Source organism: Drosophila biarmipes, unplaced genomic scaffold, assembly GCF_025231255.1.
Source record: "Drosophila biarmipes strain raj3 unplaced genomic scaffold, RU_DBia_V1.1 ptg000019l, whole genome shotgun sequence".
In the NCBI taxonomy this organism is placed as follows: domain Eukaryota; kingdom Metazoa; phylum Arthropoda; class Insecta; order Diptera; family Drosophilidae; genus Drosophila; species Drosophila biarmipes.
Window position 1 is genome coordinate 4,531,407 of NW_026114537.1, and position 72,089 is coordinate 4,603,495.

The 72,089-nt window shown below is 28.2% G+C and overlaps 1 protein-coding gene and 4 pseudogenes across 1 annotated transcript; 1 reads left to right on the forward strand and 4 right to left on the reverse strand.

Moving 5' to 3' along the window:
- Positions 1 to 823: 823 nt before the first annotated feature.
- On the reverse strand, positions 824 to 2,445 carry LOC127012094 (NADH-ubiquinone oxidoreductase chain 5-like; annotated as a pseudogene).
- A 4,019-nt stretch (positions 2,446 to 6,464) lies between these two features.
- On the reverse strand, positions 6,465 to 11,492 carry LOC127012095 (NADH-ubiquinone oxidoreductase chain 1-like). Its single transcript, XM_050890320.1, is given in 3 exon segments — positions 6,465 to 6,855; positions 6,858 to 7,349; positions 11,487 to 11,492. Coding segments are annotated over 3 exon segments (585 nt in total). The 3' UTR covers positions 6,465 to 6,768.
- Positions 11,493 to 11,957: 465 nt separating this feature from the next.
- LOC122818109 (cytochrome c oxidase subunit 1-like) lies at positions 11,958 to 13,291 on the forward strand (annotated as a pseudogene).
- A 2,624-nt stretch (positions 13,292 to 15,915) lies between these two features.
- On the reverse strand, positions 15,916 to 27,959 carry LOC127012096 (NADH-ubiquinone oxidoreductase chain 1-like; annotated as a pseudogene).
- A 560-nt stretch (positions 27,960 to 28,519) lies between these two features.
- On the reverse strand, positions 28,520 to 38,782 carry LOC127012097 (NADH-ubiquinone oxidoreductase chain 1-like; annotated as a pseudogene).
- Positions 38,783 to 72,089: the final 33,307 nt, after the last annotated feature.

Consider the following 72,089-nt stretch of genomic DNA (forward strand, 5'->3'; position numbering starts at 1 on the left):
TATTTTTTACCGTTTTATTGGGAATTTATTTTACAATTTTACAACCTTATGAATATATTGAAGCTCCATTTACTATTGCCGATTCAGTTTATGGATCAACATTTTATATGGCTACTGGATTTCATGGAGTCCATGTTTTAATTGGAACAACTTTTTTATTGGTATGTTTATTACGACATTTAAATAATCATTTTTCAAAAAATCATCATTTTGGATTTGAAGCAGCTGCATGATATTGACATTTTGTAGATGTAGTATGATTATTTTTATATATTACAATTTACTGATGAGGAGGTTAAACTACTATCATTAAAATTATCTATATAGTATAAAAGTATATTTGACTTCCAATCATAAGGTCTATTAATAAATAGTATAGATAATTTTCTCTATTATTATTATTGCTTCTTTAATTTTATTAATTACAACTATTGTTATATTTTTAGCTTCAATATTATCAAAAAAAGCATTTATTGACCGAGAAAAAAGATCTCCATTTGAATGTGGATTTGACCCAAAATCATCTTCTCGACTTCCATTTACACTACGATTTTTTTTAATTACTATTATTTTTTTAATTTTCGATGTGGAAATTGCTTTAATTCTACCAATAATTATTATTTTAAAATATTCAAATATTATAATTTGAACAATTACTTCAATTATTTTTATTTTAATTTTATTAATTGGTCTTTATCATGAATGAAATCAAGGTATATTAAATTGATCTAATTAAAATAGGGTTGTAGTTAATTATAACATTTGATTTGCATTCAAAAAGTAATGAATATTCAATCTACCTTAAATAGAATATGAAGCGATTAATTGCAGTTAGTTTCGACCTAACCTTAGGTAAATTTACCCTTATTCTTTAATTGAAGCCAAAAAGAGGCGTATCACTGTTAATGATATAACTGGGAATTATCTCCAATTAAGGAAGTATGGTGATCAAGTAAAAGCTGCTAACTTTTTTCTTTTAATGGTTAAATTCCATTTATACTTCTACTTATATAGTTTAAATTAAAACTTAACATTTTCATTGTAATAATAAAATACATTATTTTTATAAATTACTAAAATAAATTCACTATATTCAAAGATTAATTAATCTCCATAACATCTTCAGTGTTATACTCTATACATAAGCTATTTGAATATAAAAATACTAAAAAATTAAATAAAATTAAAATTCAAAATACAAATAATATTAAAAAAATTTTTAAACTATTATTATGTATTAAAAATAATGTTTTTGAATAATCAGTTAATTTATGATACAAATGTTGACCTTCAAAATATTCTGATCAACCCTGATCAAAACTTTACCACTAATTGACCATAATTTAATGGATAAGAAATTATTCCATAAGTTCTGATATAAGGTATAAATCATATTGACCCAAGAAAAACAACTAAATTATAATTTAATAAAGACTTATTTAAAGTATATAAATTTCTTATCGAAATTAAATAACCTGATAAACCTCTAAAATACACACAAATAACGTTAATAATTTTAAATAAAAAGGTAAACAAATTATATAAGGGATAGGGAAAATTAACCAATTTCACATTCTCCCTCCAATAATTCTTATACCTAATAAACCTAACATCCTTCAAGGTATAACTCAACTTTCATCATTTAATATATTTAAACTCCCACAATTTAAATCACCAGTTATAGAATAATATACTAATCCAAAAGAATAACTAACAAGTAAACCTGTGGAAAAAAATATAAAAAATGAAAATATATTAATATTTCTAATTCTAACAATTTCTAAATTATATACTTAGAATAAAATCCAGCTAAAAAAGGTATTCCACAAAAAGCTTAGTTAAAGGTATATGAATTCTTAATCCTCCTATTAAATGAATATCTTGAGAATTATTTATATTATGAATAATAGCTCCAGCACATATAAATAATAAAGCCTTAAATAAAGCATGAGTTAATAAATGAAATATAGCTAATTTATAAAACCCTATAGATAAAATTCTTATTATTAAACCTAATTGTCTTAAAGTAGATAAATTTTCTTTAAATCAAAATCAAAATTAGCTCCCAATCCAGCTATAAATATAGTTAAACCTGATAATAAAAGTAACAATTGATCTAACCAAGAAGTTCTTAAAATAATATTAAGCCGAATCCATAAGTAAACCCCAGCTGTGACTAAGTTGATGAATGAACAACCAAAGCAGATACAGGAGTAGGAGCTGCTATAGCAGCTGGTAACCAAGAAGAAAAAGGAATTTGTGCTCTTTTAGTTATAGAAGCTAACATTACTAAACTTCCAATTATCAATATTTCAAATTCATTTTAAATAAAAAATATAATTTCATCTTCCATAATTTAATATTCAAGCAACAGCTAAAAGAAGAGCTACATCCCCAATTCCGATTAGATAAAGCAGTTAATATACCTGCATTATAAGATTTCATATTTTGAAAATAAATAACTAAACAATAAGAAACTAATCCTAAACCATCTCATCCTAATAAAATTCTAATTAAATTAGGACTAATAATTAATAATATTATTGATAAAACAAATATTAATACTAATATAATAAATCGATTAATATTTTCATCTCTTCTTATATATTCCTTTCTATAAAAAATTACTAATGAAGCAATTATTAAAACAAAAGATATAAAAAATAAACTTATTCAATCAAATAAAAAAGTTATTACAATTCTTATGGAATTTAAAGAAACAACTTCTCATTCAATAAAATAAACTATATTATTTAATAAAAAATATAATCTTAATAAAAAACATGATAAACTAATAGAAATTAAATTAACAAATCTAATTCTACAAATTGATAAATATTTCACGATCTAAAATGAATTATTTCATATCACTAACACCACAAATTAGTATTTTTATTAAACTATTTAAATATAATCATAATAAACATGATTCTCTTTTTAAAATTAATAAATTTAAAGGTAGTCAATGTAATAGTATTAACAAATATTCTCGAATTTTACCTCCTCTAAAAGAATAAACTCCAGAAAATAATTTTCCATGTTGACTAAAAGAATATAAATATAAAGTATAAGCAGCTCTAAAAAATGATAAAAATGATAAAATAATTATTGAAATTCATGATCAAGAAACAATTCTATTTAACAAAGAAAATTCTCCTAATAAATTTAATGTAGGCGGAGCAGCTATATTAGCTGATCTTTATAAAAATCATCATAAAGTTATAGCAGGTATAAAATTCAATAAACTCTTATTAATTAATATACTACGACTTCCTAAACGTTCATAAGAAACATTAGCTAAACAAAATAATCCGGAAGAACATAGACCATGAGCAATTATTAAAGTGTATGAACCACATAACCCTCATTAAGTTATTGTAATAAACCTGCTAAAACAATTCCTATATGAGCAACAGAAGAATAAGCAATTAATGGCTTTAAATCTGTTTGACGCAAACATACTAATCTCACTATTACTCCTCCTACTAATCTAATTCTAATTCAAATAAAACTGTACTTTAAATTTATTAATTGTAAAAAAGAAATAGCTCGTAATAAACCATAACCTCCTAATTTTAATATAATCCCAGCTAAAATTATAGAACCAGAAACTGGTGCTTCAACATGAGCTTTTGGCAATCATATTTGAACTAAAAACATTGGTATTTTCACTAAAAATGCACATAATAAACAAAAATATAATAAATCATAATTAAATATTAAATTATTTATTAAATAAAAATTCATTGAACCTGTTTTATTTATCACATAAAAAATACCAATTAATATAGGTAATGAAACTAATAATGTATAAAACAATAAGTAAACACCCGCTTGTAAACGCTCAGGTTGATATCCTCATCCTAAAATTAAAAATAATGTAGGAATTTATCTTCTTTCAAAAACTAAATAAAATATAAATAAACTTATTCTTCTAAATGTTAAAATTAATAACAACAATAAAATTACAATATTTAATAAAAATAAACTTTTATAATTATTATATTTATTAACTCTTTCTCTAGCTAATAATATTAAAGAACAAATTCATAATCTTAATATACTAATCCATAAGAAAGCATATCACAACCTAAAAAATAAGAAATTTCTGATCAATAATTTATAAAATTATTTATTAATAAAAAAATAAATCCAATAAAAAATAATATAATTTGAACCATTCAATACATATTATTAATAAAACAAACAGGAGTTAAAAATAATAAAAAATAATAATTTTTAACATTATATAACTCTAAACGATTGAAAATAATCATTACCATGTGTACGAATTATAGAAACTAAAATAGATAAACCTAAAGCTCCTTCACATACTCTAAAAGTTAAAAACATTATTCTAAAATAATTTTTATAATTTAACATATTTAAATAAATAAATAATATAAAAAATAATATTAAAACAATAAATTCTAAACTTAAAAGTATAGAAAGTAAATGTTTTCGATTAGAAACAAAATAAACCTAAAATAAATAAAATTATAGGTAAACTTCAATATAAAATTATAATCATTAGTTTTAATAGTTTAACAAAAACATTGGTCTTGTAAATCAAAAAAAAGATTATTTCTTTTAAAACTTCAAGAAAAAAGAAATTTCTTATTCATTAATCCCCAAAACTAATATTTTAAATAAACTACCTCTTGAAATTATTCAATTAATTTTATACTCTTTAATTATTACTACTTCTATTATTTTTTTAAATATAATCCATCCATTAGCTTTAGGATTAACTTTATTAATTCAAACAATTTTTGTTTGTTTAATTTCTGGTTTAATAACTTAAAGTTTTTGATATTCATATATTTTATTTTTAATTTTTTTAGGGGGAATACTTGTTTTATTTATTTATGTTACTTCATTAGCTTCAAATGAAATATTTAATTTATCAATTAAACTTACTTTATTTTCTGCTTTTATTTTATTTATTATACTAATTTTATCTTTTATTGTTGATAAAACTTCTATCTCATTATTTTTAATAAATAACGAAATAGAATCAATTATAAATATAAATTTATATTTAACAGAAAATTCTTTATCTTTAAATAAATTATATAATTTTCCTACTAATTTCATCACCATTTTATTAATAAATTATTTTTTAATTACTTTAATTGTAGTAGTAAAAATTACTAAATTATTTAAGGGACCTATTCGAATAATATCTTAATTAATGAATAAACCTTTACGAACTTCCCACCCTTTATTTAAAATTGCTAATAATGCATTAGTAGATTTACCAGCTCCAATTAATATTTCAAGTTGATGAAATTTTTGATCTTTACTTGGTTTATGTTTAACTATTCAAATTTTAACAGGATTGTTTTTAGCAATACATTATACTTCAGATGTTAATTTAGCATTTTACAGAGTTAATCATATTTGTCGAGATGTTAATTATGGTTGATTATTACGAACTTTACACGATAACGGTGCATCATTTTTTTTATTTGTATTTATTTACATGTAGGTCGAGGAATTTATTACGGATCATATTTATTTACCCCAACTTGATTAGTAGGAGTGATTATTTTATTTTTAATTATAGGAACAGCCTTTACAGGATATGTTTTACCTTGAGGACAAATATCATTTTGAGGAGCTACTGTAATTACAAATCTTTTATCCGCAATTCCTTATTTAGGAATAGATTTAGTTCAATGATTATGAGGAGGATTCGCTGTTGATGACGCTACTTTAACTCGATTTTTTACATTTCATTTTATTTTACCATTTATTGTTACCATTTATTATTTTTACACCAAACAGGATCTAATAATCCTATTGGATTAAATTCTAATATTGATAAAATTCCTTTCCATCCTTATTTTACATTTAAGGATATTGTAGGTTTTATTATAATAATTTTTATTTTAATTTCATTAGTATTAATTAGTCCTAATCTATTAGAAGACCGACATAATTTTATCCCAGCTAACCCTTTAGTTACACCTGCTCATATTCAACCAGAATGATATTTTTTATTTGCTTACGCAATTTTACGTTCCATTCCTAATAAATTAGGAGGAGTTATCGCATTAGTTTTATCAATTGCAATTTTAATAATTTTACCTTTTTAAAATTTAAGAAAATTCCGAGGAATCCAATTTATCCAATTAATCAAATTTTATTTTGATCTTAACTAGTTACAGTAATTTTATTAACATGAATTGGAGCACGACCAGTTGAAGAACCTTATGTATTGATTGGACAAGTTTTAACAGTTATTTATTTTTTATATTATTTAATTAATCCATTAGTTACAAAATGATGATACAATTTATTAAACTAATAGTTAATGAGCTTGAACAAGCATATGTTTTGAAAACATAAGATAGAATTTAATTTTCTATTAACTTTACTAAAATAAATTCACTATAATAAGGAAAATAATAAGATTTTAAAACCAATAAAAAATAATAAGTAATTTAAAGAAAATGAAAAAAAACATTTTCATGCTAAATATATTAATTTATCATAACGAAAGCGAGGTACAGTCCCACGAGCTCAAATAAAAACAAAAGAAATAAAAGTTAATTTAACATAAAATAATAAATTAAAAACATCACATCATAAAAAAATTACACAAAACAATATTCTTATAAATAAAATTATTGCATATTCAGCTATAAAAATTAAAGCAAATCCTCCTCTTCTATATTCTACATTAAGCCCAGAAACTAATTCGGATTCTCCTTCAGCAAAATCAAAAGGTGTACGATTAGTTTCAGCTAAAGAAATAGTTAATCAAACTAAAGCTATAGGAAATAAAATAATTAAAAACCATATATAAATTTGATAGTTAAAAAAATAAATTATATTATATCTACCAATTAAAAAAATAAAATTAATAATAAAATTAAAGCTAATCTAACTTCATATGAGATAGTTTGAGCTACAGCTCGTAATCCTCCTAATAAAGCATAATTAGAATTTGAAGATCAACCAGCTACTATAACAGTATATACACCTAATCTTGTACAACATAAAAAAAATAAACCTCCTAAATTAAAAGAATACAATTTAACAAAAAAAGGTATACATATTAAAACAAATAAAGATAAAAATAAAGAAAAAATTGGAGAAATATAATATCTTAAATAATTAGATAATAATGGATAAGTTTGTTCTTTTGTAAATAATTTAATTGCATCACAAAAAGGTTGAGGAATTCCTATTAAACCAACTTTATTAGGACCTTTACGAATTTGAATATAACCTAAAACTTTACGTTCTAATAAAGTTAAAAAAGCTACACTTACTAACACACAAATTACTAATAATAAACTTCCAATTAATGACAAAACAAATTCTATATAAAACAAGTACTATTTGTAAAATAATTTACATAAATAAATTTATTGCACTAATCTGCCAAAATAGTTTTATATTAATAATATTCATATTTAAAAATATAATTATTTTAATATTTGGTCCTTTCCTACTAAAATATTATAATTTTTTAAAGATAGAAACCAACCTGGCTTACACCGGTTTGAACTCAGATCATGTAAGAATTTAAAAGTCGAACAGACTTAAAATTTGAACGGCTACACCCAAAATTATATCTTAATCCAACATCGAGGTCGCAATCTTTTTTATCGATATGAACTCTCCAAAAAAATTACGCTGTTATCCCTAAAGTAACTTAATTTTTTAATCATTATTAATGGATCAATTATTCATAAACTAATGTTTTTAAAAATTAAAAGTTTTTAAAATTTTAATATCACCCCATTAAAATATTTTAATTTATTAAAATTAAATTAATCTTTATAATTAAAATAAATAAAATATAAAGATTTATAGGGTCTTCTCGTCTTTTAAATAAATTTTATCTTTTTGACTAAAAAATAAAATTCTAAAGAAAATTTAAATGAAACAGTTAATATTTCGTCCAACCATTCATTCCAGCCTTCAATTAAAAGACTAATGATTATGCTACCATTGCACAGTCAAAATACTGCGGCCATTTAAAAAATTTCAGTGGGCAGGTTGGACATTATATATAATTCAAAAAGACATGTTTTTGTTTAACAGGCGAACATTATTTTTGCCGAATTCTTTACTTAATTTTAAATATTAAAGTTAATATTTTAATAAATAATTAAAATTTAATAAATAATTTAATTTATAAAATAAATTATAACACACTTTTTAATAATTGCTAATTCTAAGCATATATTTATCAAATTTATTTATTATTTTTAAAAATTTATTTTATAGCTTATCCCATAAAATATTAAAATTATAAATTATTTAATTAATAAAATTAAATAAATAAATTTATAATTCCTAAATTAAATTTATTTCTTAAAAACTAGATACCTATAAAAACGAATAACATTTCATTTCTAATATAATATTTTAAATAATTTTGTCACATTAACTTATATATTATATTAACTCTTTTAAAATCGAGAAAAATAAATATTTATTTTTTATTTAATAAACGCTGATACACAAGGTACAATAAATTAAATTTTCTTTTATAATAAAATTTTTTCAAATTATTTCAATTTTCTTTTACAATTCTAATAAACTATTATTAAAATTATTTTTTCTTTAAACAATACTAAAACTTTTAAATTTATAGTTATTTCTAATATTTTCATTTAAATAATTTAAATTAATAAATAAAATCTAATCAATTTATATTGATTTGCACAAAAATCTTTTCAATGTAAATGAAATGCTTTACTTAATAAGCTTTAAATTGTCATTCTAGATACACTTTCCAGTACATCTACTATGTTACGACTTATCTTACCTTAATAATAAGAGCGACGTGTACATATTTTAGAGCTAACATCAAATTATTAATCTATATAATTTTACTACCAAATCCACTTTCAAAAATTTTTTTATAATTTTATCCATTTAAATAATTTTATTGTAACCCATTATTACTTAAATATAAGCTACACCTTGATCTGATATAATTTTTTATTAAAATTATTGAATATTATAATTCTTATAAAATATTCTGATAACGACGGTATATAAACTGATTACAAACTTAAGTAAGGTCCATCGTGGATTATCGATTACAAAACAGGTTCCTCTGGGTAGACTAAAATACCGCCAAATTGTTTAAGTTCAAGAACATAACTATTACTACTTTAGCAATTAATTTACATTTTAAATAATAGGGTATCTAATCCTAGTTTTTTATTAAAATTGTTTAACTTCAATTATAATTATACAAAATAATTTAAATATAAAATTTCACTTAATATATTTAATTTTATTATTAAAATTCAATTTAATTAATACTAAAAAAATTTATTTGTATTATTAGTATAACCGCGACTGCTGGCACCAATTTGGTCAATACTTTTTAATATTGCTATTTCTAAATTTCTTTAATTAATAATATTAATTACTGCGAATAAAATTTATATATTTATTTTTAAAATAAATATAAATTCACACAAAAATTTACATATAAATCAAATTAATAACAAATTATAAAGCCAAAATAAAACTTTCAAATTATTTTTATAAAATATTTTAAAATTTTATTTTTATTTAATTATTATAATATTAAAAAATAGTAAAATAATAGATAAAAAATTATAAAATCAAATTTTAATTAATTTATAATTTAAATATTTGTAATATATGTATGTAAAAATTTAAAAAAAAAAGATTATCTAAAAAAAACTATTTTAAACTAAATAAAAAAAAAATAAAACTTTTTACATTTTTTAAAAAAAGATTTTTATTATTAAAATAATTAAAATTAGTTTATATTTATAAATAAACATACTTTAAATATAAATATATATATATATATATATATACATTAATTAATTAATAAAATTAAAAATAAATTTATTAATAAAATTTTATGAAACAATTTATTTAAATTTTAAATTTTGAAACTAACAAAATAATTTCTAATTTTATATATAATATTTATATATATATATATGTATATAAATAATTTTTTTTAATCACTAAATCTGAAAAATTAGTCCCCTATAAAATATTTTAAAATTTAAATAAATTTTAATTCAAAAAATTATCATAAAAATATATTTATTTAACATTTTTAATAATTATTTTTTTTTTTAAGATTTAATATTATAATAAATGTAATAAAATAAAATTATTTTTTACTATAATAAAAATAATTTTTTTTTAGTAATAAAAATAATATAAATAAATTATAATTTAATAAAAATTAAAAATATTAATAATTTATTATTCTAATATATATATAAATATATATATATATATTATGTGTGTATATATATAAAATAGGTATTTTAAATATATTAAAAAATTTAATTTTAATAATTAAATAAAATTTAAAATTTATTAAATTAATTCATTAATAATAAAAAATCTTTTTTTTTTTTAATTTTTTGTATACTAAATTCAAGATTAATAGATAATCTGTATGTATATAAATATTTAATATATTATTATATAGTTAACAAGTTAAATAAAAAATTTCAAAATCCAAAAATGGTAATATAAATGGTAAAAAAAATCTATATTCAAATATTTATCTAATGCAGTTTTTCTGCATTCATTGACTGATTTATATGTTGTTAGTTACAAAGATTTTTTATGTTTAACAGAATTAAACTATTTCTAAAAGTATCAAAAACTTTTGTGCGTCATACACCAAAATATATCTATATTTATTATTTATAAAAAGATAAGCTAATTAAGCTACTGGGTTCATACCCCATTTATAAAGGTTATAATCCTTTTCTTTTTAATTTTTAATAACTCCTCAAAAATTTTATTTATTACAATTATAATTATTGGAACATTAATCACAGTTACGTCTAATTCTTGGTTAGGAGCTTGAATAGGTTTAGAAATTAATTTGTTATCTTTTATCCCCCTATTAAGAGATAATAATAATGTAATATCAACAAAAGCCTCTTTAAAATATTTTTTAACTCGAGCTTTAGCATCAACTGTATTGTTATTTTCTTCAATTTTATTAATATTGAAAAATAATATAAATAACGAAATTAATGAATCTTTTACATTATTTATATATCAAATTTACTATTAAAAAGTGGAGCCGCTATTTTTCATTTTTGATTCCCTAATATAATAGAAGGATTAACATGAATAAATGCTTTAATATTAATAACTTGACAAAAAATTGCCCCATTAATACTAATTTCTTATTTAAACATTATTAATTAGAGTAATTTTATCAGTAATTATTGGAGCTCTTGGAGGATTAAATCAAACTTTTTTACGAAAATTAATAGCTTTTTCTTCTATTAATCATTTAGGATGAATATTAATATTATTTAGTGAATCTATTTGATTTATTTATTTTTTATTTTATTCATTTTTATCTTTTATTTTAACATTTATGTTTAATATTTTTAAATTATTTCATTTAAATCAATTATTTTTTTGATTTGTAAATAGAAAAATTTTAAAATTTTCATTATTAATGAATTTTTTATCATTAGGTGGATTACCCCCATTTTTAGGATTTTTACCTAAATGACTTGTAATCCAACAATTAACATTATGTAATCAATATTTTTTATTAACATTAATAATAATATCGACTTTAATTACATTATTTTTTTATCTTCGAATTTGTTACTCAGCTTTTATATTAAATTATTTTGAAAATAATTGAGTCATAGAAATAAATATAAATAGTAGTAATACTAATTTATATTTAATTATAACTTTTTTCAATTTTTGGGTTATTCTTAATTTCTTTATTTCTTTTTATATTTTAAGGTTTTAAGTTAATAAAACTAATAGCCTTCAAAGCTGTAAATAGAGGGCATCCCTTTAAGCCTTAGTAAAATTTTACTCCTTCAAAATTGCAGTTTGATGTCGTTATTGACTATAAGACCAATTTTAATAATTAAGAAGAATAACTCTTATAAATAGATATACAATCGACCGCCTAAACTTCAGCCACTTGATCCAATCGCGACAATGATTATTTTCTACAAATCATAAGGATATTGGAACTTTATATTTTATTTTTGGAGATTGAGCCGGAATAGTAGGAACATCTTTAAGAATTTTAATTCGAGCTGAATTAGGACATCCAGGAGCATTAATTTGGGATCATCAAATTTATAATGTAATTGTTACTGCCCATGCTTTTATTATAATTTTTTTATAGTAATACCTATTATAATTGGAGGGTTTGGAAATTGATTAGTACCATTAATATTAGGAGCTCCTTATATAGCATTTCCACGAATAAATAATATAAGATTTTGATTACTACCTCCTGCTCTTTCTTTATTATTAGTGAGAAGAATGGTAGAAAATGGAGCTGGAACAGGGTGGACGGTTTACCCACCTCTCTCTGCTGGAATTGCTCATGGTGAGGCTTTAGTTGATTTAGAATTTTTTCTCTACATTTAGCCGGAATTTCTTCAATTTTAGGAGCTGTAAATTTTATTATAACTGTAATTAATATACGATCAACAGGAATTACATTAGACCGAATACCTTTATTGGTTTGATCAGTTGTTATTACTGCTTTATTACTTTTGTTATCATTACCAGTATTAGCTGGAGCTATTACTATGTTATTAACAGACCGAAAATTAAATACCTCATTTTTGATCCAGCTGGAGGAGGAGACCCAATTTTATACCAACATTTATTTTGATTTTATGGACACCCTGAAGTATTCGGAATAATTTCTCATATTATTAGCCAAGAATCTGGTAAAAAGGAAACTTTTGGTTCTTTACGAATAATTTAAGCTATACTTGCTATTGGATTATTAGGATTTATTGTATGAGCTCACCACATATTTACAGTAGGAATAGATGTAGATACTCGAGCTAATTTTACTTCTGCAACTATAATTATTGCTGTTCCTACTGGTATTAAAATTTTTAGATGATAAGCAACTTTACATTGAACTCAACTTTCTTACTCTCCAGCTATTTTATGAGCTTTAGGGTTTGTATTTTTATTTACAGTTGGAGGATTAACAGGAGTAGTATTAGCTAATTTATCAGTTGATATTATTCTTCATGACACTTACTATGTTGTAGCTCACTTCCATTATGTATTATCAATAGGAGCTGTATTTGCTATTATAGCAGGATTCATTCACTGATACCCTTTATTTGCAGGATTAACATTAAATGCTAAATGATTAAAAAGTCAATTTATCATTATATTTATTGGAGTAAATTTAACATTTTTCCCTCAACATTTTTTAGGATTAGCTGGTATACCTCGACGTTATTCAGATTGTCCAGATGCTTATACAACTTGAAATGTAGAAATTAATTTCTGATATGGCAGATTAGTGCAATGGATTTAAGCTCCTTATATAAAGTATTTCACTTTTTTTAGAAAATTAATGTCTACATGAGCTAATTTAGGTTTACAAGATAGAGCTTCTCCTTTAATGGAACAATTAATTTTTTTTCACGATCACGCAATTTTAATTTTAGTTATAATTGTAACAACTGTATTAGTTGGATTATTTAAAAATAATATGAATATTAAATTCATATTATTTTTAAATAATTACGTAAATCGATTCCTGTTGCATGGACAACTTATTGAAATAATTTGAACTATTCTACCAGCAATTATTTTATTATTTATTGCTCTTCCTTCTTTACGATTATTATACTTATTAGATGAAATTAATGAACCTTCAGTTACTTTAAAAAGTATTGGTCATCAATGATACTGAAGTTATGAATATTCTGATTTTAATAATATTGAATTTGATTCTTATATAATTCCTACAAATGAATTAGCAACTGATGGATTTCGATTATTAGATGTTGATAATTTATGTTCAGAAATTTGTGGAGCTAATCATAGTTTTATACAAATTGTAATTGAAAGTGTTCCTGTAAATTATTTTATTAAATGAATTTCTAGTAATAATTCTTCATTAGATGACTGAAAGCAAGTACTGGTCTCTTAAACCATTCAATAGTAAATTAGCACTTACTTCTAATGAATAAAAAATTAGTTAAATATATAACATTAGTATGTCAAACTAAAATTATTAAAGTATTAATATTTTTTAATTCCACAAATAGCCCCAATTAGATGATTATTATTATTTATTGTTTTCTCTATTATATTTATTTTATTTTGTTCTATTAACTATTATTCTTATATGCCAACTTCCCCTAAATCTAACGAATTAAAAAATATTAATTTAAATTCAATGAATTGAAAATGATAACAAATTTATTTTCTGTATTTGACCCTTCAGCTATTTTTAATTTATCTTTAAATTGATTAAGAACATTCTTAGGACTTTAATAATTCCTTCAATTTCTTGATACAATATTTTTTGAAATTCTATTTTATTTACACTTCATAAAGAATTTAAAACTTTATTAGGACCTTCAGGAAATAATGGATCAACATTTATTTTTATTTCATTATTTTCATTAATTTTATTTAATTTTTTTATATTATTTTAAAATAATTTATATTTTTACAAGAACAAGTCATTTAACTTTAACTTTATCTTTAGCATTACCTTTATGATTATGTTTTATATTATATGGATGAATTAATCATACTCAACATATATTTGCTCATTTAGTACCTCAAGGAACACCTGCAGTTCTTATACCATTTATAGTATGTATTGAAACTATTAGAATTATAGTCCTTGACCTTTAACAGGAGCAATTGGAGCTATAACAACTATCAGGTATAGTAAAATGATTTCATCAATATGATATCTCATTATTTTTATTAGGTAATATTATTACTATTTTAACAGTTTATCAATGATGACGAGATGTATCTCGAGAAGGAACATACCAAGGATTACATACTTATGCTGTAACTATTGGATTACGATGAGGAATAATTTTATTTATTTTATCAGAAGTTTTATTTTTTGTAAGTTTTTTTTGAGCATTCTTTCAAAGAAGATTATCTCCAGCAATTGAATTAGGAGCTTCATGACCTCCTTTAGGTATTATCTCATTTAATCCTTTTCAAATTCCTCTTTTAAATACAGCTATTTTATTAGCTTCAGGAGTAACTGTAACTTGAGCTCATCATAGTTTAATAGAAAGAAATCATTCACAAACAACTCAAGGTTTATTTTTTACCGTTTTATTGGGAATTTATTTTACAATTTTACAAGCTTATGAATATATTGAAGCTCCATTTACTATTGCCGATTCAGTTTATGGATCAACATTTTATATGGCTACTGGATTTCATGGAGTCCATGTTTTAATTGGAACAACTTTTTTATTGGTATGTTTATTACGACATTTAAATAATCATTTTTCAAAAAATCATCATTTTGGATTTGAAGCAGCTGCATGATATTGACATTTTGTAGATGTAGTATGATTATTTTTATATATTACAATTTACTGATGAGGAGGTTAAACTACTATCATTAAAATTATCTATATAGTATAAAAGTATATTTGACTTCCAATCATAAGGTCTATTAATAAATAGTATAGATAATTTTCTCTATTATTATTATTGCTTCTTTAATTTTATTAATTACAACTATTGTTATATTTTTAGCTTCAATATTATCAAAAAAAGCATTTATTGACCGAGAAAAAAGATCTCCATTTGAATGTGGATTTGACCCAAAATCATCTTCTCGACTTCCATTTACACTACGATTTTTTTTAATTACTATTATTTTTTTAATTTTCGATGTGGAAATTGCTTTAATTCTACCAATAATTATTATTTTAAAATATTCAAATATTATAATTTGAACAATTACTTCAATTATTTTTATTTTAATTTTATTAATTGGTCTTTATCATGAATGAAATCAAGGTATATTAAATTGATCTAATTAAAATAGGGTTGTAGTTAATTATAACATTTGATTTGCATTCAAAAAGTAATGAATATTCAATCTACCTTAAATAGAATATGAAGCGATTAATTGCAGTTAGTTTCGACCTAACCTTAGGTAAATTTACCCTTATTCTTTAATTGAAGCCAAAAAGAGGCGTATCACTGTTAATGATATAACTGGGAATTATCTCCAATTAAGGAAGTATGGTGATCAAGTAAAAGCTGCTAACTTTTTTCTTTTAATGGTTAAATTCCATTTATACTTCTACTTATATAGTTTAAATTAAAACTTAACATTTTCATTGTAATAATAAAATACATTATTTTTATAAATTACTAAAATAAATTCACTATATTCAAAGATTAATTAATCTCCATAACATCTTCAGTGTTATACTCTATACATAAGCTATTTGAATATAAAAATACTAAAAAATTAAATAAAATTAAAATTCAAAATACAAATAATATTAAAAAAATTTTTAAACTATTATTATGTATTAAAAATAATGTTTTTGAATAATCAGTTAATTTATGATACAAATGTTGACCTTCAAAATATTCTGATCAACCCTGATCAAAACTTTACCACTAATTGACCATAATTTAATGGATAAGAAATTATTCCATAAGTTCTGATATAAGGTATAAATCATATTGACCCAAGAAAAACAACTAAATTATAATTTAATAAAGACTTATTTAAAGTATATAAATTTCTTATCGAAATTAAATAACCTGATAAACCTCTAAAATACACACAAATAACGTTAATAATTTTAAATAAAAAGGTAAACAAATTATATAAGGGATAGGGAAAATTAACCAATTTCACATTCTCCCTCCAATAATTCTTATACCTAATAAACCTAACATCCTTCAAGGTATAACTCAACTTTCATCATTTAATATATTTAAACTCCCACAATTTAAATCACCAGTTATAGAATAATATACTAATCCAAAAGAATAACTAACAAGTAAACCTGTGGAAAAAAATATAAAAAATGAAAATATATTAATATTTCTAATTCTAACAATTTCTAAATTATATACTTAGAATAAAATCCAGCTAAAAAAGGTATTCCACAAAAAGCTTAGTTAAAGGTATATGAATTCTTAATCCTCCTATTAAATGAATATCTTGAGAATTATTTATATTATGAATAATAGCTCCAGCACATATAAATAATAAAGCCTTAAATAAAGCATGAGTTAATAAATGAAATATAGCTAATTTATAAAACCCTATAGATAAAATTCTTATTATTAAACCTAATTGTCTTAAAGTAGATAAATTTTCTTTAAATCAAAATCAAAATTAGCTCCCAATCCAGCTATAAATATAGTTAAACCTGATAATAAAAGTAACAATTGATCTAATCAAGAAGTTCTTAAAATAATATTAAGCCGAATCCATAAATAAACCCCAGCTGTGACTAAGTTGATGAATGAACAACCAAAGCAGATACAGGAGTAGGAGCTGCTATAGCAGCTGGTAACCAAGAAGAAAAAGGAATTTGTGCTCTTTTAGTTATAGAAGCTAACATTACTAAACTTCCAATTATCAATATTTCAAATTCATTTTAAATAAAAAATATAATTTCATCTTCCATAATTTAATATTCAAGCAACAGCTAAAAGAAGAGCTACATCCCCAATTCCGATTAGATAAAGCAGTTAATATACCTGCATTATAAGATTTCATATTTTGAAAATAAATAACTAAACAATAAGAAACTAATCCTAAACCATCTCATCCTAATAAAATTCTAATTAAATTAGGACTAATAATTAATAATATTATTGATAAAACAAATATTAATACTAATATAATAAATCGATTAATATTTTCATCTCTTCTTATATATTCCTTTCTATAAAAAATTACTAATGAAGCAATTATTAAAACAAAAGATATAAAAAATAAACTTATTCAATCAAATAAAAAAGTTATTACAATTCTTATGGAATTTAAAGAAACAACTTCTCATTCAATAAAATAAACTATATTATTTAATAAAAAATATAATCTTAATAAAAAACATGATAAACTAATAGAAATTAAATTAACAAATCTAATTCTACAAATTGATAAATATTTCACGATCTAAAATGAATTATTTCATATCACTAACACCACAAATTAGTATTTTTATTAAACTATTTAAATATAATCATAATAAACATGATTCTCTTTTTAAAATTAATAAATTTAAAGGTAGTCAATGTAATAGTATTAACAAATATTCTCGAATTTTACCTCCTCTAAAAGAATAAACTCCAGAAAATAATTTTCCATGTTGACTAAAAGAATATAAATATAAAGTATAAGCAGCTCTAAAAAATGATAAAAATGATAAAATAATTATTGAAATTCATGATCAAGAAACAATTCTATTTAACAAAGAAAATTCTCCTAATAAATTTAATGTAGGCGGAGCAGCTATATTAGCTGATCTTTATAAAAATCATCATAAAGTTATAGCAGGTATAAAATTCAATAAACTCTTATTAATTAATATACTACGACTTCCTAAACGTTCATAAGAAACATTAGCTAAACAAAATAATCCGGAAGAACATAGACCATGAGCAATTATTAAAGTGTATGAACCACATAACCCTCATTAAGTTATTGTAATAAACCTGCTAAAACAATTCCTATATGAGCAACAGAAGAATAAGCAATTAATGGCTTTAAATCTGTTTGACGCAAACATACTAATCTCACTATTACTCCTCCTACTAATCTAATTCTAATTCAAATAAAACTGTACTTTAAATTTATTAATTGTAAAAAAGAAATAGCTCGTAATAAACCATAACCTCCTAATTTTAATATAATCCCAGCTAAAATTATAGAACCAGAAACTGGTGCTTCAACATGAGCTTTTGGCAATCATATTTGAACTAAAAACATTGGTATTTTCACTAAAAATGCACATAATAAACAAAAATATAATAAATCATAATTAAATATTAAATTATTTATTAAATAAAAATTCATTGAACCTGTTTTATTTATCACATAAAAAATACCAATTAATATAGGTAATGAAACTAATAATGTATAAAACAATAAGTAAACACCCGCTTGTAAACGCTCAGGTTGATATCCTCATCCTAAAATTAAAAATAATGTAGGAATTTATCTTCTTTCAAAAACTAAATAAAATATAAATAAACTTATTCTTCTAAATGTTAAAATTAATAACAACAATAAAATTACAATATTTAATAAAAATAAACTTTTATAATTATTATATTTATTAACTCTTTCTCTAGCTAATAATATTAAAGAACAAATTCATAATCTTAATATACTAATCCATAAGAAAGCATATCACAACCTAAAAAATAAGAAATTTCTGATCAATAATTTATAAAATTATTTATTAATAAAAAAATAAATCCAATAAAAAATAATATAATTTGAACCATTCAATACATATTATTAATAAAACAAACAGGAGTTAAAAATAATAAAAAATAATAATTTTTAACATTATATAACTCTAAACGATTGAAAATAATCATTACCATGTGTACGAATTATAGAAACTAAAATAGATAAACCTAAAGCTCCTTCACATACTCTAAAAGTTAAAAACATTATTCTAAAATAATTTTTATAATTTAACATATTTAAATAAATAAATAATATAAAAAATAATATTAAAACAATAAATTCTAAACTTAAAAGTATAGAAAGTAAATGTTTTCGATTAGAAACAAAATAAACCTAAAATAAATAAAATTATAGGTAAACTTCAATATAAAATTATAATCATTAGTTTTAATAGTTTAACAAAAACATTGGTCTTGTAAATCAAAAAAAAGATTATTTCTTTTAAAACTTCAAGAAAAAAGAAATTTCTTATTCATTAATCCCCAAAACTAATATTTTAAATAAACTACCTCTTGAAATTATTCAATTAATTTTATACTCTTTAATTATTACTACTTCTATTATTTTTTTAAATATAATCCATCCATTAGCTTTAGGATTAACTTTATTAATTCAAACAATTTTTGTTTGTTTAATTTCTGGTTTAATAACTTAAAGTTTTTGATATTCATATATTTTATTTTTAATTTTTTTAGGGGGAATACTTGTTTTATTTATTTATGTTACTTCATTAGCTTCAAATGAAATATTTAATTTATCAATTAAACTTACTTTATTTTCTGCTTTTATTTTATTTATTATACTAATTTTATCTTTTATTGTTGATAAAACTTCTATCTCATTATTTTTAATAAATAACGAAATAGAATCAATTATAAATATAAATTTATATTTAACAGAAAATTCTTTATCTTTAAATAAATTATATAATTTTCCTACTAATTTCATCACCATTTTATTAATAAATTATTTTTTAATTACTTTAATTGTAGTAGTAAAAATTACTAAATTATTTAAGGGACCTATTCGAATAATATCTTAATTAATGAATAAACCTTTACGAACTTCCCACCCTTTATTTAAAATTGCTAATAATGCATTAGTAGATTTACCAGCTCCAATTAATATTTCAAGTTGATGAAATTTTTGATCTTTACTTGGTTTATGTTTAACTATTCAAATTTTAACAGGATTGTTTTTAGCAATACATTATACTTCAGATGTTAATTTAGCATTTTACAGAGTTAATCATATTTGTCGAGATGTTAATTATGGTTGATTATTACGAACTTTACACGATAACGGAGTATCATTTTTTTTTATTTGTATTTATTTACATGTAGGTCGAGGAATTTATTACGGATCATATTTATTTACCCCAACTTGATTAGTAGGAGTGATTATTTTATTTTTAATTATAGGAACAGCCTTTACAGGATATGTTTTACCTTGAGGACAAATATCATTTTGAGGAGCTACTGTAATTACAAATCTTTTATCCGCAATTCCTTATTTAGGAATAGATTTAGTTCAATGATTATGAGGAGGATTCGCTGTTGATGACGCTACTTTAACTAGATTTTTTACATTTCATTTTATTTTACCATTTATTGTTACCATTTATTATTTTTACACCAAACAGGATCTAATAATCCTATTGGATTAAATTCTAATATTGATAAAATTCCTTTCCATCCTTATTTTACATTTAAGGATATTGTAGGTTTTATTATAATAATTTTTATTTTAATTTCATTAGTATTAATTAGTCCTAATTTATTAGGAGACCGACATAATTTTATCCCAGCTATCCCTTTAGTTACACCTGCTCATATTCAACCAGAATGATATTTTTTATTTGCTTACGCAATTTTACGTTCCATTCCTAATAAATTAGGAGGAGTTATCGCATTAGTTTTATCAATTGCAATTTTAATTATTTTACCTTTTTAAAATTTAAGAAAATTCTGAGGAATCCAATTTATCCAATTAATCAAATTTTATTTTGATCTACACTAGTTACAGAAATTTTATTAACATGAATTGGAGCACGACCAGTTGAAGAACCTTATGTATTGATTGGACAAGTTTTAACAGTTATTTATTTTTTATATTATTTAATTAATCCATTAGTTACAAAATGATGAGATAATTTATTAAACTAATAGTTAATGAGCTTGAATAAGCATATGATTTGAAAACATAAGATAGAATTAAATTTTCTATTAACTTTACTACAATAAATTCACTATAATAAGGAAAATAATAAGATTTTAAAACCAATAAAAAATAATAAGTAATTTAAAGAAAATGATAAAAAACATTTTCATGCTAAATATATTTATTAATTAATTAATTAATTTATCATAATGAAATCGAGGTAAAGTCCCACGAGCTCAAATAAAAACAAAAGAAATAAAAGTTAATTTAACATAAAATAATAAATTAAAAGCATCACAACCATTAAAACAATTACACAAAATAATATTCTTATAAATAAAATTCTTGCATATTCAGCTATAAAAATTAAAGTAAATCCTCCTCTTCTATATTCTACATTAAACACAGAAACTAATTCGGATTCTCCTTCAGCAAAATCAAAAGATGTACGATTAGTTTCAGCTAAAGAAATAGTTAATCAAACTAAAGCTATAGGAAATAAAATAATTAAAAACCATATATAAATTTGATAATTAAAAAAATAAATTATATTATATCTACCAATTAAAAAAATAAAATTAATAATAAAATTAAAGCTAATCTAACTTCATATGAGATAGTTTGAGCTACAGCTCGTAATCCTCCTAATAAAGCATAATTAGAATTTGAAGATCAACCAGCTACTATAACAGTATATACACCTAATCTTGTACAACATAAAAAAAATAAACCTCCTAAATTAAAAGAATACAATTTAACAAAAAAAGGTATACATATTAAAACAAATAAAGATAAAAATAAAGAAAAAATTGGAGAAATATAATATCTTAAATAATTAGATAATAATAGATAAGTTTGTTCTTTTGTAAATAATTTAATTGCATCACAAAAAGGTTGAGGAATTCCTATTAAACCAACTTTATTAGGACCTTTACGAATTTGAATATAACCTAAAACTTTACGTTCTAATAAAGTTAAAAAAGCTACACTTACTAACACACAAATTACTAATAATGAACTTCCAATTAATGATAAAACAAATTCTATATAAAACAAGTACTATTTGTAAAATAATTTACATAAATAAATTCTAAATTTATTGCACTAATCTGCCAAAATAGTTTTATATTAATAATATTCATATTTAAAAATATAATTATTTTAATATTTGGTCCTTTCCTACTAAAATATTATAATTTTTTAAAGATAGAAACAAACCTGGCTTACACCGGTTTGAACTCAGATCATGTAAGAATTTAAAAGTCGAACAGACTTAAAATTTGAACGGCTACACCCAAAATTATATCTTAATCCAACATCGAGGTCGCAATCTTTTTTATCGATATGAACTCTCCAAAAAAATTACGCTGTTATCCCTAAAGTAACTTAATTTTTTAATCATTATTAATGGATCAATTATTCATAAACTAATGTTTTTAAAAATTAAAAGTTTTTAAAATTTTAATATCACCCCATTAAAATATTTTAATTTATTAAAATTAAATTAATCTTTATAATTAAAATAAATAAAATATAAAGATTTATAGGGTCTTCTCGTCTTTTAAATAAATTTTATCTTTTTGACTAAAAAATAAAATTCTAAAGAAAATTTAAATGAAACAGTTAATATTTCGTCCAACCATTCATTCCAGCCTTCAATTAAAAGACTAATGATTATGCTACCATTGCACAGTCAAAATACTGCGGCCATTTAAAAAATTTCAGTGGGCAGGTTGGACATTATATATAATTCAAAAAGACATGTTTTTGTTTAACAGGCGAACATTATTTTTCCGAATTCTTTACTTAATTTTAAATATTAAAGTTAATATTTTAATAAATAATTAAAATTTAATAAATAATTTAATTTATAAAATAAATTATAACACACTTTTTAATAATTGCTAATTCTAAGCATATATTTATCAAATTTATTTATTATTTTTAAAAATTTATTTTATAGCTTATCCCATAAAATATTAAAATTATAAATTATTTAATTAATAAAATTAAATAAATAAATTTATAATTTCTAAATTAAATTTATTTCTTAAAAACTAGATACCTATAAAAACGAATAACATTTCATTTCTAATATAATATTTTAATTAATTTTGTCACATTAACTTATATATTATATTAACTCTTTTAAAATCGAGAAAAATAAATATTTATTTTTTATTTAATAAACGCTGATACACAAGGTACAATAAATTAAATTTTCTTTTATAATAAAATTTTTTCAAATTATTTCAATTTTCTTTTACAATTCTAATAAACTATTATTAAAATTATTTTTTCTTTAAACAATACTAAAACTTTTAAATTTATAGTTGTTTCTAATATTTTCATTTAAATAATTTAAATTAATAAATAAAATCTAATCAATTTATATTGATTTGCACAAAAATCTTTTCAATGTAAATGAAATGCTTTACTTAATAAGCTTTAAATTGTCATTCTAGATACACTTTCCAGTACATCTACTATGTTACGACTTATCTTACCTTAATAATAAGAGCGACGTGTACATATTTTAGAGCTAAAATCAAATTATTAATCTATATAATTATACTACCAAATCCACTTTCAAAAATTTTTTCATAATTTTATCCATTTAAACAATTTTATTGTAACCCATTATTACTTAAATATAAGCTACACCTTGATCTGATATAATTTTTTATTAAAATTATTGAATATTATAATTCTTATAAAATATTCTGATAACGACGGTATATAAACTGATTACAAACTTAAGTAAGGTCCATCGTGGATTATCGATTACAAAACAGGTTCCTCTGGGTAGACTAAAATACCGCCAAATTGTTTAAGTTCAAGAACATAACTATTACTACTTTAGCAATTAATTTACATTTTAAATAATAGGGTATCTAATCCTAGTTTTTTATTAAAATTGTTTAACTTCAATTATAATTATACAAAATAATTTAAATATAAAATTTCACTTAATATATTTAATTTTATTATTAAAATTCAATTTAATTAATACTAAAAAAATTTATTTGTATTATTAGTATAACCTTGACTGCTGGCACCAATTTGGTCAATACTTTTTAATATTGCTATTTCTAAATTTCTTTAATTAATAATATTAATTACTGCGAATAAAATTTATATATTTATTTTTAAAATAAATATAAATTCACACAAAAATTTACATATAAATCAAATTAATAACAAATTATAAAGCCAAAATAAAACTTTCAAATTATTTTTATAAAATATTTTAAAATTTTATTTTTATTTAATTATTATAAAAATATTAAAAAATAGTAAAATAATAGATAAAAAATTATAAAATCAAATTTTAATTAATTTATAATTTAAATATTTGTAATATATGTATATAATTTCTACACTAAATAATTTTTATTAATTATTTTTTTTTTTGAAAAAAATTAAAATTTAAAATTTTTAAAATTTTAATATAAATTTATTTATTTTTAATATAAAAAAAAAAATTTTGAAAATTTGTATTTTTTTTACACAAAAATTATTTTTTTTTCCTAAAAATTTAAAAAATAAAAAAAAAGATTATCTAAAAAAAAAACTATTTTAAACTGAATAAAAAAAAAAATGAAACTTTTTACATTTTTTAAAAAAAGATTTTTATTATTAAAATAATTAAAATTAGTTTATATTTATAAATAAACATACTTTAAATATATATATATATATATATATATATATATACATTAATTAATTAATAAAATTAAAAATAAATTTATTAATAAAATTTTATAAAACAATTTATTTAAATTTTAAATTTTTAAATATTTATATATATATATGTATATAAATAATTTTTTTTAATCACTAAATCTGAAAAATTAGTCCCCTATAAAATATTTTAAAATTTAAATAAATATAATTATTTAATATGTTTTTTTTATTTAATATAAAATCATAAATATTTTAAAATTGTAATAAATTTAAAATTAATTAATAAAAAAAAAAAAGGGTTACCTTGGTAGGGTAAATTATACAGTTTTTCTGCATTCATTGACTGATCTATATGTTGTTAGTTACAAAAATTTGTTATATTTAATAGAATTAAACTTTTTCTAAAATATGAAAAACTTTTGTCATACACCAAAATATATCTATACTTATTATTTATAAAAAGATAAGCTAATTAAGCTACTGGGTTCATACCCCATTTATAAAGGTTATAATCCTTTTCTTTTTAATTTTTAATAACTCCTCAAAAATTTTATTTATTACAATTTTAATTATTGGAACATTAATCACAGTTACATCTAATTCTTGATTAGAAGCTTGAATAGGCTTAGAAATTAATTTGTTATCTTTTATCCCTCTATTAAGAGATAATAATAATGTAATATCAACAGAAGCCTCTTTAAAATATTTTTTAACTCAAGCTTTAGCATCAACTGTATTGTTATTTTCTTCAATTTTATTAATATTGAAAAACAATATAAATAACAAATTAATGAATCTTTTACATCAATAATTATTATATCTACTTTACTATTAAAAAGTGGAGCCGCTCCTTTTCATTTTTGATTCCCTAATATAATAGAAGGATTAACAGCTTTAATATTAATAAATTGACAAAAAATTTCTCCATTAATACTAATTTCTTATTTAAATATTAAAAATGTATTATTAATTAGAGTAATTTTATCAGTTATTATTGAAGCTCTTGGAGGATTAAATCAAACATCTCTGCGAAAATTAATAGCTTTTTCTTCTATTAATCATTTAGGATGAATATTAAGATCATTAATAATTAGTGAATCTATTTGATTTATCAATTTTTTATTTTATTCATTTTTATCTTTTATTTTAACATTTATGTTTAATATTTTTAAACATTATTGTTATTGTTCATAACAGATGTAATATTTTCCATGAATCCACCCGGTAATAGTACAAGAACTTGATAGCAACAATATGAGGGCCCAATTCGCGAACCATTTTATATCATCACAACGCAAGACTAATGAGTCAAACTTATATGGGCAACAAAACTCAAATAACAATAATAATAATAATCAAAAATATACTAATAACTTAAGGTTTAATCAATCAAATAATCAAAACAGAAATAATTATAACAATTTTAATGAAAATAGAACCAATACCTGGAATCAAGGAAGATTTAATAATGACCAACAAAATCAGTGGAACTCGTTTAGACAACAAAGTAAGCCAGAGCCAATGGATGTTGATAAATCAATTCAGATGCCAAATAGACCCGATAACAGTAATAATCAGGGATATAATAATTATCAAAATAAATGTAATCAAACTAAAAAAAAATCGAACCACACAACACACAACAGGAGCAACCTCAAAATAAAAGAGAACAAACGGGAACTGTTAACCAACCGGCTAACAAGACTATGGGGTTGAACAACATTGAAGAGGATCATTTTTTAGGGCAAATTCAGGAGTAGGCCTACCCTACATAATAAGACAGGATAATAAAATAAATAAAAAATTAAAGATATTAATTGATACAGTAAATCAAAAAAAGATTTTTTCTTTTAAAACTTCAAGAGAAAAGAAATATTATCATTATTCCCCAAAATTAATATTTTAAATAAACTACCTCTTGAAATTATTCAATTAATTTTATACTCTTTAATTATTACTACTTCTATTATTTTTTTAAATATAATCCATCCATTAGCTTTAGGATTAGCTTTATTAATTCAAACAATTTTTGTTTGTTTAATTTCAGGTTTAATAACTAAAAGTTTTTGATATGCATATATTTTATTTTTAATTTTTTTAGGGGGAATACTTGTTTTATTTATTTATGTTACTTCATTAGCTTCAAATGAAATATTTAATTTATCAATTAAACTTACTTAATTTTCTGCTTTTATTTTATTTATTATACTAATTTTATCTTTTATTGTTGATAAAACCTCTATTTCATTATTTCTAATAAATAACGAAATAGAATCAATTATAAATATAAATTCGTACGTAACAGAAAATTCTTTATCTTTAAATAAATTATATAATTTTCCTACTAATTTCATCACTATTTTCTTAATAAATTATTTTTTAATTACTTATATTGTAGTAGTAAAAATTACTAAATTATTTAAGGGACCTATTCGAATAATATCCTAATTAATGAATAAACCTTTACGAACTTCCCACCCTTTATTTAAAATTGCTAGTAATGCATTAGTAGATTTACCAGCTCCAATCAATATTTCAAGTTGATGAAATTTTGGATCCTTACTTGTTTTATGTTTAATTATTCAAATTTTAACAGGATTGTTTTTAGCAATACATTATACTGCAGATGTTAATTTAGCATTTTACAGAGTTAATCATATTTGCCGAGATGTTAATTATGGTTGATTATTACGAACTTTACACGATAACGGTGTATCATTTTTTTTTATTTGTATTTATTTACATGTAGGTCGAGGAATTTATTACGGATCATATTTATTTACCCCAACTTGATTAGTAGGAGTGATTATTTTATTTTTAATTATAGGAACAGCCTTTACAGGATATGTTTTACCTTGAGGACAAATATCATTTTGAGGAGCTACTGTAATTACAAATATTTTATCCGCAATTCCTTATTTAGGAATAGATTTAGTTCAATGATTATGAGGAGGATTCGCTGTTGATAACGCTACTTTAACTCGATTTTTTACATTTCATTTTATTTTACCATTTATTGTTCTTGCTATAACAATAATTCATTTATTATTTTTACACCAAACAGGATCTAATAATTCTATTGGTTTAAATTCTAATATTGATAAAATTCCTTTCCATCCTTATTTTACATTTAAGGATATTGTAGGTTTTATTATAATAATTTTTATTTTAATTTCATTAGTATTAATTAGTCCTAATTTATTAGGAGACCGACATAATTTTATCCCAGCTATCCCTTTAGTTACACCTGCTCATATTCAACCAGAATGATATTTTTTATTTGCTTACGCAATTTTACGTTCCATTCCTAATAATTTAGGAGGAGTTATCGCATTAGTTTTATCAATTGCAATTTTAATTATTTTACCTTTTTAAAATTTAAGAAAATTCTGAGGAATCCAATTTATCCAATTAATCAAATTTTATTTTGATCTACACTAGTTACAGAAATTTTATTAACATGAATTGGAGCACGACCAGTTGAAGAACCTTATGTATTGATTGGACAAGTTTTAACTGTTATTTATTTTTTATATTATTTAATTAATCCATTAGTTACAAAATGATGAGATAATTTATTAAACTAATAGTTAATGAGCTTGAATAAGCATATGATTTGAAAACATAAGATAGAATTAAATTTTCTATTAACTTTTCTACAATAAATTCACTATAATAAGGAAAATAGATTTTAAAACCAATAAAAAATAATAAGTAATTTAAAGAAAATGATAAAAAACATTTTCATGCTAAATATATTAATTAATTAATTAATTTATCATAATGAAATCGAGGTAAAGTCCCACGAGCTCACATAAAAACAAAAGAAATAAAAGTTAATTTAACATAAAATAATAAATTTAAAGCATCACAACCATTAAAACAATTACACAAAATAATATTCTTATAAATAAAATTCTTGCATATTCAGCTATAAAAATATAAGTAAATCCTCCTCTTCTATATTCTACATTAAACACAGAAACTAATTCGGATTCTCCTTCAGCAAAATCAAAAGATGTACGATTAGTTTCAGCTAAAGAAATAGTTAATCAAACTAAAGCTATAGGAAATAAAATAATTAAAAACCATATATAAATTTGATAATTAAAAAAATAAATTATATTATATCTACCAATTAAAAAAATAAAATTAATAATAAAATTAAAGCTAATCTAACTTCATATGAGATAGTTTGAGCTACAGCTCGTAATCCTCCTAATAAAGCATAATTAGAATTTGAAGATCAACCAGCTACTATAACAGTATATACACCTAATCTTGTACAACATAAAAAAAATAAACCTCCTAAATTAAAAGAATACAATTTAACAAAAAAAGGTATACATATTAAAACAAATAAAGATAAAAATAAAGAAAAAATTGGAGAAATATAATATCTTAAATAATTAGATAATAATGGATAAGTTTGTTCTTTTGTAAATAATTTAATTGCATCACAAAAAGGTTGAGGAATTCCTATTAAACCAACTTTATTAGGACCTTTACGAATTTGAATATAACCTAAAACTTTACGTTCTAATAAAGTTAAAAAAGCTACACTTACTAACACACAAATTACTAATAATGAACTTCCAATTAATGATAAAACAAATTCTATATAAAACAAGTACTATTTGTAAAATAATTTACATAAATAAATTCTAAATTTATTGCACTAATCTGCCAAAATAGTTTTATATTAATAATATTCATATTTAAAAATATAATTATTTTAATATTTGGTCCTTTCCTACTAAAATATTATAATTTTTTAAAGATAGAAACAAACCTGGCTTACACCGGTTTAAACTCAGATCATGTAAGAATTTAAAAGTCGAACAGACTTAAAATTTGAACGGCTACACCCAAAATTATATCTTAATCCAACATCGAGGTCGCAATCTTTTTTATCGATATGAACTCTCCAAAAAAATTACGCTGTTATCCCTAAAGTAACTTAATTTTTTAATCATTATTAATGGATCAATTATTCATAAACTAATGTTTTTAAAAATTAAAAGTTTTTAAAATTTTAATATCACCCCATTAAAATATTTTAATTTATTAAAATTAAATTAATCTTTCTAATTAAAATAAATAAAATATAAAGATTTATGGGTCTTCTCGTCTTTTAAATAAATTTTATCTTTTTGACTAAAAAATAAAATTCTAAAGAAAATTTAAATGAAACAGTTAATATTTCGTCCAACCATTCATTCCAGCCTTCAATTAAAAGACTAATGATTATGCTACCATTGCACAGTCAAAATACTGCGGCCATTTAAAAAATTTCAGTGGGCAGGTTAGACTTTATATATAATTCAAAAAGACATGTTTTTGTTTAACAGGCGAACATTATTTTTGCCGAATTCTTTACTTAATTTTAAATATTAAAGTTAATATTTTAATAAATAATTAAAATTTAATAAATAATTTAATTTATAAAATAAATTATAACACACTTTTTAATAATTGCTAATTCTAAGCATATATTTATCAAATTTATTTATTATTTTTAAAAATTTATTTTATAGCTTATCCCATAAAATATTAAAATTATAAATTATTTAATTAATAAAATTAAATAAATAAATTTATAATTTCTAAATTAAATTTATTTCTTAAAAACTAGATACCTATAAAAACGAATAACATTTCATTTCTAATATAATATTTTAATTAATTTTGTCACATTAACTTATATATTATATTAACTCTTTTAAAATCGAGAAAAATAAATATTTATTTTTTATTTAATAAACGCTGATACACAAGGTACAATAAATTAAATTTTCTTTTATAATAAAATTTTTTCAAATTATTTCAATTTTCTTTTACAATTCTAATAAACTATTATTAAAATTATTTTTTCTTTAAACAATACTAAAACTTTTAAATTTATAGTTGTTTCTAATATTTTCATTTAAATAATTTAAATTAATAAATAAAATCTAATCAATTTATATTGATTTGCACAAAAATCTTTTCAATGTAAATGAAATGCTTTACTTAATAAGCTTTAAATTGTCATTCTAGATACACTTTCCAGTACATCTACTATGTTACGACTTATCTTACCTTAATAATAAGAGCGACGTGTACATATTTTAGAGCTAAAATCAAATTATTAATCTATATAATTTTACTACCAAATCCACTTTCAAAAATTTTTTCATAATTTTATCCATTTAAATAATTTTATTGTAACCCATTATTACTTAAATATAAGCTACACCTTGATCTGATATAATTTTTTATTAAAATTATTGAATATTATAATTCTTATAAAATATTCTGATAACGACGGTATATAAACTGATTACAAACTTAAGTAAGGTCCATCGTGGATTATCGATTACAAAACAGGTTCCTCTGGGTAGACTAAAATACCGCCAAATTTTTTAAGTTCAAGAACATAACTATTACTACTTTAGTAATTAATTTACATTTTAAATAATAGGGTATCTAATCCTAGTTTTTTATTAAAATTGTTTAACTTCAATTATAATTATACAAAATAATTTAAATATAAAATTTACTTAATATATTTAATTTTATTATTAAAATTCAATTTAATTAATACTAAAAAAATTTATTTGTATTATTAGTATAACCGCGACTGCTGGCACCAATTTGGTCAATACTTTTTAATATTGCTATTTCTAAATTTCTTTAATTAATAATATTAATTACTGCGAATAAAATTTATATATTTATTTTTAAAATAAATATAAATTCACACAAAAATTTACATATAAATCAAATTAATAACAAATTATAAAGCCAAAATAAAACTTTCAAATTATTTTTATAAAATATTTTAAAATTTTATTTTTATTTAATTATTATAAAACTATTAAAAAATAGTAAAATAATAGATAAAAAATTATAAAATCAAATTTTAATTAATTTATAATTTAAATATTTGTAATATATGTATATATGTATATAATTTCTTCACTAAATAATTTTTATTAATTTTTTTTTTTTTTTGAAAAAAATTAAAATTTAAAATTTTTAAAATTTTAATATAAATTTATTTATTTTTAATATACAAAAAAAATTTTTTGAAAATTTGTATTTTTTTTACACAAAAATTATTATTTTTTCCTAAAAACTTAAAAAATAAAAAAAAAGATTATCTAAAAAAAAAACTATTTTAAACTGAATAAAAAAAAAATAAAACTTTTTACATTTTTAAAAAAAGATTTTTATTATTAAAATAATTAAAATTAGTTTATATTTATAAATAAACATACTTTAAATATATATATATATATATATATATATATATACATTAATTAATTAATAAAATTAAAAATAAATTTATTAATAAAATTTTATAAAACAATTTATTTAAATTTTAAATTTTTAAATTTTTAAATATTTATATATATATATGTATATAAATAATTTTTTTTAATCACTAAATCTGAAAAAAATCCCCTATAAAATATTTTAAAATTTAAATAAATATAATTATTTAATATGTTTTTTTTTATTTAATATAAAATCATAAATATTTTAAAATTGTAATAAATTTAAAATTAATTAATAAAAAAAAGTATTTTTTATTATTAATGAATTGCCTTAAAAAAGGGTTACCTTGGTAGGGTAAATTATACAGTTTTTCTGCATTCATTGACTGATCTATATGTTGTTAGTTACAAAAATTTGTTATATTTAATAGAATTAAACTTTTTCTAAAATATGAAAAACTTTTGTCATACACCAAAATATATCTATACTTATTATTTATAAAAAGATAAGCTAATTAAGCTCCTGGGTTCATACCCCATTTAAAAAGGTTAAATTCCTTTTCTTTTTAATTTTTAATAACTCCTCAAAAATTTTATTTATTACAATTTTAATTATTGTAACATTAATCACAGTTACATCTAATTCTTGATTAGAAGCTTGAATAGGCTTAGAAATTAATTTGTTATCTTTTATCCCTCTATTAAGAGATAATAATAATGTAATATCAACAGAAGCCTCTTTAAAATATTTTTTAACTCAAGCTTTAGCATCAACTGTATTGTTATTTTCTTCAATTTTATTAATATTGAAAAACAATATAAATAACAAATTAATGAATATTTTACATCAATAATTATTATATCTACTTTACTATTAAAAAGTGGAGCCGCTCCTTTTCATTTTTGATTAACTAATATAATAGAAGGATTAACAGCTTTAATATTAATAAATTGACAAAAAATTTCTCCATTAATACTAATTTCTTATTTAAATATTAAAAATGTATTATTAATTAGAGTAATTTTATCAGTTATTATTGAAGCTCTTGGAGGATTAAATCAAACATCTCTGCGAAAATTAATAGCTTTTTCTTCTATTAATCATTTAGGATGAATATTAAGATCATTAATAATTAGTGGATCTATTTGATTTATCAATTTTTTATTTTATTCATTTTTATCTTTTATTTTAACATTTATGTTTAATATTTTTAAACATTATTGTTATTGTTCATAACAAATGTAATATTTTCCATGAATCCACCCGGTAATAGTACAAGAACTTGATAGCAACAATATGAGGGCCCAATTCGCGAACCATTTTATATCATCACAACGCAAGACTAATGAGTCAAACTTATATGGGCAACAAAACTCAAATAACAATAATAATAATAATCAAAAATATACTAATAACTTAAGGTTTAATCAATCAAATAATCAAAACAGAAATAATTATAACAATTTTAATGAAAATAGAACCAATACCTGGAATCAAGGAAGATTTAATAATGACCAACAAAATCAGTGGAACTCGTTTAGACAACAAAGTAAGCCAGAGCCAATGGATGTTGATAAATCAATTCAGATGCCAAATAGACCCGATAACAGTAATAATCAGGGATATAATAATTATCAAAATAAATGTAATCAAACTAAAAAAAATCGAACCACACAACACACAACAGGAGCAACCTCAAAATAAAAGAGAACAAACGGGAACTGTTAACCAACCGGCTAACAAGACTATGGGGTTGAACAACATTGAAGAGGATCATTTTTTAGGGCAAATTCAGGAGTAGGCCTACCCTACATAATAAGACAGGATAATAAAATAAATAAAAAATTAAAGATATTAATTGATACAGGGGCAACTTCTTGTTATATTAAAACAGGAATTTATAAGAACAAAAATGAACTACCAATATATAAAAGAGTATCCACAGTTAATGAATATTGAATAATTAAATTTCATCATATGATAACTATTTTCGATACGCGGTATACTTTTTATGAAATAGATGGGCCAGACTCAGATTTACTTGTTGGCTACAACCTATTGAAAAAAATCGGAGCTGTAATTGATACAGCAAAAGGGGAAATAAGGAATAATGGAAAGGAGGAAAAATTAAATTACGATAACGGTAATATTTTAAACCAACATTCTTTGACAGAAGAAAATACCATTCATCCGTTAAAAGAATTCATAATAAAAAAATACTTTGATCAAAAGCCTCAAATCAGATCCGAATCTGAAGAGGGAAATCAAAGTGAATTTAGTTTGGGAAACATAAATCCTGAACATTCCGTCGTTGAGTTATCCGACAAAAATAAAAGTTTGCAATACTAAAATCATGAACGCGCTGTCGTAGAAGTATCCGACAACCAAAAAATAACAACATACAGAATTCATCCGAATATCAAATAAAAGACTTGGAGGACAAAATATTAAATATTATTAAAAAAGAACATTCCAAAATAAATATGCAGATTCCTTTTAGGACTGACATACGCGGTGAAATAAATACCGAAAATGATAGGGCTATTTATAGTCAGCAATACCCTTATGCTGAAATCGCCAGAATGCTTGAAGAAGAAATTATAAGGCCAAGCAGTAGCCCTTATAATTCCCCAGTATAAGTCGTACCAAAAAAGGGTTTTAACGAAGATGGAACTCCCAAACTTAGACTAGTCATAGATTATAAGAAACTTAACGAAAACACCATACCGGATAGATATCCAATGCAGGACCCTTCTGTAATTTAGTCAAACCTCGGGAAGGATAAATACTTTTCCACAATTGATTTGGAATCAGGATTCCACCAAATTCTCATGAATGAAACAGACATTCAAAAACCTCATTCTCAATAAATAATGGAAAATACGAATTCCTGAGAATGCCATTTGGGTTAACAAACGCCCCTAGAATATTCCAAAGAGCGATGGATGATATTTTGAGAGAACAAGTTGTCTATATGGATGATATTATTATTTTCTCAAAGTTCTTTAAATTGGAAACAAACTTTCTCGGTTACGTTGTTTCTCACAATGTGATCCAAACCGATCACGAAAAATTTCCAAAATCGTAAAATATCCAATCCCTAAAGCTTAAAAGCTTCCTAGGCCTTACTGCATACTACAGAAACTTTGTTCAAAATTACTCCAAAATTGCTAAATCATTTACGAAATATTTAGAAGGCCAAAATGGCAAAGTATCAAAAAAGGCATCCCGCAAAACTTCTATACAGTTGGATGAGCCAGCTGAAAGAGCTTTCAACGAGCTCAAAAATAATTTTATCGTACAAGTAGAGTTAGTTCAACCCGATTATTATAAAAAATTTACTTTAACCACCGATGCGTCAGATTTGGCTATTGGTGCGGTTCTTTCTCAGGAAGGAAAACCAATTACTTTTATATCAAAAACTCTCACAAAAACTGAACAATTATATGCTACTAGTAAGAAGAAACTTTTAGCTATAGTTTGGGCTTTGGAAATAATTTATATGGAGTTAACAACATTGAAATCTACACAGATCATCAACCTCTTCCATTTTCAATTTCTCAAAAGAACCCTAATATCGAAATGAAAAGACGGTATTCTTTCATTGAAAGTTATTCTCCATAAATTATTTATAGGCCAGGAGCAACAAATGTTGTTCCAGATGCATTATCTAGGATACAAATTAATAACTTAACAGATAGTATCGAGTCGGTCTCAGATCAAAACACTCAGCATTCAGCAGAGAGTAGTTTTGAGAATGTTATACGAGTACCAGAAACTCGAAAACCCTTAGACCAGTTTAAGCAACAATTGCTAATAGCAACGGGGAGGTATATAATACATGAGTCGATTAACATGTTCGGAAATACTAGACATATAATAGAGTATGACACTCCGGAAAATTTAATAACTCTCTTAAAGGAATACATTCCACCTAATATAACAATTGGAATTCATTGTAGCTTAGAAGACCTTTATATAATTCAAAAACCACTTAAGGATAATTTTATAAATACATTTTTATTTACTAGAATACTTGTCCAAGACGAAGAAAACGCTGAAGACAGATCGCTTATAAAGAAAAAAGAAATGCCAAAAAAATTAAATAAAGAAAACAAAGTTTCAGAGATTCTGCAACAATTCCCATTAGCCAAAACTCTAACGATAGATAACGAACCAAGTTTTTCTTCATCCTAATTTAAGTCGCTTGCACAAAGAAATGGCATATCCTTATTTTATGCAGATCCTCGACATAGTACTTCCAACGGACAAATTGAAAGGGCACATTCTACTTTAACAGAAATTGCACGCTGCATTAAAGATGAACTCAACTTAGTTGATTATTCAAAAATAGTAATTAGAGCAGCACAGAAATACAACTTATCAATTCACTCTATACCCAATCAACGACAGTATGATATATTATTTGATAAAATCAAACACGATAAAATTCCCCAATTGTTAAAGCAAGCACAGGATAAAATGTTACATTTTCATAATAAAGACAGAAAAGAAAAGGACTATCACGTAGGAGAAGTAATTTACGAAAAGAAACACAGGGATAGAAATAAGCTTAACTCTAGATATAAAAAACCGTACTATTAATAAAGATAATATTAAATTTTAAACAAATTTACTTATCTTAATTTCCAGATAATGAATTCAATAATGTACTTATTATTGCTGGTAGCTTCAACAAAATCCTAAATTATGGATTACACAAACCATGTTTTCTTTCTTTACAAGGATACCAAAGAAGTCCTCATCTATGAAACATACGCGGATTTATTTCATATAACTAATTTAAGTTTTTATAAAGATATTATTACTCTTGAAACATAAGTTTTTAACAGTCATAACGATCAGAATTCACACTGAAAAAAATACCACTATTTAAAATTTATTAAAATACTTATTTCTCAAATAATTACCACTTGGAAATGAATAGCAGGAACACCAGATCATGATGATTTTATAACAGTTAAAAATAAAATTGATGATTTGATAAAAAACAATAACGATCGATTCGTTATTAATTCCAATATACTTAAAGAAATAAAAACTCTATCTGACAACTTTAAAACCGCTTTTAAAGATCAAGAAATTCCACTCAGATAACACCGCCTTCGTTTGCTGACTTACGGTCTTATGAATTTAATGGACACAATTACAATAGCAATAATAGATGTTTTCAACACAATTCTAATTAACCCTAAACAATGATGACATACAGGAAATTTATAAACATGAACAAAAACCTGTTATTATTACTGATCTATTGGATATATCTGAATTTAAAATCGCTTTGCACCAAGATCTTATTTGTATATATATTAAATACCCTATAATTATCGTTGAAATTGGCCCTTGCCCAATTTATAAACAATTTTGAGCCAAGAGCTTTTTTCCATTCTTTAAAAAAAACCCTTCAATCGATTCCCACCCAGATCAGTTTCACACTCTCCGCTTCAAACAGATTCTGTAAACAACCAAGCCGATATTGTAAACACCAGAGCTCCAAGTCCGCTAACGTAAACATCGATTTCCGGCAGAATTTCAATTCTGCAAAATTTCAATTGAATTTTAATTGAAAAATTTCAGCATCCTATTTTTCGACTCTCTTGGATGATTCTCTTAATCAGATTTTTGAGAAAAATCTCTTAAGCCGAGGTTTGATTACGGATTATTGAACCAAAGTCAGGCAGTCCGTTTTTGAATCCGAATTGATCGGTCGACAACTAGAATATCGCGAGCAGTGAACATTAAGTTTGGCACTAAGGAAAATTCTTTAAACTAATGAATAAAAATTATCAATAAAAAAAATTTTTTTTTTAATTTACTAAGCAATAATTTAATTTGCACGAATACATCCGCAAAGGCGCATCTCAGGATCCCAATTCTGTTGATGCAAAAAACTAAATCGCTCAATATCTGTTGCTCATCAGAATGTTCGTGGTCTATTGGGGAAACTAAAAAGAGTTTACTCTAACAGCACCTTGCTGGATTTTGACATTATTGCTTTAACTGAAAGCTGGCTCAAAAAAACTGTTTCTGATCAAGAAATATTCGTAAACAAGTTGCCATTTACAGATTAGGTGGCGGTGGCGTTCTAATTGCGGTACTAAACTATCATTCTTCTGAACTTATTATTATTATTATTATTAGGTGTCACTACAGCCCGATTCGGGTTTTGGCCGACCTCAGCGTCTCCCTCGAATCGGAAATACCCAGTGCAGTCAGGTTCTCCTCCACTTGGTCCTTCCATCGGAGCTTCGGTCGTCCTCTTCCTCGTCGTCCGTAGTCGACCCTCGCTTCAAACACCTTCTGAGCTGGAGATTCTTCATCCATACGCACAGCGTGGCCGACCCAGCGCAGGCGTTGAATCGTGATGCACCGGATCACTTCGTACAACTCGTACAGCTCGTGGTTCATCCGAATACTAAAGTCGTCCCCAATTCAAACCGGACCAAAGATCTTGCGAAGAATTTTTCTCTCGAACACTGCAAGCGCTGCTGCATCCGTCTGTGATATTACCCATGCTTCTGCGCCATATAATAGCACGGGTAGGATGAGTGTCTTGTAGAGTGTTAATTTTGTTCGGCGAGAGAGGTCTCTATTGCACATTTTCTTACTCAGACCAAAGTAGCACCTATTGGCAAGTGTGATTTTTTGCTTGATCTCCAGGATGACGTCATTCACGGTGTTAATGGCAGTGCCAAAGTACTTGAACTCCTTGACCACTTCGAAGGTATAGCTGTCCGCTACCACATGGGAGTCTAGGCACAACGCCTCCCTGCTTATCGGCGGCATATACTTCGTCTTGCCCTTGTCTTGCCAGGAATACCGAACTCAGACATGGTGGCATATAGGCGTTCCCTCGTCGGGCTCTCGAATGCAGCTTTATAATCGACAAAGAGATGGTGTGTGTCAATGTTATTCTCGTGGAATTTTTCCAGGATTTGGCGTAATGTTAAGATCTGGTCTATGGTGGACTTACCAGGTCTGAAGCCGCACTGATAAGGTCCGATCAGTGTGCTGGTATACGGCTGCAGTCGTTCACATATTACGCTCGATAGGACCTTGTATGAGATGGTAATCAGGCTGATTCCCCGGTAGTTGGTGCATATCGTCGGGTCACCTTTCTTCAGAACGGGACAAAGGACGTTGAGATTCCAATCGTTAGGCATGCTTTCTTCTAGCCATTTTGCACAAAAGCTGATGCATGCACCTTATCAGCTCTTCGCCGCCGGCCTTGAACAACTCTGCAGGCAGTCCATCAGCACCGGCTTCTTTGTTGTTTTTGAGCCGCGTTATAGCAACTCGGACCTCGTCATGGTTAGGTAGTGGTATATCCACATTGTCGTCGATTGGTGGTATCGGGCTGCTTCGTCCAATGGCGGGATTGGTGCCGTCATCGCCTGCTAGCAGCTTGGAGAAATGCTCCCTTCATAACCTTAGCGTGCACTGCGTATCCGTAACCAGATTTCCATTTTCATCCCGACAGTTAGATGCTCCGGTCTTGAAACCTTGTGTCAGACGGTTGACTTGTTGGTAGAATTTTCGAACATCATTCCTGTCTTGTAACACCTCAAGTTCCTCGCATTCTCGCTTTTCTTGCTCCCGTTTTTTCCATCAGAAAAGTCGCCTCTCTTCCTTCCTTTTCTCCCTGTAACGTTCCCACGTAACTCGCCTTGCGCCAGACTGCAGCGTTTTTCTGTGGGCGGCGTTTTTTGCTGCAGCTGCGACGCGACACTCCTCGTCATACCATTGGTTCCGTGTGGGTGGGCGCTTGAACCCAATGGTTGTTTCAGCAGCAGCTCGCATGGAGTGGGATATGTGCGCCCAGAGTCCGCCGGCGCCAACAGGGAGAGGGATAGGTTGGTGGAGCAGTTCCGAGAGGTGAGTGGAGTATGCTATTGCTGTCCGTTGTAACTGCAGCCTAGTGACGTCAACCTTTCATTGCGTGATGGGGCGTATGTATTTCGCTCGGCATAGCTGCATGCGTATCTTGGCTGCGACAAGATAGTGGTCCGAGTCTATGTTGACTTAACGAAACGTACGCGCGTCATTCACGCTTGAGGCATGCCTTTCGTCTATCACAACGTGATCAATCTGGTTGCGCGTTTTTTGATCAGGGGACAGCCATGTGGCCTTGTGGATGTCGAGGTGCCGAAATCTGGTGCTACTCACTACCATGTTTCGCGCCGCGGCGAAGTCAATCAGCCTGAGACCGTTGCTCGAGGTGGTCTCATGGAGACTGAATCGACCGACGGTGGGGTCAAAGATGCGTTCGCGACCGACCTTTGCCTTTCATCTCATTTCCTGGATGGCGGTAATTTCAGCCATTAATTTTTCGAGGGCATCCGCCAGTTGGATAGAGGCACCTTCCCAATTAAGGGTTCGGACATTCCAGGTGCATGTCCTTAAATCGTAGACCTTTTTCGTTTTGCGGTGGTCGTCATCATAAGGGGGGATCTTTTCCGAGGCTTTCGCTTTGGTCTTCACTGGGCTTCTTTTTTTACGAGGCGGGTTCCAAACCCTGCGCTCAACCGCTTAACGTCCGGATGACTCGCTGCACACATTAGCTCACTATCTAGCGGATGCTAAGATAGCTACCCAGGAGGTGCCACGAGGAGGCTGTGTGTCGACTTGCAATCCTTCGAAAACAGAGATCGCACTGGTGCCCACCAAGTTGGCCGAGATCAGAAAACTTTACTCTGTACGAATGAAAGCCATCCCATCACATATGCACAGCATTATAGCAGCTAAAGTTACCACCGATAAAAGTAATGTATTTCTTACTTGCTCCTACATACCCCCTGGCTCTGATTATTTCTGCCGTTTCTTTAGCTGTTGGTGACGCCGATCAACTTATTGTCCTGGGTGATTTTAACTTACCTCATCTTTCATGGCTTCCTGACTCAGACTATAATATTTTATTTCCTGAAAATCAACATGAATTTATAGATGGGTTAACTAATTTGTCACTTGGACAAATTAATTCCATAAAAAATTCTAGAGAATGGATCCTTGACCTAATTTTTGCTAGTGATGTGCCTGTGGCAACCCTTTCCAAATGCGATCCTGTGTCCACACCGGAAGATTCGTACCATCTTATGAATTTTGAAACTACGAATCAATCTGCCTCACGAAGCGTAAGGTGTTTTAGGGAAACTGACTATACTGGATTGAATTCCCACTTTAACCGCCTAAACTGGTCGACCTTAAACTCATTCACTGATCTTGATAGTGCACTTCTTTGGTTTAATGAATCGATTTACTCTGCCTTAGGTTCCTTTGTCCCTGAAGTTACCGTTGGAAACTCATTAAAGCCTCCTTGGTTCTCCAGGCATTTGTCCTACATTAAAAACACAAAATCGCGTCTTTTAAAAGATATAAAAAATCCTTGTACGCCACAGATTTTTCCTAATATGTTATTGCTCAATCTAATTTCGTAATATCCAATAATCAATGTTATTTTGAGTATATTGCTGAATGTAGACAAAATATCAGATCTGATCTGTAAATTCTTAAAGAAAATCTAATGTATTTCCGCCATGTCTCCATTTGGGTAATCTTTTAGAATCTTTCGATATTAACATTTCTAAACTCTTTACTACTTTCTTTCAATCAACATACTCATCTTTCACCTATTTCTCATCGACTAGTTATCCATACGCTTTGCCCCACATAAATAATATTCACATCCCATCTTTTAAAATCAGTGACGTTCTAAATGGCATGTTGACTATTGACGAGTCTTTCTCTGCAGGTCCGGATAAAATTCCGAGTTGCATAATCAAACAGTGTGCTGCATCTCTTTACCGCCCAATCACGTTTCTATTTAACCTCTCATTGCAACTGTCATTCTTTCCAAGTGTTTGGAAGACATCTTTTTTAATCCCTCTTCATAAGAAAGGTTCTAAAACTAATGTCGGTAACTACCAAGGTATTGCCAAGCTGTCTGCGATCCTGAAGCTTTTCGAACGTCTAGTAATCTATCAGATTCAGCATATGTGTAGTTCAATTATTTCAACCTCGCAACACGGATTTGTTAAAAAACGTTCTACTTCTACGAATCTTCTTGAATTTTCGCGTCTAATTCATTGTAATTTTCTCCAGAAGAAACAAACAGATGTCATATTCACCGATTTCAGCAAGGCCTTCGATTCGGTTAACCACTCTTTACTTATGTATAAACTATCTCTCATTGGACTTCCTCCCTACTTACTTGATTGGATTTCGTCATACTTGTCAACGTGTATTGTTCAAAAACGAAGTATCTTCTCTGGTAAATGTTACTTCAGGCGTACCACAAGGTCGTCACCTGGGACCATTTCTATTCATTTTGTTTGTCGCCCAATTATGGAGTACTGTTCTGAGGTATGGAATCCACAATATGTATACCAACAGAACTTAATAAAATCGGTTCTTATTATTTGCTTTACGCAACCTTAATTGGGATCCTGATTGGCATTTGCCACCTTATTTGTCCAGGCTAAAAGTGATTGACATAAACACCTTAAAACACCGCAGATTTTGTAACGGCGTAAGATTTATACACAAACTGCTGACCGGTGCGGTAGTTTCTCCTACTCTGTTGAGAAACATTAATATTGCAGTCCCGTCAAGATACACTCGTGCCTTCCGTCCTATCCGTCTACCAATTGTGAGATCTTATTTTTACCTTCATGAACCATTCCGTGATTTATGTACTAATTATAATTTAGCCTATCAATGTATATCTTTTGAGTCTTCCATTGATTTTATATCTTCTCAAATTTACTGTTACCTTGATTCCCTAAATGTATAAATGTATTAATTGTTAAGTTGTTAAGTTAGCTGTCCATAGTTAACTATAAGCCAAAGAAATAAAAATATCAGCGTCTTTTTAGTAAATTTATTGGCAACTATATGATACAGTCGTTCGATTTTGATAAAATTAATTTCTAAATTCAAAACCAAATAAAAAATGTTATTTCCAAGCGTAGGAGGTTATATGTTAAAAAACACCGGAGATATAATTTTTCCATATTATTTTACCACTAATTTTCCGATTGTTTGAGATCATTGAATTTTCGCTTCAATGCAAACTTAGCTTTGGTTAACTGAGACAAAATATTCATCGTAGTATACTTTACAAGCTTTTTAGGGAAAGAATTTAAATTTTTTCGAAATTCATGTAGTCACTTCTCAGTTACTAAACAAATAGTATTTAGGAAACGCCATTATCTGTAATAGTTATATACCATTTCCCAATAAAAAAGATTTAATATATTTTTTTCATTATATTTAAAAAAGTGCATTTATTGTTTTGTTCTTAAAATCTCACATTTTTAATGATTACTGGCTTATTTTTAAATATAAATTGTCATTAGTTTTTTTTAGTCCGGCATGTAGAGAATGTGTTCCTCCAACTCGAGAGCAAAAGATTCTCCAACCTCTTTTGTTTTGCGCTCCGCCTTGAGGATCGGGAATCTTACATTTTCAGGCATCCTTGTCTTCGATATCAGCGCATTTTTATTAAATTTATTGATTACAATGTTCATCTGATTTTTATGGATCATGATGGTGATTGAGCTTTTTGGACGTGCTAAGGCTGTTATCCATTATTACCTTGATGGTTTAGAATTGGTCTTGGATGGTAATTACTTGAACAGCGATGTACTATTTCTGTATTGTAGCTGTACTATAGCTATACTGTAACTGTACTGTATCTGTACTGTATCTATACTGTATCCATATTGTATCAATACTGTTTCTATACTGTATATGTTTATTTCTCAACTTTTACGAGCTGTTCTAGTCTATCGGTAAGAAAAATCAACGTTCTTGATTACTAGATGACGATCGATGTGAAGTAAATACATAGACTGTGAATTTCAACGCGTGCGGTTCCACTTTTTATACCATACAGAGCTCACACGTACACGTACCAACACATTGATTTTCAACCCTCCAAATGTAAATTAACTAACCAAAAATACCTCTTATGACTCCACATCTTCTACTAAAGAAAGTAGAAAAGCGAGACACAGGTGTCCACAGGTTTAGGTATCAAAGTCTTGAACTCTATCCTAATTGTATTGTATTCTAGGTGGCTAAAGATTTCCAAAGCTATGGAAATAATGTATATAATTATACCCTTACTCACAAATTCTTGGTGTTTCTGGGAGAGGATTTCAAATACACCTCTAAAGTGAGGGATACGTTTCCTAGCAATGTGGTCTATTTGGTAGCAGAGAAAGTTTTTTCACTTATTAACTCCTTTCCCCTTTTTTAGTGCTTAAAATATAATCCTTCTCCTACAGCAACACCTTCAATTTTCCTGTTGCGACGTATCTTCTCCTCCATATCTTCTTTAGCCATTCTTGCATTGTTACTTGTCTTTGCAATTGCTTAGCTACCAAGGGCGCTGAGGGCCGTCAAGATGGGCACAATTGGTAGAAAACCTCCAATTTTGGGTACATTAATTACAAGAGGTATATTAAAATTTTTCTTAGAACCTTTTGATTGATCAATTGATTTACGTGCTACTTTAACTGCACCCAAAATGTCTAATGGTTTTTGTTTTTTTTAATATCTTAGTAGCAGCATTATTAACAGTCGAAACGTTTGTTTTCTTCATTGTATTCTTCTTTATCGTTTTCTTCCCCTTCTTTTCCGTCTTATTCAATCCCATCCCAAATTTTTTCTTCGCTTTTATTCTATTTGTAACAAAGTATGCTGCTGCCTTTTCAACAAGAGTGCTATCTGATGCCTTGACACGCGACCAGGATTTTTCAATCAATATGGAGTCGTCTCTATGTCGTTCACTCAATGCCTTGTTTGTAGAATATGCAATACGTGCTCTTTGCATGCTTCATCCAATGGGTTTATTCCTTGATCACCGCGTTCGAAACGTTTATGTAATTTTGAACACAAAATTATATCCCGGAATATGGGTTTCAAACGGTAATGTATTGATAAGCTTATCGACAAGACCACCACCGTATTTACAATTAAAAATACGACTGAAGCGATTATAAAAACGATTCCCCACTTCATTGATTTTTAATTATCAAAGATCTCTCATTGAATGAAGTACATTAGATTGAAAGATGCGTTTAATAAGCCAAAAACAAAAAATTGTAGTTAGAAATATTAACGATAAAAACGAGAAAAATATTCCGCCACGACATAGTGTCCTCTTACCAAATACAATAAGAGCTCTAATTGTCGGGCCTTCCAATTGTGGTAAAACTAATATTATGCTTAATAGAAAATCCCAATGGACTAAAATTCGAAAATGTTTATTTATTTTCAAAAAGTTTATATCAACATAAATTTGAGTTCTTGGAGAAATTAATCAAACCGATAAAAGAAATGGGATATCATACATTCTCCCATAATGACGGTGTACTAGACCCCAGTGAAGCCAAAAATAGTTCCATTGAAATATTCGATGACGTAGCTTGTGAAAAACAGGATAATATAAGATCATATTTTTTTATGGGTCGATATAAAAATATCGACTCTTTTTATTTAAGTTAAACATATAGTCATATACCGACACATTTGATTCGTGACAATGCCAACTTTATTATAATGTTTAAGCAAGAAGATTTAAATATATATCGGGATCATATTAACACTGTTATGAATTATGAAACATTTGTAAGAATTTGTCAAAAGTGTTGGGAGGATAAGCACGGATTTCTGTTGATTAGCAAGGATCATGAAATGGATAATGGAAAATACAGAAAAGAATTTGATCAATTTATTATGGTTTAAGGAATGATATCAATAAAAGCTGGGTTAGATACCAACAGACCCCCAGTTTATCAATAGATTTCAATAGTTCCATTATATATACAAACTTTTTTTTACCTATCACATTGAATGGGCAATATGAATGCGCTCTATTTGACTTTAATATGTATAACTCGATTCCGAATATTGACGAAAAAAATAATTTATTTCACATCGGTGACAATGTTATTCCGATTCCTACTGGATCATACAAATTGAATGACATCACCGATTTCATTTAAAATAAACTAAAAGACTACAACTTTGAAAAAACATTTAAAATCCAAAGTAATAATAATACACTTCAAGTTAAAATGAGGACCTTTCGAGATCCAGTTTACTTTAGTAAGGAACGGTCGGTTGGACAACTGTTTGGCTTCCATCAAAAAGTACTAGAACCGCATCCTACAAAAACCTATCGATCAGATCAGACTGTGAACATATTAAAAATTAATACAACTCGTTTGGAATGTAATATAATCAGCGGTTCATGTTGATAATACACCATATCATACGTTACATGAATTTGACATTAATGTTCCTAGGTATAAAATGACAGTGACACCACATAACCTAATTTATTTACCAATCAACTGTGATTAAAAAAGCACACTATCTATACGCATTGTTGACCAAAACGGTAATTTAGTGAATTTACGTGGTAAAAACGTTTCGATTCGCATGCAAACTAAATTATTGCTTAGTGAATTTAAAAAAAAAATTGTTCCATTATAAATACAAACTTTTTCCACCTATCGAATTGAATGGGCAATATGAATGCGCTCTTATTGACTTTAATAAATATTGACGAAAAAATAATTTATTTCACATCGGTGACAATGTTATTACGATTCCTGCTGGATCGTACAAATTGAATGACATCACCGATTTCATTTACAATAAAGTAAAAGACTATAAATTTGAAAAAACATTTAAAATCCAATGTAATAATAATACATTTCAAATTGAAATAACTAACTTACGAGAGCCAGTTTAGTTTAATAAGGAACGGTCGTTTGGACAACTGGTTGTCTTCAATGAAAAAGTACTAAAACCGCATCCTACAAAAACCTATTGATCAGATCAGACTGTGAACATATTAAAAATTAATACAATTCGTTTGGAATGCACTATTGTCAGCGGTTCATATGTTGATTATAAACCGAATCATACGTTACATGCGTTTGGCATTAATGTTCCACCTGGGTGTAAAATGACAGTGACACCACTTAATCTAATTTTTTTACCAATCAACTGTGATGAAATAAGCACACTATCTATACGCATTGTTGACCAAAACGGTGATTTGGTGAATTTACGTGGTGAAAAAGTTTCGATTAGCATGCACATTCGGCTGAAAGAATGATTATTTATAATGAAAGACGTAGCCTTAGTCCTCAGCCAAGCATTACTAATTGTAAAGCTATCGAAAGAGGACCAACAGTAAAAAGAAGCTAACTCACTTTGAAAAATAAATTATTTTTAAAGTCGTTAGGATTGAAGCTTTGAGTATAATAGAAAAAGTGAAATGGAAAACAATGAACGAAATTTTAAATGTTCGAGAAAAGGTGTGCTCAGATGAGAGTATTTCGAAGAAAGAGTTTCATACTTATTCATCGTATAATCAAAAATGTAAGCCAAACGATGAAATTCGAATTACTATCCAAAACAAAGACTTGTACGTGCTTCCTCACGAAAGTTAACTTAGTTTTCAAGGAATTATTAGAAAATGTTTAACGAATGGACCTACAAATGATGTTACCACTTTTTTTAAAAATAATTGTATGACCTACTTTTTGTATGAAATTAATTACGAAATAAATGGATGTGAGATAGATTGAACACGATTTGTTGGCTGACTACCACCCTAAAAATTGTATATATTTCGAAATTTCTTCGGGACCCCACTTCATTTTTTCTGTACCATTAAAAAATTGTTGGGATTTACTGAGGTTTGTTAAGGATTGTTAAATTGTAAACACGAACTAGTGTTGATGCTAACTAGGAATCTTGGCGATGTGTTTGAAAAAACCAGAAATGAAAAAACTTTTAAACTGGATATGATGAATATATCGTGGGAAATCCCCTACGTAACTCCGAGTAATTTTGCAAAAATTAAGATGTACGATTTTATTAAAAGTGGTGTAAACCTACCAATCGCATTCCGGAGTTGGGATTCATATGTTAACCCGAAGTTGGGGCATGGCAGCCAACACAGCTGGAATGTGAACACGGCTAACCGCGAAAAACCACGATTTTCCATACTTTTCCAACTTGTTACAAATAATTTATCAAACTTGAAAGTTTACTTGAATTCTGAGCCATATCCAAATGATAATCTGAAAGTAGATTACTGTGGTTGATGTTTCATTTCAAAACGAATCAGTGAAAACTGGTCCTATTGATGTGAGAATTTCAATAAAACTCAGGACACCAAGTCATGAAAATACCCAAGCATATTGTCTACTTATACATTATCGTTTAGTTGAATATAACCCATTAAACGGACTAGTTCAACGAGTTTTTTAAAGTTAAGAAAATGAAGAAAGAAACGGTTTTGGTTGATGTTCAAAATTTCTTTGATAATAATAATAAATTTATTCTTAAGGAAATTGGAATTGTATTCGAAAAAGTTCCTAGCTTGAATACTAGTTTGTAATAGAACACCCTTATGATTTTACTTTGCTTAATACAAAATCTAGAAAAACTGCAATTTGGTAAACCAATAAACATCACAACATTTTTGAAACGATGGAGAAAATAGTTTATAAACATAATTTTAAAGTTTAGGCTAGATGTGTAAGGAGCTACAAGAAAACAAGATTGGAAAAATTAAATTTCATGAGGAAATCTACCAATTTATCGAGCAATTTAAAGGACAGATAATCGGTCAGCACATTCAATACCTTCTCAAAACAATGAGATGATCTGAAAACTATAAACTATGGTGAACACTTTACGTTTTGTGCATTTATTGCATTTATAAGCGTGCTCCTTAGACTTGTGCGTGTGTCCCTTTTAATGCGGTCAGTTAATAGACAAGGGCCTACGTTCGGGACTGTGAGTCTGGCTGATATCTTTATGACCCTTTGTGGAAAGGACAGAATCTTTGACAATTTACCAGTAAAACGTTCTGGGGCGGAAACGAAAATATGGGTTCCAAAATATTTCTGACATCTGAGAATTATTAACATGTGAGATTTACTTTATTGGGGTTCTTTTGATTTCTAAACTTATCTTGTCATAGTAAACATTATTCCCAAACACTATCGGTCATGTTTCTCTGAGATAACAACCTTTGGATACTTTGGGTGTGCGACCTTTCTCCAGTGCATAGCAACACCTGGGATAATTAGGTAAAAGGGTACGTGATAACGACCTTCGGATATTATAAGTGTGCGACCTTTTCACGTGACTATAAATTGCTTATAATGAGGAGGAGGATACATGATCAATATTGTCACTATACTCTTTATGGACATGATTGTGACATTTTTATGACCTCGAAACCCATTACAATCAGTTGATTTATAAATTATGGTAATTGTGCCAGAATTAGTTCTGAATTTCATAGGCAAATAAGAGGGGGCAGGGAGACGGGGGCCATTAATATGCTAGTTGTGCCAAAATTCGCGCTTCCTATCTACTGGTATATGAATTAAATCCGCGTATGTTTCATAAATGAGGACTTATTTGGTATACTTGTAAAAAAAGAAATCATGGCTTGTGTAATCCATAATTTCGGATTTGGTTGTAGCTACCAGCAATAATAAGTACATTATTGAATTCATTATCAATTTGTTTAAAATTTAATATTATCTTTATGAATCGGTCGGTTTCTGTTATTAATAATAACTTTATTAGGATGATTTTCCTTAACTACCTGTTTTTATACCCTTGCAGAGGGTATAATGATTTCAGTCAGAAGTTTGCAGCGGAGTGAAGAAGACGTTTCCGACCCCATACAGTAAATATATTCTTAATCAGCGTCACTAGAGTCGATCTAGCCATGTCCGTCAAACAAATTTTTTTTAAAAATTATATCTTCGGTGTTTTTTAACATATAACCTTATAAGCTTGCAAAAAAAATTTTAATTTTGTTCTAAATTTCAAATTAAATTTTATCAAAATCGGACGACTATATCATATAGCTGTCATAGGAACAATCGGAAAATTAGTAGGTTTTTTAACATATAACCTTATAAGCTTGAAAATAACATTCTTTAATTAGTTCTTAATTTCGAATTAAAAATCTGACGACTATAACATATAGCTGTCATAGGAACGATCGGATAATTGGTGGGAAATAATGTGAAACAAATTATAGCTTTGGTGCTTTTTGACTTATTATCTTATAATATTGGGAATATACATTTTTATATTTTTAGGTATTTCGAATTCAATTTAATAAAACTTATTGATTATTTTTTATAACTGCAAGGGTATACAAACTTCTGCTTTCCGAAGTTAACTTCCTTTCTTGTTTTTAATTAGTTCTTAATTTCGAATTAAATTTTATTAAACTCGGACGACTATATCATATAGATGTCATAGGAACGATAGGATAATTGGTGGGAAATAATGTGAAACAAATTATAGCTTTGGGGCTTTTTGACATATTATCTTATAATATTGGGAATATACATTTTTATATTTTTAGGAATTTCGAATTCAAATTAATAAAACTTATTGATTATTTTTTATAACTGCAAGGGTATACAAACTTCGGCTTTCCAAAGTTAACTTCCTTTCGTGTTCTTAATTTCGAATTAAATTTAATTAAACTCGGACGACTATATCATATAGATATCATAGGAAAGATAGGATAATTGGTGGGAAATAATGGGCTTTTTATAGATGACTTCTATGCAATGTAAAAAAAAAACCAGGATCACCAGTATGTTCACTTCAGCTCCCTGGGTTGCACACCTATAGCGCCACCTAGTGCCACCTAGCTCGTTCTTGCATCACCTTGCGCCATTAAATCTTTAGCACAAACTAACGTCGCCCTAGCCGTTTGGTGGCGTATAAGTGAAAACACCTGAACGCTGCATGTCGTGTGCATTCTCAATTGACTTTGCAAAATATTGATTATATTTGGCTCTAAGTTTTAAATAGATCGTCAGATTTCTATTAATTTTGGCTGGTAGACGGCTATGATCTCAACGCTGTCTTTGCGTTCTGCTTTGTTGGTACGGTGCTTGTGTTGATGTGTAGAAATGTAAAGTATTGACGAGACCAATTCATTTTAATTAACATTATTTTAGTATAAAAACTGTGGACGGTTCTTTTTGGAAGGTTTGTGGGCGTTAGATTGGACGTGGCATATTCGCGTTTCGTTCAAAGCTAAGGACTCGCAATCTAATATTCCAACCCTCTTCGATAGATTCAGAGTTATCAGCGTTCATATGGACGATTTTTATACCCTTGCAGAGGGTATAATGATTTCAGTCAGAAGTTTGCAACGCAGTGAATGAGACGTTTCCGACCCCATAAAGCTTATATATTCTTGATCAGCGTCAGTAGACGAGTCGATCTAGCCATGTCCGTCTGTCTGTCCGTTTCTACGCAAACTAGTCCCTCAGTTTAAAAGCTATCGGACTGAAACTTTCCCAAAAGTCTTCTTTCTATTGCAGGTATAATATAAGTCGGAACCAGTCTGATCGGTCAACTATATCTTATAGATTCCATAGAAACTACCGGGGAAAAAAATTAAAAAAAAATTATATCTTCGTTGTTTTTATAACCTTCTTTTATAATCCTCTAAGCTTGGAAATAACATTTTTTAACTAGTTCTGAATTCAGAATTAAATTTTTTTGAAATCGGACGGCTATATCATATAGCTATGATATCATATGAACGATCGGAAATTTAGTGTATATATCTTTGATCAGTATCACAAGACGAGTCGATCTAGCCATGACCTTCTGTCCGTCTGTCCGTCCGTCTGTCCGTCCGTTCTACGCAAACTTGTCTCTCAGTTTTAAAGCTATCAGGCTGAAACTTTCCCAAAAATCTTCTTTCTATAGCAGGTAGTATATAAGTCGGAACCAGCCGGATCGGACAACTATATCTTATAGCTCTCATAGGAACTATCTGGGAAAAAAATTTAAAAAAAAGTATATCCTTCGTGTTTCTTAACATTTTTTCTTTTTAAGCTTGGATATAACATTTTTAAATTAGTTCTAAATTTCGAATTAAATTTTATCAAAATCGGACGACTATATCATATAGCTCCCATAGGAACAATCGAAAAATTAGTGGTAAAATAAAATTGAAAAATTATATCTTCGGTGTTTTTTAACTTACAACCTCCTACGCTTGAAAATAAAATGTTGTATTTGGTTTTGAATTTCGAATTAAATTTGATCAAAATTGGACGACTATATCATATAGCTGCCATAGGAACGATAGGAAATTAATAGGAAAACATGAAATAAAAATTATATCTTTCGTATTTTTTAACATATATCCTTATGAGCTTGAAATAAAATAACATTTTTTAATTAGTTCTGAATTTCGAAATAAATTTTATTAAAATCGGACGACTATGTCATAGGAACGATCGGATAATTGGTGGGAAGTAATGTGAAACAAATTATAGCTTTGGGACTTTTTGACATATTATCTTAAAATATTGGGAATATACATTTTTATATTTTTAAGAATTTCGAATTCTATTTAATAAAATTATAGCTTTTTTTAAACTACAAGGGTATGCAAACTTCGGCTTGCCGAAGTTAACTTCCTTTCTTGTTATATCTAGAGTTAAGCTTATTTCTTTCCCTGTGTTTCTTTTCGTAAATTACTTCTCGTACATGATAGTCCTTTTCTTTTCTGTCTTTATTATGAAAATGTAACATTTTATCCTGTGCTTGCTTTAACAATTGGGGAATTTTATCGTGTTTGATGTTATCAAATAATATATCATACTGTCGTTGATTGGGTACAGAGTGAATTGATAAGTTGTATTTCTGTGCTGCTCAAATTACTATTTTGAAATAATCAACTAAGTTAAGTTCATCTTTAATGCAGCGTGCAATTTCTGTTAAAGTAGAATGTGCCCTTTCAATTTGTCCGGTGGAAGTACTATGTCGAGGAAACTCTCTGAAACTCTCTGAAACTTTGTTTTCTTTATTTAATTTTTTTGGGATTTCTTTTACGACTAAAAATTTTGAATATGAATCTATACAAGTGATGAAAATAAGATTTTGGGCGTAATAAATGTCAATATGCAAACTTTCACCTTCTCTATCCGGAATAGGTGCTTGACCGATATGAATTTGCACTGGATGTCTGTTATATTTGTTCTGATTGCAGATTGTGCAATTCTTAGCAAACTCCTTTACTTTTTGATATAAGTTAGGCCAATAATATATCCGGTTAATTTGTTTATAATTTTCATCAAGCCCTCTGTGTGTTCGACAATGCGTTTCTGTTATTATAAGCGATCTGTCTTCAGCGTTTTCTACGTCTTGGACAGGTATTCTAGTAAATAAAAATGTATTTATAAAATTATCCTTAAGTGGTTTTTGAATTATATAAAGGTCTTCTAAGCTACAATGAATTCCAATTTTTATATTAGGTGGAATGTATTCCTTTAAGAGAGTTATTAAATTTTCCGGAGTGTCATACTCTATTATATGTCTAGTATTTCCGAACATGTTAATCGACTCATGTATTATATACCTCCCCGTTGCTATTAGCAATTGTTGCTTAAACTGGTCTAAAGGTCTTCGGGTTTCTTATATAACAATTTCAAAACTACTCTCTGCTGAATGCTGAGTGTTTTGATATATATAACCTTCTAAGCTTGGAAATAACATGTTTTACATTTTTAGGAAATTCGAATTCAATTTAATAAAAATCAGACTACTCTAACATATAGATGTCAAAAATGGTCTAAAAAAAAAGACAAAATCATTTTTTTTTTTAATACCACTGAAATTAGCAACAATCCCTAAAAATTTGACATGGTGTATCTTACAAGGTGAGTACCAAAAAAAAAATTAATTAAAAAAAAAAAAATATTTTTTATTGTTAATTCTTATTCACTATTTTAGACAATTGTTATTAGTACCGAACTTAATTTTCACTGCTCGCGATATTCAAGTTGTCGACCGATCAATTCGGATTCAAAAACGGACTGCCTGACTTTGGTTCAATAATCCGTAATCAAACCTCGGCTTAAGAGATTTTTCTCAAAAATCTGATTAAGAGAATCATCCAAGAGAGTCGAAAAATAGGATGCTGAAATTTTTCAATTAAATTTGAAATTTTGCAGAATTGAAATTCTGCCGGAAATCGATGTTTACGTTAGCGGACTTGGGGCTCTGGTGTTTACAATATCGGCTTGGTTGTTTACAGAATCTGTTTGAAGCGGAGAGTGTGAAACTGATCTGGGTGGGAATCGATTGAAGGCTTTGTTTAGGAATGGAAAAAAGCTCTTGGCTCAAAATTGTTTATAAATTGGGCAAGGACCAATTTCAACGATCAATAATTATTTAATATATATAATAATAAGATCTTGGTGCAAAGCGATTTTAAATTCAGATATATCCAATAGATCTGTAATAATAACAGGTTATTGTTCATGTTTATAAATTTCCTGTATGTCACCATTGTTTAGAGTTCATTAGAATTGTATTGAAAATATCTATTTTTGCTAATGCAATTGTGTCCATTAATTTCATAAGATCGTAAGTCAGTAAACGAAGGCGGTATTTTCTGAGTGGAATTTCTTGATCCCCACGCAAGTTTTTTTTTATGAAGATAATGGGCACCTTGGGAGGCGTGTCGCGGACACCACCCTAATTGCTGGCGAGCGAGAGCCGGAACTTTCGATATTAATTGCGTGCGGCACCCTTCCTAATCTAACATCTCGTCTGAAAAATGAAATTCGGATATTTACAATTTTCAATTCCCAACCATAATTGTTATAATCCATACTCTTTTATATCAATTAAATTCTTATATACAGTTCCGCATAAGAAACTTAAATTCTACGAATTTCGGGAAGGTATATGGATTACATGATTAATGTTTAAAACAAAAACCTCTGATTACAAAAAAAAATACTTCTTAGCGAGGTAAAAATATAGTTACGATTGCACCCTACTACCTAGAAGGACAGTTTTATTATTACTCCATAAAAGGACTGCGAAGGTGGATGCCCAGAAATATAGAGGTATTTCTAAATTGTACGCAATTTCTAAAGCATTTGAGCGTGTTATCACTTCTCATTTGCAACATTTATGTTCCTCGCTTATATCACCGTGTCAGCATGGTTTTGTTAAGCGAAGATCGACCACCACCAACATTCTTGAATTGAGATCTATTGTAGTAAATGGATTTTAAAAAAATGCAGACTGACGTTGTATACACAGGACTTTGACACCGTAAACAACTCTCTTCTTTTATTCAAATTAAATCAACTTGGGTTTCCTGGTTATCTATTAACTTGGATTTCAAGATACTTGAATGGTAGGACTCAAGACTCAAATTAAAGAATGCTGTTTTAAAATTGATCTACGTGACACCTGGAGTGCCTCGGGTAGTCATTTGGGCTCTTTGCTGTTTACTTTGTTTATTAACGATCTTCCCTCAATCATAACACACTCTTTTGTACTAATGTATGGTAATGATATTAAGCTTTGATTGTTATATAATGATATAGCGCCGGGACTTAACTTCCGTCAAATATTGATTGTTGTGTTTACAACCTTTTAAACTTAAACCACGTTAAATGCAAGGTTATGACTTTTTATATCCTACGTTTATTAGTTACTTTCTTTAAAATACGTCACTTGACCGTATATATTCAGTTAACGATTTAGGTCTTCTTCTGGACCCTAAACTTAAATTTGACTGCCACATATGTTCACTGTTAACAAAGCCATGAGTGTTCTTGTGTTTATAAAACGTTGGTCAAAAGAATTTGATGACCTCTAAACGGCCAAATTATTATTTACCTCCCTTGTCCGTCCTATTTTGGAATATAGTTCGTCGGATTGGAGTTCACAATATCAAGTGCCCATCGACCGTATTGAGTCAGTACAAAAAAATTCTTATATTTACCCGTCGTAGTTTGGTATGGGATCAAAACGTAAGGCTAAACATTGCTTACACTGTACTTGTAAATCGTAGAACAATGCTTGGTACTATTTTTATACAAAATCTTATAAGCGGTGACATTTATTCTGCAGATCTTTTAAACCGCCTAACATTCAATGTTCCTGTTAGACAAACAAAAAATTATTATACTCTAAATTTGCCAAGATGTACATCAAATTTTTGTCTGCACGAGCCCTTTGCGTTCTATGTAATAACTATAATAAACTTTAACTTTAGTTTGCATTTCAACTCCTATCACAGTGGGTCCAATAGCTCTTCTAGCAGAATTAAATTAATAACTTCAGTAAATTAATAGATATTTTAATTAAACTTTGTACTAAAAGTTTTTAATTCATTTTACGTATATTCTCCAAATTTCAATGTCCTACGTTAGGTATTTATCATAGCTCCCATACAAATGTAAAAAAACCATATTCAACATATAAGTGTTCACATTTTTTTTTTTTTTTAAGTGTTTTTTTTTTAATTTACATTTTAACTTATGAGTTTATTTTCTATATATTATTCGCTACTATTATTCGGAATCTGAAGATTCAGAATCATTATTAAAATGTAGGATATTTGTTAGAAGACCAGCAACAATTTTATCAAATTTTATAGATTTAACCGAATTTGTTGACATATTAGACAATGATGTTATTAGTGGATCAGAAGAATCGAGTAATGCGTGCATAACATCTTCCATTGTATTAGATCTATTATTCTTTCGAGAATGATTCTCCCGTATATTCCGGAAATCCTTATTCCTGGCTTCCAGGGCTTCTTCAGATATCATGCCAATAGGAAGAACAACATGCTTTATGATGTCTGCACCATGAATTAGTCAATTTTTTATTAATTTCTTTAATATCGTTGTCAGATATGTTTATATTCTTCGAAATTGTGCCAAATACATATTCATTTAGCAGCAACAATATTCTTTATGCGACATTTTCGCCAAGCCACCTGCAAAACAGAACACGCTTCGGGACTGACATTTCACCTAAAAAGTGCAATAATCTTAAGAGTTGGACGTAGTTGGTTATCATTTTGGACATTTTTACATCACAAGAACCCACGCTTTACATAAATACTAAAATTAGCTTGAACATGATTGAATAACGTTAGTTATAGTCCAATGAAGTTAGTAAATTGCTCAAAGCCAAATCTTGCAAAAGCAACTTACAAATTACACATTTTTTAGATGTACATGGAAAGACAGGTCACGAACATACAATTTATATTTAGTATAACCTTAATTTAAGGAAAAAAAGTTATTTATATCAAAATACTCAAATATATCACTTGTTTTGATAATTTAAAACGAATCACAAATAACCTCAAATCTTTGTGTAGACACGTGCCGCAAATAGGTTAAGTTTCAAAACTCGATCAGCCGATCAGAGATGCACTGAAAAGCTCATTAAAAAAGCTTTTTTGAGCTTTGCAGAGTATTATTAATCAAATAAAATCAAAACCCAACGTATTTTTCAAAAGTTCAAAATCGACTTTTATTACGGTAGATATCTCCTTGGATCCACTGTGCCTATCCCGGTATGAAATACTAATATTTCAACTCATTTGCTTCATTCTTAGTTCTGACTTTTATTTTCATTTGTATCTATTTGTTTTATGCATCTTCCTCGCGAACGTGTACTTTTTGCGCTGCATCTTTTCGCGGATTTTGGGCGTTAAAGTGAGCCTGGCACCCCGCAAAAAAAAAAAAAAACAAATTTGGGCTCCCGCGCAGCCCAGGAATCTGCATGCCAAATCTTCTAGCTTTTATAGTTTCCGGGATCTCAGCGTTCATACGGACAGAAGGACGAATGGAAAGTCGGACATAGCTAGATCAACTCGGCTAGTGATCCTGATCAAGAATATATATCCTCTATGGGTTCGGGAACGCTTCCTTCTATCTGTTATATACTCTCCGACGGTGGGAGATGTAGTGTATGTAGTGAACTTTTATCCAATAACCATTGTACTTAAATATACTAATAAATAATATCAACTAAAACACTGTGACACTTTCTTGCTTTGTGTTCATAAATGGAGTATTTAAATCCTCTATCCTCAAATAAGCATTATTGGTCAGCAGACCATCTTGAAGTTCTGGGAGACTTTAATATACCTAGAATTAAATGGTACACAGAAAAAAAAAAAACAAATGAATTACTTTCATTTGCTCAACATGATTTCACTGAAGTTTTGCTAAACATTTTTATCACAAGTTAACTACATTAAAAAATCTTTGCGCCGTTTACTGGACCTGTGCTTTGTAACTAATCCGGACTGGTTTAACCGTGCTTACTTCTCCGTTTTACAAAAACAATAAGGCGCTGTAAAGTTCAATTCTTTTAGTATCTATAAAAATTATATATAATTTTGTTAGCAATAAGCGGAAATCCACCAATTATCATCTTTTGAAAATATTACCATCATAAATGATCACGAGATAGCCGAACTTCTAGCCCAGTTTATTTTTAACGACAAACGCTTTATCTAGGTCGAACTTGCGTGCTAATGCGTGGAGGCCCTATGCAAGCCCATTCCTAATTTATTTGCCGTACTTTTAGAATCTTCAACATTTTGAATTTCCCGATATTTGAAATGCAACGTTTGTAACTGTAAGCAAGCAATTATATAGATATCTCTAAATCGTCAGTGTTTCCAAAGCTCTTTGTAAAAAGTATTACTCCCAACTTGCAACATTTTCGTATCAGGACGGGCTTATAAAATGTGGATCAACAACCACTAACTTTTGGAAATTACATTATTTTGTGATAAAGGGATCAAAACACATCTTTAAACACTGACTTTAGTAAATCACGTTCTTATGGTTAGAAAATTCGATTTATTAGGATTCCATGTGGATCTGGATATTGCAGCCTTTACTTTTTACTTTACATATAATGACCGCCAGTCCTGAAAATTTTTCAAATCGGATTGCTTGACAATTTACTGGATTTAAAAGACTCCAAGTGCAAGCTAATGACTTTCTGTAATGTCAATCTGCAATCTTGTCCATGCGCTTGGTGGCCAAAAGAATTGGATGATTCTATTAAAACTAATACCATGTTTATTTCACCTGTCCACCCGATACTTGAGTATGGATTTCACAGTATGGAATTCATGTTTATCATATCGAATCTGTTATATCGCTTTAAGGCGCATAAACCGGGATGCAAACCTGAGAAAGTACTTTTTTTATAACCTTTTTCGAGGTAAATTTGATAGCGCCGACTTGGTATGCCAGGAAAACTTTTCAGTTCCATGCAGATTAAGAAGAAGTTACATTTCCCCAATTTTAATTTATTTTAGATCTAGTTTGGACTTATATGAACCTTTCACAGTACTATTTTCTGACTATAATAGATGTTATCCTATTATCTCAAAATCTCCCTCTCTGCTTTTCTTGAAACTATTAATATTGAACTTTCTAGCACAGATTTAGATCCTATTTAATTTCATAGTACCATATTTCTAACTTTCTTCGCGTCTGTTATATTGCTCTTTGTGCGTTACGACACACTGTAGTACCCCTCGATCGGTTAGGAGGGATGTGTTCGTTGGTGCTTTTCAGTTGTGCCTCTATTTCCAAAAGCTTTCATTTAAATAATGTTACCAATTATCTTTCTTAAGATTTTCTTATCGTAATTCTACGGTATTTTTAGAGCTTTATTAAACTAGTAAGATCTTTGCAACGAGTCAGCGTTGTTTTCCATTTTACAGATGTACTAGCTTAGCAGGCTTGGTAACGAACAAAGATAAGCGTTTGTAACAAATTGCTTTTTTATGTTCTGCTCGCTACGAGATTCGTGCGGCTAGCTTAGTAGATTTTATGTTCTTCTGTCCTCCCCGTTTCCGCAGGGTCTCCTAGAGAATTCAACTCTGGACCGGACCGATCGACCGCTCTCCCTTCTGGCTCGTTATACTCGGGGCTCGGACACGCCGCTGCGGGACTTCACGAGTCTGAACCGTAGGCTCTCCTAGAAAACTCCACTCGAGACCGTACTGATCGACCGCCCTCCCTTCTGGCTGATCGCGCCAGGACCTGCTCACTTCCACCTGACGTACTGGGCTAACGCCGGGACACGCCGAACTAGTGCTTGGGGCAAGGTACACTGGGATTTAGACAGGCTTCTCCCCGAGCTCACGATTTCTTGTCGGGGCATTTACTGCTCAAACGCTGACAGACTCTCCAGGCGTAACGCCAGGATTTCGTTGATAGGAACAAACACATCGCCTTGACTTAACCGTGTGATCCCCTCTGGACCTCAGATACCTGTGTCGGAGATTCCTGGTATCCCAACCTGAACGTCTCGACATAGCGTTCTTGCTTCTTGTAGGCTTCCACGGCACTGCTTCCAACGACTTGACTTGTTGTGGCTCCCTTGTAGTTTATTTGTGTCGCTCCGCTGCTGAGATGTTGTACTTTCTCTCCTGGCCCAAAGTTCACTGCAGAGTTCCCTTATTCCCTTTTGCACACGCATGACTTCCTTTTGGTACACGGGAGGCAACTTGAATAATGGATGGAATAAAGGTTGGTTGTCATTGATCTAAGAGGACACACAGACAAGTCGACACCCAGAAATGGGGCGTAATAATGTTCTCTATTACAGCATTCGTTTCTATTCTTTTTAGAAATGCAATATTTATTTTATTTGTCGTTTACAATGTCTAGTTTGTATTGAAGCCAGTTTTAGCGGAAATTTGCAAGTCTTTGTTAGATTGAGTACTAGGCCTAAGCAGCATATCTTTGGCTCTTACGTTTTGAAAAACAGAAAAAACAGTTTAAAAATCAGTTTGACTGCAACGTGCTGCCAATACCTATCGGTTGAATCAAAAAAAAACTGTTGCCTCTACCACGAATGTAACAAAATCCTATATTTGAAAGTTGATTTCTCTGAAACCATAAAGTATAAAGTATTGTGATTTAATTTTTCCATTTTTTAGCGTCACACGCAACGCATGTTTGTCACACCTATCAGACGCCCGCATCCGCCTAAAACTGTGGCGCTCACAGAAAAAAAATGTTTGCCACGCCCACTTTAATGCCCACAAACGCCCAAAATCCCTAAACCTATTCGTCGCCCACATTTCAATATATTAAAATCGCGGGAAGGTGGCGCTTTACAATCGCGCTTTTCTGCTTGTGTATCCCCACCTTTTTCTTGCTCCAATTAGCTGAGTATCATTATCTGAAACAAAGTTGTGCTGCGCAGGTAGCCCAAATATCTGAATGCCAATTCCAGACCCTCTAGGTCTTATAGTTTCTGAGATCTCTGCGTTCATACGAACAGACGGACATGGCTAGATCGACTCGGGGATAACGGGTATTTGAACCATGAAGAAAGTTAAAATCGGTTCAATTTGATTGATTGAGTGAAGTTGCAGTGCAATTACTGATTGCCAATAACGTTCGCTTGGATTAATTTAATACCCCCTTTCCACAGAGTCCATCCAAACAGTTGGAACCGTTTACCATCCCATTACACCTGATCTGAAAACCAGTGGCTAATCAAACCAAACCTATTGCTCCCATTTCCATATGTGAGACTCTGATTCTCACAGAGCACATTCATCATCTACTACTACATACTACATACTAATCCTAATCTGGATAATCTAACCAAATTTGTTGCTTCTGCGCCTTCCATTTTTGATTGGTTCCCTTATTCATTGTTTAAATTTTCATAGTGAATGTTTCAATTTTCACTGAAAAGAAGAAGAACTCCGAGCTGCACCGAAACAAAAATCACCTAACATGCATAACATGGAAACTAGCTGGGAAACTTTCAAAACGGCAAAACCGTATTGACCATCCGTTCAACGGATGTTGGCTGGATCCGTATAGGAAGACACTATTACCCAAGAGTTTTTTTTTTTTAAGTATCAGATTGGCTAAGAGTTCTTCTGGTATAAAATCTTATTCACTAGTGACCGCAGATTTCAAAGAGGACATGCAATCCGTAGCATGGTTATTTGCCACACGCGCACTCCTATGTTTAGCTTAAGGTTTTTTTTATGTGAGTACAATGATGTTTCGACTTGGGATCTGAGTACTAGGTTTTTGATCAAAAATGTACTCTCTAAGTATGGTATTTTTCTGGTATTTATTTATCTGTTCACATAAAGAATTCAAAAGGGCTTGGACCCTTTTAGGTTTTTATGACACCACCTTCTTTGCATACGGTTCTTTAAATACAGCTGAGTTCATTAAAATAGCTCTGCGACGGATGTAATACTATATTATGGTTTATTAGCAGAGTTTACTTTGTCAGTTGATCGCTAGTACAGCGATAGATTTGGTTAGTTTTGGGATTGCTTTCGTACATTTGCAATCAAGCACAACGTATTGGCTGTTCGATGAATTACCAGTTATTTATTTTCTCCCACAAAAACTCTAATGGAAAAATATTTTTTCAGTGCCAGAAAAAAATCATAAAGCTTAGAAAGATGGGCAAATGTGAATGATGCGTCTAAGCTGGTTTTATTTGGTGTAACAGGTTCAAGACCATACGCTTAAGACGGTGACTCAAAATCATGGTTAGGGCATGTTTCTCGTACTGCGATGTGGGTCCCATACAAAAGATCAATAGAATCATAGATCAACGAGTGTATGTAAATATACTGATAAACTTTATGATGCCTTATGCTAAGGCAATCATATCAGCAAATTGACCAAGGAGTGGCTTAGCCAAAACCATATTGACGGAATGCCGTGGCCAGCACAGTCCCCGGATTTAAATCTGATTGAAAACTTATGGGGGTCATCAAGCGATATGTAGCCAAGAAATCCCCGACTTCAAGACGCAGCTTTAGGGAGTTGTGCTGAAGGGATAGGGGACTAAGTGAACTCCATGCTACGTACGTGTGAGGCTCATACAAGAAAAGGTAAAAAAATGTAATTAATATTATTTAATTATTTTTAAGCTATTTCAATGAAAATCGTTATGCTGTCCTTTTTTTTTGTTACTATCCATATTTGCACTAATATTTAAGTACCCAAAAATTCTTTAATTACTTAAAAATAAATAATACTTTTAAAACTACATTTTGTCTCGAAGTTGTGTTTATAATAGCATTTTTCAATCGTGAACGGGTAGGTAGTAACACTGCTATTTCAATGAACACAGATGTATATCCGTTTTTTAGGAACTATTTTGTTAGGTGGATGCGGCTTTTTCGCGCTCAACGTGGGGCCGCGTTAAAAAAAAGTTCCTAATAATTATTTAATAAAAAACAAATTTAAAATAAACTGATCTCGCGCGGACAATAACCCAACATTTTTTGTGGAAAAATAAAAAAATCCATCCATCCATCTAACACTTTGACAATGATCGTTATTCAAAATTAAATGGAAATCAATAAATGTAATAATCCATCTAAGCCCGGAAATATATTAAAGGTGAACCGAAAGACTTATTATTAACACAAAATAAATATAAAATGAAAGAAATAAATAAAAAAGAAAACAAAAAATAAAAACAAAACCTAATTAAAAAATAACAAAAAAGTGAATATAGAAAAAATCAAATAAATTATAAAAAAAATTAGCACAATAACAAAAAAAAAACACTTCAGAAAAAAGGAACGGCTAATGGGCATTTCCTAGCCAATATTAGCACGACAACAATAACAAACTAAGGAAGGAAGATCAACCCACAACCTAACAGAAGGAAGACCCCATCGGGACAGATTCGTGAAGACTTAATTTAAAATAATAAACATTTTTTAAATTTAAGTTCAGGAAACTGATAAGAATAATATAATTGAAAAAAAATATTAAGATAGATTCGCGAATTAAAAAATTTCCAGAAACGATTTGGAAGATTTAATAAATAGCTTTGGTGAATTAAAATTAAATATGGCAACCGAAGGTTCATCACCAAATTTCTCTGCAGGTGGTAAAGCCACAGCTGGTGGCTTAAAAGTGGTATTAATTAATAGATTTATAAATGTTCAGTTAAATGAAGTGAGCAGGAAAATAGAAAGTTTAGAAGGAAGATTAGCTTCAGATGCAAACATTGTGGAGGATTATAAAATACAAACAATCCACCCAACTATAAAGTGCGATACAACAATTTAAGTGGTAAAAGCTTTACTAAAGTTCACCGGGGAAATAACACAATATGTAGGTTGGAGGGAAGCTGCAGAAACTGTTATGAGCCTTTATAAAATTCAAAGTGAACTATACATTATCGCTTTAACAATTTTACGAAATAAAATTATGAAAGCTTATCTAGATTGGGTTTTATATATATTGATAGACGACCAATATATATTCTAGAGTCAGAGCTAAGTATTCTCAGGCAGGGGCGAATGACTGTTACTGAATACTATAACGATACTGAATACTTTAAGTTAAAAAAAATACTGTCACACAGAAGGGACAGTGTAATTACCAACGAAACAAACAAAACAATAAGCAGCAATGCTCTACGAACATTTATATCCTGATTAAATGGATCTATCTCAGAAACTCTTTTCTCATTAAATCCACCAGATTTTCCAATGCTTTGGCAAAGGTCCAGGAATTAGAATTAAACAATTTCCGTGCTCAATTTGCAAACAGGTTTAATGGGTTTCAAAATGAAAATAAATATCAAAAAAACAACTTATGATGTGATCAAGTACGAATAAACCTAATAACAATCGGCAGCCGAAAAATAATTGTCAGGCAAATAATAATCGATACTATCGCCCAAATCAAAGAAGAGAGAGCAAACTCAAGCCCAGAGGGAACCAGATGGAACTTTAATTCAGCCAGCAAATCAAGTACCGAGATTAAATAATATTAATGCAGACCATTTTTTAGACGATTCCCTACATGGGAATGCTTTATTTAAGACGGATAGACAGAAAAACCAAGAAGCAGTTAACGATTTTAATAGATACAGCCACTGGAGAAATAATGAAAATAAAAATGAATTGTCAATATTGAAAAAGGTAACTACAGTTCATGGGTATTTAATTAATAACGATTACCATATATTACGTGGGCATATTAGTGCCTGAGTCCTGAAAAGGACTTGGGCCGAGGAAGAGGCGTCCGATGTTTAGGCATCATTTTTGCCGGCATAAGCTACGTCGTAATTGGGTCGTGGGATCATGGTAAGCCTCTCTCCTCTCCAACATAACAAGAATAAGTATTTAAAGTGCCTGGAAAAATAATATTAGAGCGTAAAGTTCGTCAGTCGTCAGTCCACACTGCCCCCACAAGCTTAGCCGTCGCTTGATCGCAACACGATCGGGCTGTGTTTCGGCCATATTCCCTCCCCTTTACACATTTGTGTGCCAATGGATCGTCGCGGGCCGCGCAATACGATCCCTTCTCCACTTCTTACATCAGCACTCCCCCATGTTAAAATTCTAGTTAACCATGGTTTCAAATTCGTTTTCACATCATAAGAAAAAATTCTACTTGACAATTATTTTTATTAGCGGAGAGTATCGAATTTACCACCCGTAAGGTGCGCACATCAGCAAAACGTTGACCATTCACGACTACAAACGTCGCTCAATGGGCTCTTGAAGTTGTTCATTCAACTTCAAGGCTGATACTCGCCGCTGAAAAATTAATAACAGCCTATGAAAAATAACTGTTCGGACCGCAAGAATATTTATATATGTATGCTATAAAAAAGGAACCGGGTTCCTACAAACTTACCCCCTTTTAAATCCTGTGCGATGAGATTTTGACGCTCCGGATCCTGGGACTTGCAAAATATTGTACTGGATATATATATGTAAATATACGTGCACTAAAAGACTGCTGCTCTTAAGAATTGTTTATCAAGATCAGCACTACCGATTCACTTGATTTAAATGTAGTTCAATGCATTTATGAATGCTTCCAATGTTTTTGATTTTCACTTGTGTTTTGGTTGTATTAAATGCGGCTATTTGCCTTTGGTTATACATAAGTTCACTTTAGCTTAGATTGATTCGATGGACACATTTCCATTGCACCACCACTTTTTCGAAGTATGCTGTCGGTCACTAAGCCTCTGATCGGGTGACTGCTACAGCTGAACAATCTTTGGAAGTATGAGGATTTCGAGTACTGCGGCTACAAGCATCCCAGTATGTCAAATGTCGTCCTTGTGGTTAATATTCCCTCCTTCTTTGATTATAATATCCTCCTCAAGGGCTGCTGGATCCTAGTGGCTGAACCTGGAGGAGAAGACTCCGTGGACGACTGCCCCTGGAAAGGTAGCCTATGTTTGGATCGGCTTTCGTCAGCACGACACCAGAATGGATTCTCCCTCTTTTTTCTAATTGTCTAAGGTATTTTATACCCTCGTTAAGCTTTAACATAGCTGCCAGTTTGAAGCGGATAAACTAGGTGTTCCCACCTAGGGTTAGTATATCTCGGTATCCAATATCTTTGGAGTCAACGGCCGGCTGTTGCACTTTGCCAGCTACTGGAGTATGGTTACCAGTAGGTCGATCGTGGCCGTTGTTCTGGCCACGCGACAGCAGAAATTTGCCGAATTGCAATTTCTTTTGACCTTATTAGCCTAAGTGTGGTTAGTCAAATGCACCCTTCCCTCCGACTTAAGATTCGTCGTTGAATCTTTCTATATGTAGGGCGACCGTAACACATATTATAAATATACCTAAAACACGACATTTATTTTATGAAATAGAAGGATTAGAACCTGATCTTCTAATTGGATTCAATTTACTAAGAAAAATTGGAGCTATAATAAATTTAGCAAAGGGAGTCTTTGAATATATTGGAAAAACATAAAAGTTAAAATATTATAATAATGAGGAAAAAAATGAAATAGGTTTAACTCTTCCGTTAAAGAATTTATTATAATAAAAATATTTTGAAGATAAAAGTAGTAAAGATACAAATTCATTATTTGTGGAAAATAGTGAGAAAAGCTTGGAACTCGAAAATCCTGGGAACGCCGACGTAGAAATATCCGTCAATAAAAATTAAATATCTTGGGACTTAAAAATCCTGAGAGTGCCGACGTAGAAATATCCGTCAATAAAAACAAAAATATCTTGAGAGTGCCGCAGAAAAAAATTGCGTCAAAAATCAAATAAATAAAAATAGTTTGAAATGTAAAAATTTCAAGCCCGCCGCCATTGAGTTATCCGACAAACAACAGATAAATGATATAGGTATAGATCAATTAAAAGGACTAAGGAAAAAATAGATCACTATATTGAAAAAAAGCATTCAAAGGTAAATATGAAAATTCCTTTTAGAACAGACATAAAGGGAAAAATAAATCTTATCTGTTACCGACTTGGTGAATACCGAAATGAGTAGAATGCTAGCAGAAGAAATTAGGCGTCCTAGCCTAGAAAATACGAATTTTTAAGAATGCCATTCGGATTAACAAATGCACCAAGACTTTTTCAGCCAGCAATGGACGACTTCCTAAAAGAACAAATAGGGAAAATATGTCATGTCTACATGGACGACATTATAATATTCTCTTATTCGATTATAAATATATTATTAAGAGCAACCTGAAATCTTATTGGAAAAATCAATGTTTCTTAACCGCGAAACCAGTTTTCTAGGATACATCGTATTTTATAACGTCATTGAGACAGACCCAGAAAAAATTTACACAATTATTAAATATCCTCTTCAAGAAAATATTCGGGAACCAAGAAGTTTCTTAGTTTCTTGTAAAATTTGTTTTATACTACTCCTCATAATGTCAAAATTTCAAAAATAATGTCAACGAAAATGTTAATTCAGCTGGATGACCCAGCTATTAAAGCTTCTAGCGAGCTGAAAGAAAATCTCATTGCTCAAGTAGAACTAGTTCAAGCGGACTATAATAAAAAATTTGACCGAACACCGACGCTTCGGACGTTGCAGATTTATCTGAAGAAGGTAAATCAATTACTTTTATTTTAAAAACCTTATCTAAAACAGAACAAGTTTATGAAACTCTTAAAAATCTAAGAAATTACTTTACGGAGTGATTGGAATTTTAATTCAAACCGATCACCAACCATTATCTTTCGCAATCTCTGATAACAATCCTAATATAGAAATGAAACGCTGGTATTCCTTCATAGAAAGTTTCACTCCAAAAGTCAATTATAAGCCAAGTAGTTGCAGACGCCTTATTAAGGATTCAGATTAACAACTTATCTGACAGATCAAAACACTCAGCATTCATCAGAGAGTAGTTTTGAGAATGTTATACGGGAAGGTATACAATACATGAGTCGGTTAATATATTCGAAAATACCAGACATATAGTAGAATTTGACACTCCCGAAAATTTGATATCAAGCTTAAGAGAATACATTATTCCTAATATAACAGTAGGTATTCACTTTAGAAAATTTTTATAAAATTCAAAAACCACTTAAGAAAATTATATAAATAAATTTTTGTATACAATAATATTTGTCCAAGATGTGTAAAATTTTGAAGACAGAGCACTTATAACCGAAGAAACACATTGTAGAGCACATAGGGGGCTTGACGAAAATTACAAACAAATCAATAGATTGTATTATTGGCCAAATTTAATCACAAAATTAAAAGAATACATATAAAAAATTGTATAATTTGCAATGAAAACAAATATAACAGACATCCAATTAAAATTCCAATTCTAAATTCCAAGTAAAGTAAGCGAAAATTTACAAATTAACATATATTTCGCGCAAAGTCTCTCTTTCATAACTTGCATTGACGCTTATTCAAAATTTCTTGTAGTAAAAGAAATCCAAAATTAATTTAATATCGAAAACAAAGAAATGGAGTTACTTCAACAATTTACACAAGCGAAAGTAGTAATGACCGATAAAGAACCGAGCTTCACGTCGGCCCAATTTAATTCTTTTGCACAAAGGTGCGGTTTAACTTTACATTAAGCAAACCCGAGGAACTGTACCTCAAACGGAAGGTTGAAGGGCACATTCTACATTAACAGAATTGGATCAATGCATTAAGGAAGAATTTAATTTAACCGACTATTCCAAAATAGTAATTAGAGCCGCTCAAGAATATAATCAGAGAATTCATTCGTCAACGAACCCAAAAACCTTTTGACATACTATATAATAAAATAGAGCACGATAATATTCTTCAAATTTAAAAAAAATACTTAAGAGAAAATTTTAGAAACTCATTATAATAACAAAAAAAAAAACAATATCCTTAGGACAAGTAGTTTATGAAAAGAAATACGGCGAAAGAAATAAACTTAAAACTAGATATAAAAAACAACAAACAACAACAACAATTATTTTTATTAGCGGAGAGTATCGAATTTACCAACCCGTAAGGTGCGCACATCAGCAAAACGTTGACCATTCACGACTACAAACGTCGCTGAATGGGCTCTTGAAGTTGTTCATTCAACTTCAAGGCTGATACTCACCGCTGAAAAATTAATAACAGCCTATGAAAAATAACTGTTCGGACCGCAAGAATATTTATATATGTATGCTATAAAAAAGGAACCGGGTTCCTACAAACTTACCCCCTTTTAAATCCTGTGCGATGAGATTTTGACGCTCCGGATCCTGGGATTTGCAAAATATTGTACTGGATATATATATGTAAATATACGTGCACTAAAAGACTGCTGCTCTTAAGAATTGTTTATCAAGATCAGCACTACCGATTCACTTGATTTAAATGTAGTTCAATGCATTTATGAATGCTTCCAATGTTTTTGATTTTCACTTGTGTTTTGGTTGTATTAAATGCGGCTATTTGCCTTTGGTTATACATAAGTTCACTTTAGCTTAGATTGATTCGATGGACACATTTCCATTGCACCACCACTTTTTCGAAGTATGCTGTCGGTCACTAAGCCTCTGATCGGGTGACTGCTTCAGCTGAACAATCTTTGGAAGTATGAGGATTTTGAGTACTGCGGCTACAAGCATCCCAGTATGTCAAATGTCGTCCTTGTGGTTAATATTCCCTCCTTCTTTGATTATAATATCCTCCTCAAGGGCTGCTGGATCCTAGTGGCTGAACCTGGAGGAGAAGACTCCGTGGACGACTGCCCCTGGAAAGGTAGCCTTTGTTTGGATCGGCTTTCGTCAGCAAGACACCAGAATGGATTCTCCCTCTTTTTTCTAATTGTCTAAGGTATTTTATACCCTAGTTAAGCTTTAACATAGCTGCCAGTTTGAAGCGGATAAACTAGGTGTTCCCACCTAGGGTTAGTATATCTCGGTATCCAATATCTTTGGAGTCAACGGCCGGCTGTTGCACTTTGCCAGCTACTGGAGTATGGTTACCAGTAGGTCGATCGTGGCCGTTGTTCTGGCCACGCGACAGCAGAAATTTGCCGAATTGCAATTTCTTTTGACCTTATTAGCCTAAGTGTGGTTAGTCAAATGCACCCTTCCCTCCGACTTAAGATTCGTCGTTGAATCTTTCTATATGTAGGGCGACCGTAACACATATTATAAATATACTTAAAACACGACATTTATTTTATGAAATAGAAGGATTAGAACCTGATCTTCTAATTGGATTCAATTTACTAAGAAAAATTGGAGCTATAATAAATTTAGCAAAGGGAGTCTTTGAATATAATGGAAAAACATAAAAGTTAAAATATTATAATAATGAGAAAAAAAATGAAATAGGTTTAACTGAAGAGAAAATTAATATTCTTTCGTTAAAGAATTTATTATAAAAAAATATTTTGAAGATAAAAGTAGTAAAGATACAAATTCATTATTTGTGGAAAATAGTAAGAAAAGCTTGGAACTCGAAAATCCTGGGAACGCCGACGTAGAAATATCCGTCAATAAAAATTAAATATCTTGGGACTTAAAAATCCTGAGAGTGCCGACGTAGAAATATCCGTCAATAAAAATAAAAATATCTTGAGAGTGCCGCAAAAAAAAATTGCGTCAAAAATCAAATAAATAAAAATAGTTTGAAATGTAAAAATTTCAAGCCCGCCGCCATTGAGTTATCCGACAAACAACAGATAAATGATATAGATATAGATCAATTAAAAGGACTAAGGAAAAAATAGATCACTATATTGAAAAAAAGCATTCAAAGGTAAATATGAAAATTCCTTTTAGAACAGACATAAAGGGAAAAATAAATCTTATCTGTTACCGACTTGGTGAATACCGAAATGAGTAGAATGCTAGCAGAAGAAATTAGGCGTCCTAGCCTAGAAAATACGAATTTTTAAGAATGCCATTCGGATTAACAAATGCACCAAGACTTTTTCAGCCAGCAATGGACGACTTCCTAAAAGAACAAATAGGGAAAATATGTCATGTCTACATGGACGACATTATAATATTCTCTTATTCGATTATAAATATATTATTAAGAGCAACCTGAAATCTTATTGGAAAAATCAATGTTTCTTAACCGCGAAACCAGTTTTCTAGGATACATCGTATTTTATAACGTCATTGAGAGAGACCCAGAAAAAATTTACACAATTATTAAATATCCTCTTCCAGAAAATATTCGGGAACCAAGAAGTTTCTTAGTTTCTTGTAAAATTTGTTTTATACTACTCCTCATAATGTCAAAATTTCAAAAATAATGTCAACGAAAATGTTAATTCAGCTGGATGACCCAGCTATTAAAGCTTCTAGCGAGCTGAAAGAAAATCTCATTGCTCAAGTAGAACTAGTTCAAGCGGACTATAATAAAAAATTTGACCGAACACCGACGCTTCGGACGTTGCAGATTTATCTGAAGAAGGTAAATCAATTACTTTTATTTTAAAAACCTTATCTAAAACAGAACAAGTTTATGAAACTCTTAAAAATCTAAGAAATTACTTTACGGAGTGATTGGAACTTTAATGCAAACCGATCACCAACCATTATCTT